The sequence below is a fragment of the Pinus tabuliformis genome, chromosome 1_1, assembly GCF_031772625.1.
Source record: "Pinus tabuliformis cultivar Carrire ecotype Pingquan chromosome 1_1, CPIR1, whole genome shotgun sequence".
Taxonomy (NCBI): domain Eukaryota; kingdom Viridiplantae; phylum Streptophyta; class Pinopsida; order Pinales; family Pinaceae; genus Pinus; species Pinus tabuliformis.
In genome coordinates this window covers 163,290,259-163,362,347 of record NC_142297.1, presented here as the reverse complement: position 1 = coordinate 163,362,347, position 72,089 = coordinate 163,290,259, and the positions used below count along the sequence as shown (strand labels likewise).

Genomic DNA, 72,089 nt, shown 5'->3' with positions numbered 1-72,089 from the left:
TCAGCAAATTGCAATCGGCAAAGGCTATCAGAGGATATCGGTGCATATCATATATGTATTGCGATAGTGATCAATGGGGTCAATGAGGACTGTCGGTCAAGCGTGCAGATCGACAGCCTATGTTGCATCGCAACATCGCATTGGAAAACAACAATAGAGCGCTGACTAAACAGCCTGAGGTTATCGCGATATGCGATTGCGATCAATTGCTTCGTGATATCACAATCGAAGTTACACAAAGGAGCAGTTATACACACATATATATGTGATGCGATTAGTCAGACCCGATGGGAATATAAAAACTATTGCATCAGACTTGAGATCCACCAAATGGCATTTTTAATGTATTTTTGTGTATTTCGTTTATTAAACGAAATACAAAGGGAAGAGCCAATGCAATGAAAAGTGTACCCGAAAGGGTTTGTGAATGAGAATGCATACTATTTTAAATCAACCCAAAGCCATTTTTACAGGATTTTAATGTTTTAACGCATTTTTAATATAAAAGGGAAATAACAAAATAGGCAAGATTTCGGGAGGACCCAAAGGCAATAAGTGGTTTGAGCTGGGCTCCACCCGATCCCACACACTGGCTGCCACGTGTCCAGGTTAAGAAGAGAGGAAACCACCCTCATCGGACGGTTAACCTCCGTACGAAAGAGTAGCCCGAAATAAACCACAGCCGTTGGATCTAGATCTCCCAGATCAATGGTGAAGATGTGATAAGCAGCCTAAAGACGAACCCGATAGGAGAATAGGATGTGACTATGAATATTTGAAGTCCGGAAGAACAATGTTTTGGCAGATTTTCATAGTTTTCATTACATTTCTCTATGTTAACAGGAAGTGGCCATTTCAGGGATTTCAAAGGCCCGATGCACTCATTCATTGTAGAACAGGTGGCCACCTCCCCTAAAGGAGTTATGCCATGGTTGCAAACGCTTAGAAGAGGGATTCGAGCAAACAGAGGCCGGGAGACAAAAAGCCGAGAAGAGGAAATGAACAGACAATGTAGATTGGCTTTAAAACCCACCGACTAACAGAAACAAAGGCATGAAATATTGAAAGTAGTGCTGAGATAGAGCAATAGAGACATAGGGTCAGTAAGGAGAGTCTGTGTACTCAAAGAGACTTGGGGGATCCAAGCAAAGCCTTATTGTTTTGTATCTGTTGTGTGAGGCTCAATTTGAGCTCACTGTTGTAAAACTCCGCTTTTGGAAGACATAATAGAGAAGCCACCACTGAAGGCTGGACCAGGAGATGTAGCCCAGGAACCTTGGGTGAAATCCATATTAAACTTGTTGTGTTTATCTGTGTTATCTATTATGTTTCTTCTTACTGCTTCATTGTCTATGTATTTTGCAATCTTATCGATCCATTGCATAAACTAACATAGGCATATCCATGCACATGAGTCTGTAATACCTTATAAATTGTCTTAGATCTCATTATCAAATCAGGTGCACACTCTTTAATGTATTGATAATTTTTTTATTTTCACCCTATAGTTCGGGCCTCCAACTAGAGCTGGCTTTCAAATGGCCATAACTTTTCATTCAAGGGAGGATTTTAAGAGCATGATATACCATTGGAATGGTACCGACGAGACCTACGTAGTAATAAAATTTAAATGATCATTAGAAAACCATAACTAATTGTATCATATTTTCACCATCAATTTCTCTTCTAGCCATGCATTATGGGGCATCCATTATAATGGTATTTATGATCATACATGGTACAAGGAAGTTATTCGATATTGCAGGGCCAAAATTACTTAATTTGTTAATTTCTCATAATTATTTTATCACAATTTTATAATTTTGAAATAAAAATTATTTTATAATTGATAAAAATTCATAATTTAGATGAAGTTTCATAGTGAGTTGGGAAACAATCATAATTAAGCATGGATCCCGTGCATTAATTGTAATTGCTTATTTCATATGCCATCAATTCTATCCACGACATGTATGCAATTACTTGGTTGACATGCCATCTAATCTATCCATGAATTCTATCCACCCAATTCACATGACTTCAAGCCTAACTTCTATTGGCCCAAAGTGTCTAGATATATCCTCCCACATCTAGGAATGGAATATAAAGCTAGACCTTCTCAGGCGTGTTAGAGTAGGAGAACGTGAGTATAGTGCATTGTCATGATGGAGGATTGCTACCAGAAGATCCTTCCATTTTGGATAGATGAGACTGATCTATGTGTTTAAGTAAAGGAGGGAGGAAGATGAAGCTATCAAAGAGGAGCACCCTATGACTAAGGTAGAATTCTCCCATTGTGCTATTCATTTATATCGATAATTTTTTTTTCCCGTGTTATATGTTTCCTTTCATGATATCATGATGTTTTTGTTGTGATTGGATCTTATTGTATTTTATTTTTCCTTTGGTTAGAGGCAAAAATATCCTTTGTATATTTGTGAGTGTGTAGGCGAAAGGTTCTACGAGCTAAAGTAATATCTTTGGGTGGTGAGCAAGGTGTTTAGTTTCTAGATCAAGCTAATCTCTGGTTGAGGTGCAAGGTCTTCAGTTTCTAGATCAAGTTTGAAATTTTCACTAACATATGAGGATATATATGTCCATTATCTTCTTTACCTCTTCTCTTTTATGAATGGAATTATATGCAATTATATTTATGGAAATTGGTCTTGTCATTTATTTGTAGTCTAGTAGATCCTAATGCGAGATCTATGGGACAATAGTCCCTTTGCTATAGTGTGAAATATGCGCAAAAAATATGTTTACATTTGATTTAATTTTGATGCTACAACTTTCCATGTATTATAGTTTTGTACTTGGAGTATCATTGGTACTCTTACTTGTGTTTATTAATAGTAATAATATTTAAATCTTCATGATTGTGACTAGGCCAAATACCCTCTTTGGATAGAGTTTCCCACACTTCTCTCTAGTTTGCATCTATTTGCTAACCCTTTCTTCAAATGATCTATAAATTCCTTATTCCAAATGGTCATTTGAATGATGTTAGGGAAAATAATTGATTATGTTTGGAGGTGAATATCCACAATATCCTCCCTCCTTTTATCTATATAAACATAACTTATGGTTTTCCTCAATGAAATATTCATTACATAAATATATTGAACACATATTTTGCATTGCATACTCAATATCACCTTACCATAGGTTGTCCTCTTTGAAATCCATACTTGGGTGATGGGATAAGGGAGGGTAGTGTTTTATTCCCTCCTCCTTCTAATGGTCAAAGAACTAGTGCCACTTCCAATGTATTTGATTTAGAGCTTAGGGGAGGCAATATTTGATGAAAATTATGTCCTTCAAGTAAAGTGCTAGTGTTGGCACATTTGGATACTATGCCACTAGTGTTGGAGTTAGGAACCTTTTAGGAATTATTTGTAAAATTTTAGTTGGCTTAGGTGTTGATGGTTGAGATTTAAATTTCTCAAGCTCTAGAAGATCTAGATTTGAGGATGTTTTCTCAAATGTATCCATTGTAGTTGCATTGGTCAAATCCCAAGAGACCCTATGATGAAACTGAGGGAATTATGTCTACCTTGGTGATTGGTTTTCGTAGGATACCTTAGAATTTTTTGTGTAAGTATAAATGACTTCCCTTTAATCCCACCATTTTCTTCATAAATGGAATTGTCAAGCAAGTAATGAAGGGGAACAGGGCCCTGCCTTTTTGATGGTCTATAGGATTTTTTAACAAGGTTTCTCCTCTTCACTTCTTTTCAAAGCTATGTCTATGTTTATGGGCTATGTTAAAGACCTTATGGAATCATCCCAATCATTTTCTATATTTACCTATGAGATATTTTAATGAGAAACATTCATGTTTAGTGCTTCAAAAGACCTTTTCCTTGTAATACAACACTATACTTTTTAGGGATACGTTGTAGGAAAATATACTTCTTCTATGATGTATCATAAAAAAATTACCTCTTCAATGACATGACACATTATACATATATTCCTCAATGTAACTTTTTTCCTTTCCTAATTGCAATATTGTTTTGAAGGAATAATTGAAATAGTCCTCTTCCCAATGATATGACATATTAAAATTCATGATTGCTGAGGTACACTGTGCCAAAACCTTCCCTTAGTATGACACACACACTTACAACATCTACTTCCAAGTAATTTTTGGCATGTCGCAAGTAAAATCTAGCTTTGATTGCCTCCTAACCTTGATATGTCATGGAAAGAGTTTCTTATTTTATGACACATCATGGAGTAAATATTTTATCTAGTAACATGTTTCAATAGAAACATCCCTCACTGCAAGCTATTGCTCTAGAAAAAACCTTTTTTCCATGACATGTGATGTTTACAACAATGAATCATCAACATCAAGCCATCAAGCTTGTAGAAATCCACACCTATATTATATTTTCACTAAAATATGTCATGAGGAAGAGACTTTCCTGTAGCACATCATCCACGAACACTATGCTCAATCTGAAATCCTCTATAGAATAACTTACCTACAAAGGGTTTCCCATTTAATTATGATGGCCAATGATATTTATTACTCTATTTTATAGATAGGTGATACACATTACTTGACATGCAACACCTATATCAACTTTCTGACAAGTTGTTATGCAACCAGCTCACAAAATAGAAGAAAAGATAGATCAACGACTTCAATATCAGCCTCTTCGAGGGGGCAATCTCCTTTACATTACACAAATGAACAATTCTTGGATGATACAAATGACAATAACTCCTTTCTACATATAGGAGTCTAAGGTGTCACAATGTAGTCAAGCCAGTATAAAAATAATAATGTAAGGGCACAACAATAAAAATAGTGGGTTTCTATGGGGCACAATAATAACAATATGGGAACAACATGGGCATAACAATATGGTAAGGGGCTGCAATGAAAATAACAATAAGGGAATAAACTAGTATTATAGGGTCCTAACATGCCCCATTCCTTCAAAAAAGTGTTGACCTCAACGCTTGAGTAGTTATGGATGCTTGTGTATAAAAGTGCCATCCTCCCATGTGGAATATTTAGTGGGTAAGTTATTCCCCTTGATGAGATACTCTGAAATTGTTCGATTTTGTAGCTATCGAGTTCTTGTTTCTGTGACTGCTTCAGGTTCCAATATGATTTTTCCTTCCTCATCAAGTTCTCAAAATATTGTTTGAACTGGGAGCTTGTCACCTATAACCTTCTTTAAGCATGAAACATGGAAAACTGGCTGCACTTGGGAAGCTGTAGGAAGCTCCAATTTGTATGCAATAATACCAATCTTTTGCAGCACCTTATATGGACCACAATAATTTGGTGATAATTTATTATCCTTCTTAGCTTGCTTGAGGGACATTTGTTTGTATGGTTGTAGCCGTGGAAATACCGAGTCCCTACATTAAAACCTTTTCCGTTGTGATGTTGATCTGCATGTTGTTTCATTCTATTTTGTGCCAAAGTGAGGTTATCATTTAAGAGTTGGAGAACTTGTTGTTGATGCTCGATGTGATTTTCCACTTCTTGAACCTTATAATTTTCTCTTAAATATGATGTGATGGACAGTGCATGATATCCATAAAGTGCCATAAATGGAGTCATTTTTTCTGGAGTATGGAAGGAAGTGTTATACCCCCATTCAGCCAGCGGCAACCATTTGACCCATTGTCTCCGTTTATCAGATACAAATGAATGAAGATATTGTTCCAAACATTTGTTCACTATCTTAGCTTGCCCATCAAATTGAGGATGACACGATGAGCTATGAGCTAACTAAGTAATGAGAACCCGAGGCTGGATGACTAGATGGCTGGATAAGAGTTACTGTCGGTTGGGAGAAGAAATGAAACGGGACGGGATCACTGGTTGAATAATCACCGAGGGCTCGCTTGCGAACTGGCTTTATGAAGCTTACCACCACACAAATGCTATTCTAGGCGCCCGGTGGACGTTGTTGGTCTGCCCAAGGCTGGGGTGAAACCAGCCTCAATCCCCTCCCGGTTCTAACCTTTCGCCTTTTCACCCTATGGGAGTGCTTCTCAGGTAAGTTAGCAGCAAAATAATTTTGTACAAAAATTTCTTGTGAAAATTGGATCTCTCTGGCTTGCAATAATCTTTGGGTTTCCATGTAGCTTTTGAATTGTTTCCATAAATATAGTAGCAATTGTACTCTCTTTAAAGCGATGATTTAATGCAAAAAGGGTGCATACTTGATGAGTCTATCAACTACCACCATGATGACAATATTTCCTTCGGACTTGGGTAAACCTATGATAAAATCCATTGAAATGTTCTCCAAACGTTGACTTGGAATGTATAAAAGTTTTACTAGCCCTGAGGTCTCAATTGTTTCAACTTTATTTTGTTGGCAAACGAAACATTTTGTCACAATGTTTTGAATATCAGATTTAAGGCCATCCCAAAAAAATTCCTTCTTAACCTTGTGGTAAGTTTTATAAAATCTTGAGTACCCTCCTAAGGGAGAGGTGTGAAACTCCATACGAATATTTTGTTTGAGTTGGGAACTATTACAAAGGTATAAGCGATCTTTGTACCATAACGAATCCTTTTTCCAGCTAAATGTATTCGATGTATTGAGGTCTTGTTGTATCTTTTGAATGAGTGCCAACACTTCTTTGTCATTCTTCCATTCATCCCTCACTTCATTTATTCGATCTGGTTGGATAATAGAAATGGTGCAAGGCAATGATTCCACATCCTCATCCTCTATTGAGAGTGCATCTCGCACAACATTTTGCTTCCCTTTTTTGTAGACAATTTGGAAGTCATAACCCAACATATTTGTGACCCATTTTATTGCTCTTCTGAAGATAATCTTTGTTCTAAAAAGTGTTTAAGACTACATGATCCGTTTTTACCTTGACATGTCTTCCCACTAGGTAAGGTCGTAATTTCTTAACTTCATGTATTATTTCCAACATTTCCTTCTCATAAATAGATTTGTGTAAATACTTTCCTTTGATTGGACGACTTTTGAAAGAAATGGGTCTTTCTTCTTGCATTAAAACAACATCAATTCCATTTCCTGAGGCATCGCATTCCACAATATTTTTTTTTTGAAGTGTGGTGTAGCTAAGACCAGTGCTTAGAACATTACCTCTTTAAGATGTTCAAAGGCTTTCGTTGCTTCTAGAGTCCAAGAATATGCGTCGTTCTTCAGTATTGTAGTTAGAGGTGTTGTTATTCTCCCATATTCTTAAAAAACTTGCAATAATACCTTGTCAACCCGAGAAATCCTCACTGATGCTTTATGGATGTGGGGATTTTCCATTCTTTAATGGATTTAATTTTGCTAGGGTTTACCTTAACACCTTCATGAGATACAATATGACCCAAATATTTGACCTATTGTACTCCAAAGAAATATTTAGATGTTTTTGCATATAATTTTTTCTCCTCCAATAGTTTGAGCACTCCATCAACATTTGAACATGATCCTTCCAAGACTTACTGTAGATTAGTATATCATCAAAAAATACTAACACAAATTTTCCAAGGAAGGTTTTGAAAATGGAATTCATCAAACCTTGAAATGTAGAAGGTGTATTGGTAAGGCCAAAAGGCATGGACGAAACTTCATAATGACCCTCATGAGTTCTAAATGTTGTTTTTCAAAATGTCTTCAGTCTTCATTCTGATTTGATGATATCCTGAATGAAGGTCCAACTTGGTGAAGTGAATTGTTCCATTCAATTCATCCAATAATTCATCAATGACAGGAATGGGAGATTTATCTTTAATAGTGAGTTTGTTGAGCTACCTATAATTCGGACACATGCGTAATGATCCATTCTTCTTGTGCACAAATATTACTGGAGGAGAGAAAGAACTTTGACTAGGTTTAATTATACCAACCTCTATCGTTTCTGCGACCATATGTTCAATATCACTCTTTTGGGCATAGGGATATCTATAAGGCCTGATGTTTGGAGGAACACTTCCTGGAATCGAATGAATAACATGATCACAATCACGAATAGGTGGGAGGCCTTTGGGAGTCTCAAATACCTTGGAATGATTGTCCAAGACTCTTTGGAGATCTGGAAAATAGATGATTTCGACATGGGAACCTCTAGAGAACATAATTGTGCAATTATGCCACGTTGTTATTTCTTTAGAAGCTTTGTCATGTTGTTAGAGCTGATTATATTTCTCGGTTTCCTTGCGATACCCCTTAATTCAAATTCCTTTCCTTCTGATTTTTTTTTTGAAGAAAAGTTCTTGAAAATTAAAAGCTATCGTACCCAAAGATTGTAGCCATTGGATTCCTAGTACAACATCAACACAACCCATTGGAATGGAATGTATTGGACTATTAAACACATATTCTCCCATGGATAGCTTGATATTATGGCACTTTCCAAAGCAATTTATGGTTCTTCCATTTGCAACCATCACTTGACACTCTCGTGCTGGATATAGGAAGCAATTTAATTCCTTCGCTATCTTACAATGACTAAAATATGGGTACTGCCCGCATCAATCAACACTATTACCTTCTTCTTCTTGATATGTCCTTCTATCTTGATAGTTTGAGGAGTGGTTATTCCATCCAATGCGTTACAAGATATGGTTGGATTCATTTCTTCTTTCTCTAGGCTTTTTTCATGGTGTGTATCCTCTTCTTTTGATGTTTCTCATTCCGTTTCTTCTTCCTCTTCACGATCTATGTAAAATAATTTCTTCTTAGCACACTTATGACCTTTAGTGTATTTGCTATCACAATTGTAACAAAGCCCTTTTCCTCTTTTTTCTTCCAATTGTTGTGGTGTCAACCTTGTAGGTTGTCGAAGGCTACAGGCAACGAAACTTCCATCTTTATGGTTGTTATTGGTAGGCTTCCTTGTTACCATATTTTTTCTTTCAATTTTTGTTGCCAACCTGAATGCCTTCTGTAATGAATCAGGTTCCCAAATGTAGACCTCATGTTGGATGTTTTCGTTTAATGTCCCTATGAATACATAAATCTTATTCTCCTATGGAATACCTTTTACCCTTATATTCAATTTTTGGAAGTCCTCAATGTGCTCCACCATTGAACCTTTTTGTTTGAGATTTATCAATTGGCTAAAAATGGTGTTGCTTTTTGCATCCTCATACTATGCTATCATTTCTTCTGTAAAAATTTCCCAAATGAAATTTGTTTATGAGAGCAAAGCCATCGATACCATACAAACTAATTGGGTTCCAAATATAAAGTTTCAATGTGTACCTTTTGTGTGTTTTGCACATTATGGAGATATAAATATTGCTCCATCTGTAGTATCCATGTTACGGGATCCTTGCCATTAAAATTCCTCATATCGATCTTTGGAACATTGGTGGGTTTTAAATCCAATGTTATAGTCTATGAAATCATGATTAACTTTTATTTTGTTCTTTTCATGAGTTTCCTTTACTACCCTTTTGCCATTAGTAAGCATTTCTCGTAGAAACTGTCAAATCTATCTTCAAATCTTCCATGTTGCGTTTAAGTTTTGCTTCTATACCATCCATCTTAGCTTCCATTCCATCCATATTAGCTTCCACGCCATCAATCTTAGATTCCACACCATTCATCTTAGCTTCCATGACGTTATTTAAGCCATCCATATTAGATTCCATGTCATTCATCGTAGCTTCCACGCCATTCTTTAAACCATCCAGCTTAGCTTCAACACCTTTCTTTAAACAATCCATCTTAGCTTCACTTACTTTTTGTGAGAGTGAAATTTGTTGCACTTGGTCTCGTAATATTGGTATATATTGTTGCATTTCTTCTTCTTCTTCATGAGTCATGCTAGATCTTTCAGGCTACTTACTAGGTGTTTCCGTTTTCTTTCTTCGGGGCATCAATTAATGATAATTATGCTTCAATATGTCCTTTGAATTCCTTCAAACTAATTTTTCAAACCAAACTTATGCAAATTTTTAAAAAGACTACACATGTTTTTTGGCTTTGTAGGAGCTCGATATTGGATCGGTTGTATCTCTATAATTGCTAATCTCCAGGGTCTAAAATTTCGACTTATGTTAGCCCTCTACATCCTCGTTCCAACCCTGCAAGTCTGATAAATATTGGATTCTAAAAGAAAGCTTTATTCCAAACCTCCCACATGACCTTATTATGGACTCGCTCAATAGAGCGAACTGGTACGAAGTTCCACGTGTCACTATTGCGACCTTTGAACCTAAAACTAATAAACATAAAACGACAGTCCGTGCTCTTTCTAAACCTTTTTATGAAATTTTAATCTGATGCTCAGAGAGACTGTTATGACGATTTTTCTCAGGTCAGTTGTTTGAGATATAATTTGGGAGCCTGCAAAAATGGTGAATTCCTTGTATCATATCTTCGAAAATATAGTGACACGAGATCTGAAATTCGTACCCAAGGTTCCACAAGATTTTGGCTCAGATGGGTTTTCATTTTAGCTTCTGAAACATTGTAGAACAAACTTTATAGTGAAATGGCCATGATGACCCGTTTGAATCAGTGAAACCCTTGAATCCAAAGCTCTGATATGAGTTGTTATGCAACCAGCTCACAAAATAGAAGAAAAGATAGATCAATGACTTCAAAATCAGCCTCTTTGAGGGGGAAACCTCATTTACATTACACAAATGAACAATTCTTTGATGCTACAAATGACAAGACCTCCTTTCTATATATAGAAGTCTGAGGGGTCACAATATAGTCAAGTCAACATAACAATAATAATGTAAGAGCACAACAATAACAATAGTGAGCTTCTATGGGGCACAATAATAACAATATTTGCAAAACATGGGCACAACAACATAATAAGGGGCTGCAATAATAATAATAATAAGAGAATGCACTAGTATTATAAGGGCCTAACACAAGCCAATTGACCAAGTTCATTGAATTCCAAGACAAATTTATTTAGTCCCTATCCACGAAAGACTCAACTTTCATTTTTTGGTTTTCCTAACATAGTTAGAGAATTCTATTGTTTTTTTCAAGCCATTATGCAGTGATATTTTTCATGTTTGCACTTAATGTGAAATACAATATTCATCTAGTTGACTATTTTCCTGCTAATTACAAATGTCACTTCTTTTGTCTCTACCTATGGAACTGCTTTCTTCTATGAATTTACAATGTTAATTAGTCTTATGTATGGACATTGTCAATATGTTTCACTAATTAAAAATAATTTTAACACTATTTGTGCATGGAATGAGCCAATTGATTTTCCTCATATATAAGCCATATTTGGTACAAGGAATTAATTCATTGATAGTTACCTCATCTTAGCAAGGATAATTTTAATTCATATAAAATCAATTATTCATTGATGTCTTCCATGATATAATCTAGATGGGTCTCTTATCTCAAATGTTGTAAGGTCTAAGAGGGATTTACATTGGATAATATCATTTGACTATTGATGGGAATTCGAGCCCTATCAAAAGAACCCTACATTAGTGATCCCAAATGTATTTTCTTCTTCTATGTTGATTTCCATGGACATTGAGTCTACTTGATAGTTAAAAATGAACAAGAAAAATGTTTCCACCTCTCTTGTTCATGTTGATTGACTTATAGGGATTTTACCCTCAACAAAAAGAAAAAGTATTGCAATGGTCTGATGGTTCATTCATTTAGTTTGATGGATATGTAACAGAAAAATAGTTTGGTAGCATATGCTTTCATCTCCCCCTCGAATGATTATCTCCTTACTATCATAGAATTTCCATGGGATGATGCTTCCTAGTTGCAATATTTTTTGTGAAAAATTTCATGCAATGTGTCACACTAGATGTTGTCTTGCTTTAGGAAGTTAAATATACCTATGTGTGCATTGAGTACAACTCCAAGATAGATAACATAGATCTGTTATAAAATAACCACTTAATAATAGGAGAAGCTCCCCAAAATACCAAATTACATTCATACATCCCAATCACCTCTCACTAATAATGTCTATGTGATACTTATAAATAACTCTTCATGCACTACACATGTGGCCTCCTTATTTTTAGGTTGAATGTTATAATTCAAATACATAAAGAACCAAAAGTACACACCACGTACATCAATGTAGGAGCACAAGTTCAATATATATAAGAGAGCTAAGTTACACGATAACTCTTTTAAGAATAGGAGAACCAACTGTGAATACCCGATTTCATTCATACATCCCAAGAACCTCTCCTGAATTATGACTAAATGATAGCTATATATACCAATCAACACATTGCACAGGTGGATACATCATTATTAGGTTGACCCTATTACATCTACATTAACACATTATATGCACATTTAACGCCATATATGCCCTCTCTTAGGGCCATATCTTATAAATTTAACTCCACATATTAACCCATTAAGGTCGTATCAATGTACCATTTTGGAATTCAAAGCATTTACAGAGTGGATGTGTGGAAATAGATCCCTCTTCCTCTTTGCAAAGTTTTGTAGTTGTGTTTAATTCAAACCCAAGTAATTGTTGCACCCTTTTTATTCAATATCAAGGGACTAATTTTAGTGCAATTCATTGTGCCAATGTTAGCTCAAAGCGATGCATGAATTGGTATTGGATGGCTTTATCTCATATTATTTCCATGAGATTTGTTGGAGGGAATTTTAATATTTTTGAGTGGGAAGGGGACAAATGTGCACATGTAAGTTCTGTTGTCCAAGAGGTTTGTTGGAGGGAATTTAAATATTTTTGAGTGGGAAGGGGATAGATGTGCATGTGTAAGTTCTATGGTTATTTGTTTAGAGAAGAATGTTTAGTGTTGTTATAAAGATACTATTTAAAATTTTGACCCCATTTCAAAGAAAAAGAGGTTAGATTATGGTTGTTGGTATACTTAGTCTAAATATTAATCGGGAAAGGATAGGGTGAAGGTTTGATTAGATCCATTCTATGTGCTATAGGATGGTTTTTCATTCTCTTGTTAGCTTTTTCATGTTGATATGCTTTAAATGTGACTAGCTCAAACCATTTTTGATCTAGACTATAATTTCCTTCCAAAAATCTATTAATTCACTCCCTTATTCACTATCCAAGTTAAGTGTCTCTTATTTTGGATTCCAAGGACTTTTGGCCCTTGTTGAGAGAGTATGGAGCCTTTCCCCTCATCTACTTGGTGATAGAGGGTAGAATATTTAGTGGGAGGATATTGTTAAGCTCATTAGAGGCTGGGGGAACATGCTAACTAGGAACCAAAAAAAGGACTTGTGGTTAGCTCATTAATGTCTAAAGTAGGTTCGAACCTTCGTTGGAGAGGATCTCCATAATGTGGCTCTTTAGGTTGAGGTTAGAAAATTGGAGATGATAGTTCACAACGTCAAGCATTATTTAGTAAGAGGTTCTTGTGTATGTTCCCATATTTAAAGGATTCATTAAGGGGAATAGGATTCAATGCCTTATTTTGACTTTCTCAAGTAACATGTTACAATGAAAGGGTGCCTCGGTTATGCTACATAGATGGCTATCCTATCTAGGGTCTTGTTGAGGTTAGAATCATGTTGAAATCCAATTGTAATAATGTTTTATCTCATTATCCTTTGATAGATGGGGTGGTAATTTCAAGAGATTCCTATTTCCATATGGCCCCTCATAAGGTTTCTTGTGGTAAAAAGGATAGGTTAGAGAAAGAATTTTCCATGATTTTTTTTAGCGTTTCATTATACCCTATGTAGAACGAAAAATCCCATATATGGATTGGTTTCCTTGTAAGTTATAGAAGGCCTTATTGGAATCTATTAGTAATGAATTATGTTCCTTTGCCTTCTAAGCTTTTTTTCCTAGTCAACTATCTAAATTTCTTAATTAGAAGATGATAAAGATTATTCCCAAGAATGAAGCGAAGGATTCCATTGGTGGTTGGAAACCTATCAGTTTGCTCATGGTTTCTCATAAAATTGTGGTGAAGTATTTGGTATTACAAATATACTAAATGGAAAAGTATGTCATTTGATAGGAGTGGACATGATTCTTTTTAAGGGAGATTCATTCTTGACAATATGATTTTTTTATGGGAGCCTATGAAGTGGGCACAAAAATTTGGTAAACATAAGATAATATTATAACTAGATTTTAACAAATCTTATCATCAAGTTTATTTGCCTTATTTATAAGTAATTGATTTGTTTGGGCTTTTGTCCCCAATGTGTTCCCATGGTGAATGTTTTTTCCATGGATGTTTCAACATTTATTTCAATGAATAGGGTCTTTTTTTGAAAGAATTAATTTGCATCATTCTATTCACAAAGGGTGCCTTTTGGCCCCTTATTTTTATATCTTTCTATGAATTATTTGGTTTATTGTTTGGAGCCTACTTATCTTTTTAATTTCTTCTATCATATGGTTTCGATATGGCTAACAAGCATCCAAAACGTGACTCTCTTCTCATAGTTGGAGTGGATAGAACATTTATAGATGATCCCATGCTTATCTAAGGTATAACTCTACCTTAAGTAACATAGTCAGTGTTCATAAAACTAATTTTTGGTTATTCATTTTGGATATACCCAAAGTTAGATCCTTTCTTCTTACGATTATATTTCACCTAGGCTTATTAGATTATATTTTGTGATTCCCTATTGAGTTAGGTTGCCACTAGTCACCATGGGGGATTAGTGTCTCGAAAAGTTATAAAGTGAGCTTCATATATGTCATCATAAAAGCCTTCTCTTTGAGGTAATTTGATTGATCTTGGCCATATTATTCAAGTGTATCATGTTTATTATATATCCCATTGGCTTACTAGTAGTGCTAGATTTTTATGACCTGAATTTATTTTCATAGATTATTTATTGTTTAAGTATGGTGGAGATTGAGAATTTTCCTTGGTGCTAAGAAATGTTTTCACCACTACCAAGGAAATGGAGGAACTGTATTGGATGATGTTGCCCCTCAAGGAGTATTCAAGTAGCTAAGTGGCTGGTTATCTGCTTGATATATTTTGTTTCAACATTGAGTGCTTGCAATGCAACAATTAGTTGGAATTTAATGAGATTATGTGATATAATATATTCTTCTTATATATTTTAGATGTCTTTCTCGAAACACATTTAAGGGCATCTAGGCTACATGGGAGGAAAGTTTTAATTAGAGTGCTTGCAATGGGAGCGGAATAGGGCTTGATGGGATTTATCTTGCAATCCCATCTAGAGTTGGATGGTGGAGTTTCCTCAATTTGTTTCTTGTATGTTGAGGGACAAGGGAATCAATCTCTAGTATGATTTGTTGAATTTAATATCTCATTTTTGGAAGGAGCCACATGCACTTTCTTAAGAGTATGTTGTTTTTAATTATAATCGTACTTTAATTATGGATCTAGAAGTCCTTATCCCTAAGGCTAAGTTGTAAAAATAGAACATTTGAATATATGGGCCCTTTTCGAGAGATTAGTGTTGGTTTCTTGCTTGACACCTTTAACAGTATAATTCTCATCACATGTATTGCATACTTTATCAAATTCATCCTCTATTTTTACTCATAGATGTTATTTGGATATCTATGGATTCCAAGTATAGATGGATTCATAAATTAAGCTACATATGGTCTTATAGTTTTCTTATATGTTAAGAGTTTTTGTATGACTAGTGATTAATCATTAAGTTTTGGCCACGGCTAGGTTGGCCAAAAATATGATTTCTAATGTCGTCTATCATTTGGCAATGATTGAGATAGTGAAGCACATCATTATAGATTGTCAATATGCCATGAAGTGTTAAGGTTTCTTAAGGATCAATGCCCAAAGGTGCTTTTAGAGGTCTATGTTATTTGGTGATTAAGTTAATAATGATTTCCCTAAACTTCCAGGGAGTTGGCATTTTTTTGAGGATCATAACTTTATCTATTTAGCAGGAGATAAGGTGTAAGGTAGCTTTCTTATGAGTTTAGATAATCGTCTTCCTTTTGTTCTATATGGTGGGATTAAGTTCCCGACACTCTTGGCCAAAGGACCTCTGTTAATAAGAGAGGCCTCTATTAGAACCCAATTGATTACATTGACTTTCTTTAAATGCATATTCTTTAGGGGAAGATGATATGATATCACCTATATACACCTTTTTTTCCTTCTTTATGTAGTTGTTCATAAATAATTTTCTATAAATAAAATATGTATTTTTTTTCAATTATTGCAAGTAGAAATATGTATAAGATGAATTACCATATTCATAAGGATTTTTTTTTCTTCCAATTGTAACCATAAATAGTCAATTCCAATAGTGGTAAACAAAAAATTACAACCTACACACGTTTGTGAGGGATGAACTCTACTCCTTGGAGTGGCTCAATCAAAGTAATGACTAAGGGGTCTATGAAAAGAATTAAATATATTGAAAGATGGATAAGATATTTACTAGTTCTTAATACATTTTCAACTCCATCAAAATGAATTTTGTATTCTCTTTCACTCTTATTTTTTAAACTCTTTTTGTCTTAAAACAAAGAATTTAGATCAATTTGGTAAAAACTTCATCTCTCTAGGATATTAAATTAAGCTTTCGGGGCTATTCCTTTTTCTATATAATCTAATTAACATGTAATATTCTTTAAATGAAAAAACAAAAAGTTTTGTAAATTTTTTAAAATACATTTAGTTTGCCAACGTAATTAGTTGCATTGACCATTGAAATTTTGAAAGCATTTTACTCATTTATAAGGAGGGTTTTAAAAGTTTAAAATAGGTTTAGTAAATTATTTTTTCTTTTAACAATCTATATAGATGCTTATTAAAATTGGTTATATTTGACTAGCAAAAATACATATGAAATTATAACATTGTGCATATTTATAGATTAAAAAGATATGCCGCATCTATAATTAACAAAAAAATATTAAAAATAACAAATAATAATAAATAAATAAATAAAAAACAATAACAAAATAATTATAAAAAATTACAAATTTTATTATCTTAATATGTAAAGGTTTTATGATCTAATCAAACAAGGTTGTTGAATAAAAGTATAAAATAAACTTTGTTTGTTTATCCTCTTTATGTTGACCAAACCTAAGATTATGGTAAATCCATACTTTAGTCTAAACATCATATAATGATCAATGATTTTGTTGATAAAATCTGGAGTGAACAGTGTGTATTCACTATAACTCCAAAATAAGATAATAGTATGCTTCATCCTACAATAACTTGAATTGAAATGAGCTAATAGTATACTCCGTCTGGCACTAACTTCTTTAGTTATGAAGACTAGTTTAATGTAAAAGGGTCATTTGATTTCCTCATAAAACTATAAAACAAGCTCTATTTTTCTTACTCTTTTGATGTTGACTAAACCTAAGATTATGGTAAGTATATGTTTTATTCTAAACATATATATATATAATAAAGAATGGTTTTGTTGATGATTTTCTGGAGTGAATTGTGTATTCACTACAACTCCATAACCAGATAATAGTATGTTTTATTCTACAATGGCTTGAATTTAGTATGCTCTGTCTAGCTCTGACTTCTATTATGAATAATAGTTTAGGGTAAAAGTATCCTTTGATTACCTAAGAAAACTATAAAAAATTCAATTATGAATAGTTTATGGTAAAAGCATCATTTGATTACCTAATAAAACTATACTTCTATTATGAATAATAGTTTAGGGTAAAAGTATCCTTTGATTACCTAATAAAACTATAAAACATTCAACAATGAATAGTTAATGGTAAAAGCATCATTTGATTATCTAATAAAACTATAAAACAAGCTTTGTTTTTTTTTTTTTTTCATGTTGACTAAACCTCAGATTATGGTTAATTTGTACTTTATTCTAAACATTTTTATAATGAAAAAATATTTTGTTAATAATTTTTTGGAGTGAATTGTGTGTATTTTCCATAACTCCAAAATTAGATAATAGTATGCTTCATCCTAAAATGGCTGGAATTGAAATGCTATAATATTATGTTCTCTCTGGCACTAGCTTCAATTATGAAGAATAGCTTGGGGCAAAAGCATGATTTGATTGCTAAATTGACCTTAACTTCATTTGAAGATTATTTTAATTTCATTACATGTTTTGAAAATATTATAAAATTTGATAAACAAGAAAGAAAGAAATTATTTAATTACACTCCTCTTTATCATATTTCAAAATATTCTCAAAACAATGTTCCAAATTAATCCCAAAATCTTCACTACTATGTTCTCTTTATTTGTTTTATTATCCTATATGATGCTTGGGTTTTATTATCCTATATGGTACTTGGGGACTCGTAAATGCATTTTGAGATCCTTTTATGTATCCATTGGATTATGATTTTAAAACATTCTTTAGAAGGATCTCATGCGTTGTAGCTATATAAACTAAATAATTCTTTAAGTAGAATATAAAATAGTTTGAGATCTAAACCTAAAGCTTCACCTGCTGGTAATTAACTCTCTCATTTACCCAGGAAAATTTGCTGTCAAAGTGAAGAAAACTGCTGTAATTGGACTAGAGGATTGGTCACAAAAACTTTTTCTCTGGAAACATAACATCAATAAAAATCCTTGGTTCCAAAATCCAAAATAACCCCCGGTTAATGGTTTGACCATGAGTAAGTCGACATCTGGACAATTATGCCCATAAGGCTTCGTTGATTACTATAGATTATTAAGATTCATGTGGGAAGGAAGATCTCAAAACCAGCCTATTTGTTAAAAGATAAAGGAGCAATCAAATATCTATACCCCATAAGCAATCTATCAAGTAGGTAGGTAAAATACAGAGATAGTTGGAATTGGCAAATTCATAAAGCTTCCCGCTAGTGGAGAAAATCATCAGTCCAACGTTGACAGCGCAGAGGAGGTAAAGCCCGTAACCTTTCTTTAGCAAACCATTTATGCGCTTACAAAATGTAACCTGCTTTTTGGTGGTGTTCTCGATCCTCCTGAGCTGTGTCTTTACCCTTACCATTCTCGTCCTTTCCTCTTTGTTATTCGCTCAAGCAATCAAGGATAATCTCCCCTTTTCTCTTCTTTACCTTCCAAAAATTCAACCACAAACTCTCCTATTGAATGATTCCGAACAACTATATTCTGGAAATATATGGTGTGTGTCGGCAAAATTGGATATAATAATTGCTTCCAATAATAGAAAGTCCCAAAAAATGTAGTTATAGAAATATTACCGGGAGCCCCTCTTGCAAGGAATAAAAGAAGCTTCCTAGTCTCTCTTTGGAAAAACAACAAAGACGAAAAAAAGCATCAAGCATCAACCTACCTTTACCCAGTATAAAATACAGACCCGGTTTACAAACTTCTAGGTATAGTCTCTACTCATTTGTCGCATACGCTAGTAGTTACTTTCATATAGCAGGAGAGATGGAACAGTCTTACTTGTTGGCTGTGTGGAAAGACTGGACACACATCTTCAAGATGTCCAGAAGGAGAAGAGTCTAAGCAGAATGGGGGAAAGAAGTCTCAAGCCTTTGTTCAAAGGGGTAAAAATGTCAAGCAAGAAGGACAGGTACCCATAAAATGCATGAAATGTGGTTCCCATTCTCACAGAACAGAACAGTGCCAAAATGTGGTAATAAGAGACCAAGCTTAGTAGCACCAATTTGAAGAATCATCTTTTGATTCTTTTAATTCTTCATCTTAGGAAGGATTACAAGCACACATGCAAGACTGCTCAGATTCAGAAGCTACATCTTGTTCATGCCCAAAATCTGAAGAATGTGCTTGTCATATACATTATGATTCTGATTCAGAATCATACAGTGATTCTAGTTCCGAAGATATAGACTTCAGACCTCACAAAGAAAAGATCCTAATGGCTGCCACAGAAGAAGATGAGATAAAAAACTTATCTCAAATCCGAGCAATGGAAGACAGTGATATGAAGAATCGGCTGACTGAAGCATTTATGGATCAGTTCAAATCTAGTGCTTCCAAAAGTTCAGGTAAGAAGCCATTATTTGTTGATGCTTCTTTTGAAAGAAATACTAGATCTTTTCATAAACATGAAGAGAAGCCCGATAAGGTGCGATCCCTCACCTTGGGGGAAGTGAGTAGAGACATTCATAGCATTAAAAATGAGATCTCTGCTATAAAAACCAGATTGTAGAAATCAAGAAAGGAAACAAGGTGGTAGAAAAAGAAGAAGATGATTCCCATGCATGGGACACTACTGAATATACCAGCAATCCAAATCTTGAAATTGCTGAAGGATTAAAAGATCCTGTATATGGCTTTAAGGAAATGAGACTCCTCGCCATATCCTACCAGCAACATCATGTAAAAGTAAACATTTGCATCAAGGGAGAAATGTTTGAACTTACAACACTCCTTGATTCAGGAGCTGATGTGAACATCTTAAACAAAAATATTATACCAACAAAATATTGGGTTTCTGTAAAAAGGAATGTAGTAGGATTGGGCATCAAAACTCTCAAATATGAAGTTCTTAAGGCCTCTATCTATTTTGAGCATCACTGCATTAATCTGAAATTTGCAGTAGCAAATATCCCAGTTGACTGCATTTTAGGAAACATTTTCGTAGCAGTGGTTGAGTCACATGGGTCAACAAGATTGAAAGATAATAAAGTTGGTTATTTCATATATGTTCCTACTTCAAAGGGACTGACAAAAAGGATTGAGTTGCCATATATTTCGAATCCTCGAGTTTCTACCATGGTCCAAACTGTCCAAAATTTGGACCGAGCAGAAGCCAGATTATCAGATCTCAAAACACAGAGTTATTCCTATGAGTAAGGATTATAGAGATCTCTGTGAAAGAGAGATCAAACAGCTCCTAGACAGAAAGTTCATCAGAGAGTCCAACAGTTCGTGAAACTGTTATGGATTCTATGTTAATGAAAGAGCTGAACAAATCAGAGGTATTCCAAGGCTCGTAATAAATTTCAAACCTTTGAATTATGTTCTTGTAGATGATACCTATCCTATTCCTCATAAAGGTGATTTGATAAGTAGGATAGTTGGAGCTAAAGTTTTCTCTAAGTTTGACTTGAAAGCAGGATTCTGGCAAGCTGCTATCACCGAGAAAGACAAATTCAAAACTGCTTTCAGTATTCCAGCAGGCCACTACGAGTGGAATGTCATGCCTTTTTGTATGAAGAATGCACCATCAAAATTCCAGAAGGTAATGGACAAAATATTCAAGCCATATTTTGATTGGCTTATAGTATGCATAGATGATGTTCTAATTTTCTCTAAGAACATCCAAGACCATTTTAAGCATGTTCATACTTTTAAGCAACTGGTAAAGCATAATGGTCTAGTTCTGAGTAAAAAGAAGATAGAAGTCTTTCAGAGTACTATCAAGTTTCTTGGCCACACCATCTTCAATGGCCAGATCTCCTTGCAGAAGCATGCGTTGGAATTTGCTGACAAATTTCCTGATGTTATTACAGATAAAAATCAATTACAGTGATTCTTAGGGTGTCTGAATTATGTCAGTAATTTTTATCAAGATTGTGTTACTGACAGGAGTGTGTTAAATAAGAGACTTAAAAAGAATCCACCTGAGTGGACAGAAGTTCATACCAAGGCTGTTCAAAATATTAAAGCCAAGGTAAAGTCTCTTCCTATATTATATGTTTTAGATGATAATGCATTCAAGATTGTTGAAACAGATGCAAGTAATATTGGATGGGGAGGAATCCTAAAGAAAAGAAATGGCGACACTAAAAAAATTGTTCAATATGCATCTGGAACTTGGAATGTAGCCGAGCAGAATTATTCCACCATTGAGAAAGAAGTAAAAGCCGTGTGGAACTGCATCAGCAAATTTGATGTCTACCTCATAAACAAACAGTTCCTACTCAGAACTGATGCTTCAGCCCTTGAGAAGGTTCTAACTAAAGACATCAAAAAACCAGGAGAAGCTAAATTTTCCAGATGGCAAGCACTCTTTGCAAACTTTGATTTCCAGGTTGAACATATAAAAGGAAGATAATTGTCTCCCAGATTTCCTAAGCAGAGAGTACATCCAGCCTCAAGACCAGATAATGGTCATTGTTACTGAATGGGATCAATCACAAAAGAAAGAGGTCCTGCGCACTATTCCAGACAACTAGGACTAGGAAGAATATAAGAAAAATTGGAGGCCTACATGGCAACTCAGAAATACAAAAGTACTAGAAGTCAATCTGCAAGCTCATACCGACATTTAGCATCTTGTACTAGAAAGAAGAGTGTATCCTAAAGGCAACAAATGGATACATGATATGATTTACACAAAAGAAAAAAGAGAAGCCAGAACTACAGAAGATGCTTTGCAACAAGATTTTCATGATATATCAGGCATATGGTGTCATGGAGGGGTTTGCAATGGAATATATGAAAAATATTTCTGCATCCATCGAACCAGGAACTTGGAATGGTCATGGCCTACACATAATGTTGCTCTTCAGCCAAAAGGAGATCCTAACATTATTTTTCCTAACATAGTCTATGATTTTGCAGGAGACAAGTGGTTATGGTGGGACTTCCTTAATGTCGATGATAAAGAAAGATAAAATTTAGTACAACGGGAATCTTCCAGAGAAATCAACAATGTGAATTGCTCCAGAAATGGTGGATGGACTATGGCGTCAACAGAACGGCTATGGACCTAGTTTATCATGAGTCATAGGTCCGTAACCATTGTGATACATTCTTTGAACATAATATTCCAGATTGTTTTCACACTATCTACAAAATTGTTAAAGAAATGACAGACGGAGAATGGTCGCCCTTCCAAGCTGTTAAAGAAATGACAAGTGGAGAATGGTAACCTTTCCATGATGACAATAAAATTCTAAGAGAATACATGTGTTGTCATTATGAATGGTTGGTACTAACCAAAATAAAGCATCAGATAATTCTGGGAAAACCGATGATTGTCCGGAGGATTTTTACTAAAGCCTGGGACGAATTATTGTACAAAAAGAAGAGATTCCCTGAAAGCACAACTTCTGATGGTTCTCATGGGCTTGTCTATAAAAAGCATCCATTATTGTAATAATGTTGTCGAGACACAAGGACTTAATTGTGACCATTTTTCTCGTGGGCTTTGTTGTTCAAAATCATCCACCTTATAAACAATAGATTCATAATGGAGATAGCATATCTTCCCATAGGATTTACTTTTCCGCACTGGAATCTTTGTGCGGATGTCACCTCGGTGTTACCTAAAAGAAATGATTCTATCCAGTCTGATACCCTACAGGGATGTTTGTGCCCCCTCGTTTTCTATATAAGGAGGGTAAGGCTCATTAATGAGGCATTCGCATTTGGAGAGTCTTAGAGTCTTAGAGAGTCTTAGAGATCTGGGAAGCCTTCATATCAGTGTGCTCGACACTGGTAAGAACCTAAAGTGGCTAGATCTATTAGCAGTGAGTTCAAGAGTTTGTATATGAGTCAAGTCTGTATATTCTGAGGTAGAGCCTATCTGTTGCCAGGTAGCCTTCGGTATTGCTTGTTCCTCTGTGAATGACATAAAGTCCGATAAATGCAACGATAGTCCATCTCTGATAAAGAATTCCCTTTGTCATGATCTGTAATCTCTCTGTCATATGTAATTTTAATCCACTCTGAGAAATAATATGAGTATACATTTCTGCATCTAAATACTAGTGCACATTTTTCATTATCTGCTGTGGTAGTAGTTGTCTTACAATCTTCATTCGAAGTTCACTGGAAGTTCATTAGGGGTTCACCAAAGGATCGAAGGGATGCCAGACCGTTGTTAGGCAAGGTAGCCGTGAGTTGAGGTCGCAGAGCGTGAAATATCTGAGTAGGTTCGCACTAATTTCACCACAGGTTCACCAGGAGTTGATTTGTGAAGACAGACGAAGAGACACAGCAAGGCCAAGAGTCAAAGCAAGCTTGTGACAGAAGCCCCTGCTCTAAAATTGGTATCAAAGCCAGTAATGTCTGATTCAAGAGGTTGGTATTCTAATGATCACTCATATTTAAAATGGATTCATTCAAAAAATCTGTTTCCTTCTGAGAATTAGAAGACAGAGAGTCATCCGCAGAAGATAATCCCCTTAGGGACATGTTTGCATCAAGTTCTAGTAGAGTCTTAAATCAAGCAAAACTTGAATATGAGGAGCCGCAACCCTCTGCTCGCTGGAAATTACCTAGTATCTTTGCTTCTGAAGTTTATGGGGATTTATCTATGTTTCATTTAAAAGTCGCTATCCGAATTAGCATTAAGGAGTCTATAAGTCAAATCTAGGAGAATTCTGACAATATTCAGTCTATCCTGTTGTTAGATCCAAAAGCCTTACAGGCCGAGGCTAAGAGATTGAAAACCAAATATCTACATTTGGGATGCATCAGAATTGGGATTAACCCTTTAACTCACCAAGGGTTAAATACTTTTGTGTTGGCCACAGTCCGTGATCTTACTCATAATAAGTATACTGATTCTCTAATTGGAGGTATAGTTGCCCCTTTGTCACATGGCCCAGTCTATTTTGACTGTTATCCTAATTTCTCAGTTTATGTATTCGACGAGACCATTGATCAGATCTTGCAATTAAAAATCTAAACGTCAGGATTTGATATGCATCAAAAACGACAAAACATTGCTATACAATCTAGAGGATGCTTTCGGCATACTAATACCTTATGGACAGCCATATGTCATACACCCAGCTGTGATTCTAAAGCTAGTGTTGTTGTTCTTACTAATTCTAAGGATCAGAAAATAGAACATTAAACCATCATATGGGAAGACCTTACTTTTCCCGAACATTGGGTAGTTGCAAATCCCAAGCCTTCTGTTCCGAAAAGAATAACCTTTGCTGATATCCAAGAAAACAAATCTTCTGTTGTCTTGTCTTTCCCAAAAGATCCACCATTGATTACAGAGGTATTGAAAAAGCCTGCAAAAGTTCAAAGTATTATAGAGATTCTTCCATTGTTGATACCGCTTGTTCTAGCTCCATTTCTTGTAAACGTATTCCTTTTTTTGAGTTTGCCCAAATAGTTAACTTCAATCCTTTAGAAGTTACATGTCTAGAATGTAATGCTGTTGTAAATTTATGTAAGCATGTCGAATCTGTCATACATGTAAATCACCATACCACAACGGGAGAAGCTCCTTGTTCCACTTCAGTAAATCCATGCCTGAACCCAAAATGTTCAGACATACCATTTCCACATGAGCCAGAGTTTGACCATAATCTGATGATGCATGAGATTATAACTCTTGAAGGAGAGGATCCTATATTTACAGAGATGTTCAGTTATGAGGCCAGCCAAACCCAAATTTTGTTTAGGCTATCTTGAGCAAGCCAAAGTTTTGATTCCTGCCTGTAGATTTGGTCCGGTTCTTGATGACTGTAAAATGCCTGCAGTCATGGAGATGCATAAATTCTTTACTCTCATGTTTGGTTGTCTAAAATCAGAAATAAGTTCCAAATGGCTGAAAGCTATGTTGAATTGGGATTTGTTTACCAATCCTGAAGCAGAACAATTTGGCCTAAGACATACCATTGAGGAGACAAGAAATTAGCTGAAGATTGCAAATATTATATGGAAGTCACAAATTCATGGATTTCTTTCTATGAATGGAAGAAAAATGTTTCCCCTGAAGTTGTATTAACCGGTTCATCTTCTTCATGATCTACCAAACATGCTTGGACTGGTTTGGATGGCAGTAGGGTAGAGACCCCATCTACTTTTCCTCCACATAGAGGAATTACCATAGGAGAAAATCAAAATGCAGCAAAGGCAATCCCTTTGGTGCAAAAGGATGACAATGCTTTAGACATAGATGGGAGAATCCAGAAGGCCAGTGAACAGATTAACTAGACCAACACAGCAATCAAAGGTTTGGAGATCAATACAGCAAAAGCAACAGAAATAAAGGAACAATTTGACATTGTTCAAGTTTCAATAAATGAGGTAAACAAAAGCCTCAATGATGTACAATATACTTCATCTGTTGTCCACTCTTATGCCAAAGAATCTTTGACAAAGATAGAGGAAGTAGAAGACAAAGTAGTAGATCATCTTGATACTACTAAAAATCTTATATCCAATTTGACTGAGAAAGTTGAAAAGATAAGTCTGGCAAAAACAGACAAACCAGTTCCAATTGGTATCAGAGCCAGTAATGTCTGGTTCAAGAGGTTGGTATTCTAATCATCACTCATATCTAAAATGGATTCATTCCAGAAACCTGTTTCCTTCCGAGAATTAGAAGACAGAGAGTCATCCGCAGAAGAGAATCCCCTTAGGGACATGTTTGCATCAAGTTCTAGTACAGTCTTAAATCAAGCAAAAATTGCATATGAAGAGCCGCAGCCCTCTGTTCGCTGGAAATTACCTAGTATCTTTGCTTCCGAAGTTTATGGGGATTTATTTATGTTTCATTTAAAAGTCGCTACCCGAATTAGTATTAAGGAGTCTATAAGTCAAATCTAGGAGAACTCTGACAATATTCAGCCTATCCTGTTGTTAGATCCAAAAGCCTTATAGGCTGAGGCTAAGAGATTGAAAACCAAATATCTACATTTGGGATGCATCAGAATTGGGATTAACCCTTTAACTCACCAAGGGTTAAATACTTTTGTGTTGGCCACAGTCCGTGATCTTACTCATAATAAGTATACTAATTCTCTGATCAGAGGTATAGTTGCCCCTCTGTCACATGGCCCAGTCTATTTTGACTGTTATCCTAATTTCTCAGTTTATGTATTCGACGAGACCATTGATCAGATCCTGCAATTACAAATCCAAACTTCAGGATTTGATATGTATCAAAAACGACATAACATTGCTATACAATCTAGAGGATGCTTTTGGCATACTAATACCTTATGGCCAACCATACGTTATACACCTAGCCATGATTCTAAAGCTAGTGTTGTTGTTCTTACTGATTCTAAGGATCAGAAAATAGAACATCAAACCATCAGATGGGAAGACCTTACTTTTCCTGAACATTGGGTAGTTGCAAATCCCAAGCCTCATGTTCCGAAAAGAATAACTTCTACTGATATCAAAGAAAACAAATCTTCTGATGTCTTGTCTTTCCCCAAAAGATTCACCATTGATTACAGAGGTATTGAAAAAGCCTGCAAAAGTTCAAAGTATTATAGAGATCCTTCCATTGTTGATACCACTTGTTCTAGCTCCACTTCTTGTAAACATATTTCTCTTTTTGAGTTTGCCCAAATAGTTAACTTCAATCCTTTAGAAGTTACATGTCCAGAATGTAAAGCTGCTATAAATTTATGTACGCATGCCAAATCTGTCATACATGTAAATCACCATCCCATAATGGGAGAAGCTCCTCCTTCCACTTCAGTAAATCCATGCCCGAACCCAAAATGTTCAGACATACCATTTCCACATGAGCCAGAGTCTGACCATGTTCTGATGATGCATGAGATTATAACTCTTGAAGGAGAGGATCCTAGATTGACAGAGATGTTCAGTGTTATGAGGCCAGCCAAACCCAAATATGGTTTAGGCTATCTTGAGCAAGCCAAAGGTTTAATTCCTGCCTGTAGATTTGGTCCTGTTCCTGATGACTGTAAAAAACCTGCAGTCATGGAGATGCATAAATTCTTTACTCTCATGTCTAGTTGCCTAAAATCAGAAATAAGTTCCAAATGGATGAAAGCTATGTTGAATTGGGATTTGTTTACTAATCCTGAAGCAGAACAGTTTGGCCTAAGCCATACCATTGAAGAGAAGAAGAAATTAGCTGAAGATTGGAAACATTATATGGAAGTCACAAATTCATGGATTTCTTTCTATGAATGGAGGAAAAATGTTTCCCCTGAAGTTGTATTGACTGTAGGAATTTATAGGGTAAGTTCCTTAGACAGAACAGCAAAGGACACCGCTCACAACCAGATCGCAGATCAATACACCAGTATTTTTGACATGGTTAAAACCCTCAAAGAGGGAAACAGTCCACGGCCTGAGCCAACACGGCCACTTCAGGCAATTTATTAATAAAAGAATGAAAATTTACATAAACTTCTCTCATAGACGGATTACCCTACAAATGACCTTCCATGCGCTTTAAATAGAAATCATGGACCAATCGGGTGTCAAGCCATGGATCAAGTGTCGGTAATACCGAGGAGAGAATGAACCGTCGGATCACTACATATCGTGACCGTCGGATTGTAAGTTACAAAATGTACAAGGTAAAGAAATACACTTTACCTAACTCTATACCTAACTCTATATTAGACCAAGTTGTACTTAACTATTTCCTAGGTGTCAGAATATCCTAACATCCCCCCTTAAGAACAACTTGGGATAGGATTGAAGGATTTACAAATATGACACAATAAGAGAAGGAAGGAGGCACTAGAGCTTATCCCTCCTTAGTGACAACTTCCTGAACTCCAACCATAAATCAAAGTTTAGTGAACTTCGCCTCTATGAGAGCCTTTGTGAAGATCTCTGCAACTTGATCATCTGTTGAACAATATTGCACTTCAAGAACATGGTTGTGAATGAGCTTTCTGATGAAGTGCATGTGCAGTTCAATGTGTTTTCTACGCTGATGTTGGATTGGATCTTTGCATAGTTGAATGGCACTTTGATTATCACACCAAAGTGTAGTCAGATGCTGTTGCTGAAAGCCAAACTCTGAAAGGATCTGACGAAGCCACAAGGCTTCCTTACTAGCTTCTATGACACCACGATACTTTGCTTCTGCTGATGAAAGAGAAATGGCACCTTGTTTCTTGCAAGCCCATGTAATAGGTCCTGAACCAAGAGTGAACACATAACCGGCAGTAGACTTCTGATCATCAGGGTCACCAGCCCAATCGGAATCAGTGAAACCAACCAATAGAGGAGATGCTTCGGCACTGTAATGAATCCCAAACTGAACTGTACCTCGAACATAACGAAGTATTCTTCTAGCTGCTTCCAATGACTTTCACGGGGGTTTTGCTTGAACCGAGCAACAAGGCCAACATCAAATGAAAGGTCAGGACGAGTATGGGTTAGATACAAAATTTTTCCTACAAGTTGACGGTATAAGGTAGCATCAACTTCAGGAGAAGTACAAGTGACTGAAAGTTTGACTCCAGACTGAAAGGGAGAAGGGGCTGGCTTACAGTCTTCCATGTGAAAGTGGCGTATAATATCACAGGCATACTTGGACTTAGAAAGGGAAATACCTTCCTTGGATTGCAAGACTTGAAGACCGAGAAAATAATGCAAGTGTCCTAAGTCTGTCATTTCAAACTTCCTTTTAAGGCTAGACTTCACATGGTTGATAAGGTTGGGATCACTACCAGTGAGGATAAGATCATCAACATAAAGAACAAGAATGATAAGAGACTTGCCCACTTTCTTGGTGTAGACAGTATTGTTAGAATGACACCTAGAAAAGCCAGATTCTAAAAGAAAGTTATCCATTTTCGCATACCAAGCTCGAGGAGCTTGTTTGAGACCATAAAGGGATTTCTTAAGCCGACATACAAGGCTGGAGTCTGTTTGTATAAAGGCAATAGGTTGTTCCATGTAGATTTCTTCATGCAAGTCCCCATGCAAGAAGGCAGATTTAACATCCATCTGATGGACTTCCCATTTGAACGAGGCAGCAAGGGAAAGAACAAGGCAGATAGAGTTCATTTTGGCAACATGGGAGAAGGTTTCAGTGTAGTCAATGCCTTCAACTTGTGAAAAAACTTTAGCAACAAGACAAGCTTTATGTTTATCAACTTTCCCATCTGGTCCATACTTGGTTTTGTAAACCCATTTGCATCTAACAAGTTTTCGTCCCTTTGGTAGAGGAACAAGATCCCATGTATCATTTGCCAATAATGAATGATATTCTTCATTCATAGCTGCTTCCCAATCTGGATGGCCTGAAGCTTCTGCAAAAGTGTCAGGATCATAATTTACTGGAGCTTGAGCCAGTAAAGAAGAGGTTCTGTCAAACTGAGAACGTGTGCATCGCTGATCTGTAGGATCACCGACAAGATCACCTGCTGCATCTCGAGTAGCACGAACCCATTTTGGAAGCTGAGGAGCTGAAGGAGGACCCTGAGATGGTGGGGGAGGATTGTCATCCTCACTTTCATCATCTGAAGAAGAAATGTTTTCAAAAGTAGAAGAGATAGGGAGAGGTGGCACGTCCGCCGGACTAGGCTCGCAGGCTAATATATTTTCATCAAATTTTACATCTCTTCTAATGATAACATTTTTGGACTTAAATGGAATAAGTCTATAGCCTTTGACATCTTCAGAATATCCAACAAAAGTACATTTTTCACTCTTAGGTTCTAAAGCTTTATGCTTTTCATCTGGAATATGGGCCCACGCTTCACTTCCAAAAACACGAAAGTGACTTTCCAAAAACACGAAAGTGACTTACATCTGGTTTGATTGAGCTCCATGCTTCTTCTGGAGTGATATTCTTTAAAGCCTTAGTAGGAGTGCGATTTATTATGTAATTTGCACAGTTAATTGCTTCTGCCCAAAAACTAAGACCAAGTCCTTTAGATTGTAGCATACAATTAGCCAGTTCCTTTAAGGTGCGATTCTTCCTTTCAGCTACACCATTTTGTTGTGGAGTATATGGAACAGTATGTTGCATTTGAATTCCATTCTCAATGCAAAAGTTGATGAATGTGTTTTTAACATATTCTCCACCATTATCAGATCTTAGCTTAAGAATTTGATGTCCAAATTGTTTTTCAACAAAGGCCTTGAAGGCCAAAAATGTGTTAAATACTTCACTCTTGAGTTTTAAGAAGTATACCCAAGTGCGTCTGGAGAAATCATCAATGACAGTTAAGAAATACTTGCAGCCAGAGAATGACACAACTGGAAGTGGACCACATAAATCACTATGCACAAGCTGTAAAGGGGCTGAGGTGTGTCAAGAGGCACGTTTTTCAAAACTGTCCCGATGATGTTTTTCGAGTACACATCCGGAACAAACACCATCTCTGCAAGATACCATAGGAAGACCTGTCACCATATTTTCTTTACATAGATGCCGAAGGGAGCGATAGTTTAAGTGACCAAATCGCTCATGCCAAAGTTTGCTCACTTCATCATTATGAGCAACAAATACTAAGGGAAGATTTGATGACCCAAAGTTGTGAAACTTATACAACCTTGTAGAATCATCAGCAATGCCAGTAGCTAAAATATTGTTAGGATCTCTTAGGTCCTTGATTACAACATCATGAGGTGAAAATTCAACGATTTTACCTTCACTTGAATGAGTTATCTGATATACAAATAGAAGGTTGCAGGATAAGGTTGGAACACATAATACATCATTAAACTGACCATTGTCTAGATGAACAGTTCCAATCCCTACAACACTAAGAGATCTATCATCACCAACATATATATTTTTGGTGTTACAATCATTTAAAGAAGAAAACATGGCTTTTTTTTTGGCCATGTGATAAGAAGCTCCAGAATCAATGAGCCACTCATGAGAATGAGAAGAAGAAGATACATTTAGTGCATAGCCAGACCGAGATGCTTGACAACCACATGCAAAAAGTGCCATTCCTGAAGATGAAGTTGAAGTTGAAGATTGCTCCAAATGGATGTTATGTTTCTTCATCGCTGCTTCCAAGGCTTCCATCTTCTTAAAGCATTTGGATTCTAAGTGGCCATCTCGATTACAAAAGTTGCAATGTCTATCAATCTTCTTCCATTTGTTTTTATTTGTCTTATCATTTTGCTGAAATGATTTTTCATTTTGAGGCTGAGATTGCTTAGGACCCTTGTTTGGTTTAGGACCATTCTTTTTAGGATATGACTTCTTAGGATTCTTTGAATTTGGTTACTGCTGGGCGGCTAACGCTTTCTTGGAAGAGTTTCCAAGATTAAGAAGACCAAGGTGTAAGAGTTTTTCTTGTTCTCTTATTAATGAATCACAAAAAGAGTCAAAGGAAGGGGACTTGTAGTCTGTTCCTTGAGAAATGAAGGCTTCTCTTGTAGAATTGGAAGTGGAAACAAACACAGAGTAGGCTGGTCCCAACTTAGTAAGAATGGAATAGATAAGGTTACTATCTTCTTTCTTAACTTTAACACCTTCCAAGAGATAGCTAAGGGTCTTGAACATGGACAAGAAATCTTCAATGCAAGAAAAATTACTAGGGTCCAATGTAAGCAACTCATTTTCAAGTTGATGGGTTCTAAGTTCATTTTTAATCCCAAAAACTTTATTGATTTGTTTCGTTGCTTCATCAGGAGTATCAAGTTCTGCAATATGGAATCTAAGATCTGGAGAAATATACATCCATATCAATCCACGTGCTTGATATTGCCTATTTTCCCATTTAGCAGCCTCATCTTCATCCTTCGGTTTCTTTTCTTGGCCTGAGGCTATTCTGTAGAGACCTTTACTTCTAAGTAAATCCTCAATGTAGGACAACCATTGGAAGTAGTTGGTGCTGTCAAGGGTAACTTGGTATTGACTTTCCATTTCAACAGAAAATGAAGCTAAAGATGCTGCAAATAAGTGTTCCAATGGATAGATCTCGAAAAATTAGGCTGGTTTAAAAAAAACGGCTCTGAAAACGGCTTCCGAATGAAGAAGTTATGGCTTTTTGAACAAAGTTGATGAAGTCGCCGACGAAGTGCGGGAATGTGCGGAAATGAAAAAATCCGCCCCCAAAAAATGGAGACTTGAACCCAAGACCTCTACTCTCTTAGAATAGCTTTGAACCAATTGAGCTATACAAAAAATTTGAGAGAGAGAGAGAGGGGGGGGGGGGGGGGGGGGTTGATGCTTTGGGTTGCGTGCTTGCTTTGAGAAGGCTCTTTTTCCCTACAAAACAAAAAACACAAAACCCAACCCGGACATAAAAAAAAAAACGAACCTTGCGGCTCGAAGTTAGCTTTAGCCAAAAAACTAAATATTTTCAAAAATGAACCTTGCGGCTCAAAGTTAGCTTTAGCCGGAAACTAAATATTTTCCTCAATGTTTCTGATTTTCCGAGATCACACTAAGACGTAGGGAAAAGAGCATACGCATGAGAAAAATCCTTCCTTTCTGTTTCTGATTTGCCCAGATCGCACAGAGTCGCAGGGCAAAGAGCATACGCAGAAATGAAAGGTATAGATCCGGTAATAAAAAGGCTAAATAAACCGAAATCAAAATAAACAGAGAGAAAATAATTGTAAACTGCAAATAAACACTGTATACCTTCAAATCTTAAAAATGACGCAGCTAGGGCTACCGGAAACCTTTTCGCGTGAAACGAAAGGGGTTCCTCACTGGAACAGATGCTCCCAACACAATAGAGCAGTCCTCTCGGCCCGAAAGCAGTCAGAAACAGTAGATCTAGGAAACGGCAGTCGGATGCAATTCTACCGGCTTCAGATTTGGATCACCAACAGACGCGGCCCTAAAATAGCTCTGATACCATTTAGGAATTTCCAGGGTAAGTTCCTCAGACAGAACACCAAAGGACACCGCTCACAACCAGATCGCACATCAATACACCAGTATTTTTGACGTGGTTAAAACCCTCAAAGAGGGAAACAGTCCACGGCCTGAGCCAACGCAGCCACTTCAGACAATTTATTAATAAAAGAATGAAAATTTACATAAGCTTCTCTCATAGACGGATTACCCTAAAAATGACCCTCCATGTGCTTTAAATAGAAATCATGGACCAATCGGGTGTCAAGCCACGGATCAAGTGTCGGTAATACCGAGGAGAGAATGAACCGTCGGATCACTACATATCGTGACTGTCGGATTGTAAGTTACAAAATGTACAAGGTAAAGAAACACACTTTACCTAACTCTATACCTAACTCTATACTAGACCAAGTTGTACATAACTATTTCCTATGTGTCGGAATATCCTAACATTAACTAGGTCATCTTCTTCATCATTTACCAAACATGCTTGGACTGCTTTGGATGGTAGTAGAGTAGAGACCCCATCTACTTTTCCTCCATATAAAGGAATTATCATAGGAGAAAATCAAAATGCAGCAAAGGCAATCCCTTTGGTGCAAAAGGATGAAAATGCTTTAGGCATATATGGGAGAATCCAGAAGGCGAGTGAACAGATTAACTGGACCAACACAACAATCAAAGGTCTGGAGATCAATAGAGCAAAAGCAGCAGAAATAAAGGAACAGTTTGACACTGTTCAAGTTTCAATAAATGAGGTAAACTAAAGCCTCAATGATGTATAGTATACTTCATCCGTGGTCCGTTCTTATGCCAAAGAATTTTTGGCAAAGATAGAGGAAGTAGAAGAAAAAATAGTAGATCATCTTGATACTACTAAAATCTTATATCCGGTTTGAGTGAGAAAGTTGAAAAGATAAGTATGGAAAAAACAGACAAATGAGTTCCTACTTCTTTCTTGTATAAAAGAAATATAAAGATTCAGGATACTGTTAAGCCCATCAATAGGTTCCCGGCATTATTTCCGAAAGAAGTAGCCACATCTTCTAAAGACAAACCAAAGGCTACGGAGAAAGTCACTATTGCTTCCTTGTTCAAGGAAGAAGAAGAAGAAGAAAAGAAAGAATCTGACTCTCAATTTTTTCCTATATATGAACCACTTGAATGTAGGTTCAACAAATATCTTGCACCTGATCTAGAAGGAAAAGGCAAGGTTCCAGAAGCACACACTTTTTTCCCTCATTCACATAGAGAGTGGAATATTGATAATTTGAGCGTTGGTCAGATTAGACAATTGATTGATATGATGTTCACAAAATATAAACTTATGTGTTTAAGAGGGAAAAGTGAAATTGAAGCTTGCAAAACTATTATGCAGTGCTTTACAGGAACACTGCTCAGGTGGTGGGAGACAGAATCATCTCCAAAATTGCTAGCAAAAATGGAAGCAAAAGTACTTAAAGATGAAGCTGGAGGTGTAATCCACAATTCATATGGCGCAACCATAAGAAACATGATAGGTGCTTTGATATCTATGATCCTCGAACACTGGTGTGGCAGCGAAACTGAACAATAGCAGATAAGAATGAAGTCATTCTTATGAATCTAAAATGTCATAAGATGTCACAGTATGAGGATTTCCACAGAGACTGGATGCAAAGAATATATGAAGTAAAAGATTCAAAAAATCAGTTATGGAACAGGTTTATCTTGCTGCTCTTCCATCCAGGTTTGTTGATTATATCAGGTTGCAAGAAGTTTTTTAGCTTCCATTTGAATCTTATACTTGGGGTGAGATTTATGCTCACATTAAAAAAACTTTGGTGAGCTTATGCACAAGCTCCAAAGTAAATAAATCTTTCGAAAAACTCTCAAAGTTCCCTGATAAGAAGTCCATCTGCAACAAATATGGACTTACAGTTGATGATCCTTTAGTCAAGCGGAGGAAAGCAAAGAAAAGAGCCCAAAAGGAGTATAAGCAGAAATTCAAAAGCTATAAATATCATAGGAAGCATCCTAAAAGCCGCTCCTCCAAAGCCAGAAAAGGCTATTACAGGTATGTCCCGAGGACTCATTATTATAGACCTTCTGACATCCATCTCCATACATCTAAGCAGGAGAAATGGAACAGTGTTACTTGATAGCTGTGTGGAAAGATTGGACACACATCTTCAAGATGTCCAAAAGGAGAAGAGTCTACGCAAAATCGGGAAAGAAGTCACAAGCCTCTGTTCAAAGGGGTAAAAATGTCAAGCAAGAAGGATAGGTACCCATACAATGCATGAAATGTGGTTCCCATTTTCACAGAATAGAAAGCTACAAAAATGTGGTAATAAGAGACCAAGCTCATCAGCACCAAGTTGAAGAATCACCTTTTGATTCTTTTACTTCTTCATCTTATGAAGGATTACAAGCACACATGCAAGACTGCTCAGATTATGACTGCTATCCTAATTTCTCAATTTATGTCTTCGACGAGACCATTGATCAGATCCTGCAATTACAAATCCAAACTTCAAGATTTGATATGCATCAAAAACGACATAACATTGCTATACAATCTAGAGGATGCTTTCAGCATACTAATACCTTATGGCCAGCCATACGTCATACACCCAGTCGTGATTCTAAATCTAGTGTCGATGTTCTTATTGATTCTAAGAATCAGGAAATAGAACATCAAACCATCAGATGGGAAGACCTTACTTTTCCTGAACACTGGGTAGTTGCAAATCCCAAGCTTCCTGTTCCGAAAAGAGTAAATTCTATTGATATCAAAGAAAACAAATCTTCTGATGTCTTGTCTTTCCCCAGAAGATTCACCATTGATTACAGAGGTATTGAAAAAGCCTACAAAAGTTCAAAGTATTATAGAGATCCTTCCATTGTTGATACCACTTGTTCTAGCTCCATTTCTTGTAAACATATTTCTCTTTTTGAGTTTGCCCAAATAGTTAACTTCAATCCTTTAGAAGTTACATGTCCAGAATGTAAAGTTGTTGTAAATTGATGTACGCTTGCCAAATATGTCATACATGTAAATCACCATCCCACAACGGGAGAAGCTCCTCCTTCCACTTCAATAAATCCATACCCGAACCCAAAATGTTCAGACATACCATTTCCACATGAGCCATATTCTGACCATGTTTTGATGATGCATGAGATTATAACTCTTGAAGGAGAGGATCCTAGATTTACAGAGATGTTCAGTGTTATGAGGCTAGGCAAACCCAAATTTTGTTTAGGCTATCTTGAGAAGCCCAAAGGTTTGATTCCTGCTTGTAGATTTGGTCCGTTCTTGTTGACTGTAAAAAGTCTGCAGTCATGGAGATGCATAAATTCTTTACTCTCATGTCTAGTTTCCTAAAATCAGAAATAAGTTCCAAATGGATGAAAGCTATGTTGAATTGGGACTTGTTTACCAATCCTGAAGTAGAATAGTTTGGCCTAAGCCATACCATTGAGGAGAAGAAGAAATTAGCTGAAGATTGGAAACATTATATGGATGTCACAAATTCATGGATTTCTTTCTATGAATGGAAGAAAAATGTTTCCCCTAAAGTTGTATTAACTAGTTCATCTTCTTCATCATCTACCAAACATGCTTGGACTGCTTTGGATGGTAGTAGAGTAGAGACCCCATCTACTTTTCCTCCATATAGAGGAATTACCATAGGATAAAATCAAAATGCAACGAAGGCAATCCCTTTGCAGCAAAAGGATGACAATGCTTTAGGCATAGATGGGAGAATCCAGAAGACCGGTGAAGAGATTAACTAGACTAACACAACAATCAAAGGCTTGGAGATCAATATAGCAAAAGCAACAGAAACAAAGGAACAATTTGACACTGTTCAAGTTTCAATAAATGAGGTAAACAAAAACCTCAATGATGTATAGTATACTTCATCTGTTGTACGTACTTATGCCAAAGAATCTTTGACAAAGATAGAGGAAGTAGAAGACAAAATAGTAGATCATCTTGATACTACTAAAAATCTTATATCTGGTTTGACTGAGAAAGTTGAAAAGATAAGTCTGGAAAAAACAGACAAACCAGTTCCTACTTCTTTTTTGTATAAAAGAAATATAAAGATTCAGGATCCTGTTAAGCCCATCAACAGGTTCCCCGCATTATTTCCGAAAGAAGTAGCCACATCTTTTGAAGAAAAACCAAAGGCTACAGAGAAAGTCACTATTGCTTCCTTGTTCAAGGAAGAAGAAGAAGAAGAAAATAAGGAATCTAACTCTCAGATTTTTCCTATATATGAACCACTTGAAAGTAGGTTCAAAAAATATCCTAGACCTGATCTAGAAGGAAAAGGCAAGATTGCAGAAGCACACACTTTTTTCCCTGATTCACATAGAGAGTGGAATATTGATAATTTGAGCATTGGTCAAATGAGACAATTGATTGATATGATGTCTTAGGTGGTGGGAGACAGAATCATCTCCAAAATTTCTAGTAAAAATGGATGCAGAAGTACTTAAAGATGAATTTGGAGATGCAATCAACAATTCAAATGGCACAACCATAAGCAACATGATAGGTGCTTTGACATCTATGATCCTCGAACACTGGTGTGGTAGTGAAACTGAAATAGTAGATAAGAATGAAGTCATTCTTATGAATCTAAAATGTCATAAGATGTCACAATGTGAGGATTTCCACAGAGACTAGATGCAAAGAATATATGAAGTAAAAGATTCAAAAAATCTGTTATGGAAATAGGTTTATCTTGCTACTCTTCCATCTAGGTTTGTTGATTATATCGGGTTGCAAGAAGTTTTCAGCTGCCATTTGAATCTTATACTTGGGGTGAGATTTATGCTAACATTACAAAAACTTTGGTGAGCTTATGCACAAGGTCCAAAGTAAATAAATCTTTGGAGAAACTCTCAAAGTTCCCTGATAAGAAGTCCATCTGCAGCAAATATGGACTTACAGTTGACGATCCTTTAGTCAAGCGGAAGAAAGCAAAGGAAAGATCCAAAAAGGAGTATAAGCAGAAATTCAAAAGCTATAAAGATCGCAGGAAGCATCCTCCAGGCCACTCCTCCATAGCCAGAAAAGGCTATTACAGGTATGTCCCCAGGACTCATTATTACAGACCTTCTGACATCCATCTCCATACATCTAAGCAAGAGAAATGGAACAGTCTTACTTGCTGGCTGTGTGGAAAGACTGGACACACATCTTCAAGATGTCTAGAAGGAGAAGAGTCTAAGCAGAACCGAGGAAAGAAGTCTCAAGCCTCTGTTCAAAGGGGTAAAAATGTCAAGAAAGAAGGACAGGGACCCATACAATGCATGAAATGTGGTTCCCGTTCTCACAGAACAGGACGCTGCCAAAATGTGGTAATAAGAGACTAAGCTCAGCAGCACCAATCTGAAGAATCATCTTTTGATTCTTTTAGTTCTTCATCTTATGAAGGATTAGAAGCACACATGCAAGACTGCTCAGATTCAGAAGCTACATCTTGTTCATGCCCAAAATCTGAAGAATGTGCTTGTCAAATACATTATGATTCTGATTCAGAATCATACAGTGATTCCAGTTTTGAAGATATAGACTTCAGACCTCACAAAGAAAAGATCCTAATGGCTGCCACAAAAGAAGATGAGATAAAAATTTTATCTCAGATCCGAGCAATGGAATATGGTGATATGAAGAATCGGTTGACCGAAGCATTTATGGATCAGTTCAAATCCAGTGCTTCAAAAGTTCAGGTAAGAATTCATTATTTTTTGATGCTGCTTTTGAAAGAAATACTAGATCTTTTTAGAAACATCAAGAGAAGCCCGATAAGGTGTGATCCCTCACCTTGGGGGAAGTCAATAGAGAGATTCATAGCATTAAAAATGAGATCTCTTCTCTAAAAACCCAGATTGCAGAAATCAAGAAAGGAAAGAAAGTGGTAGAAAAAGAAGAAGATGATTCCCATGCATGGGACACCACTGAATATACCAGCAATCTAAATCTTGAAATTGCTGAAGGAATAAAAGATCCTGTATATGGCTTTAAGGAAATGAGACTCCTAGCCATATCCTACCAGCAACATCATGTAAAAGTAAACATCTGCATCAAAGGAGAAATGTTTGAACTCACAACACTCCTTGATTCAGGAGCTGATGTGAACATCTTAAACAAGAAGATTATACCAGCAAAATATTGGGTCTCTGCAAAAAGGAATGTAGTAGGATTGGGCAATAAAATGCTCAAATATGAAGTTCCTAAGGCCTCTATCTGTTTTGAACATCACTGCATTAATCTGAAATTTGCAGTAGCAGATATCCCAGTTGACTGCATTTTAGGAAACATTTTCCTAGCAGCTGTTGAGCCACATGGGTCAACAAGATTGAAAGATAATAAAGCTAGTTATTTCATATATGTTCCTACTTCAAAGGGAATAACAAAAAGGATCAAGTTGCCATATATCTCGAATCCTCGAGTTTCTACCATGGTCCAAATTGTCCAAAATTTGGACCTAGCAGAAGCTAGATTATCAGATATCAAAGATCTGAAATCTACAATCAAAGTTGAAGAACTCAAAAATCCTCAGTTTAAGAGGAAGGTTGAAGAATTGAAGAAACAAATTGAGGAATAATGCTACTTAGAAGAACCCAATGCATTCTGGCACATAAAGCAACATGCAGTTGAACTTCCATATAAAGAAGGATATACAGGTAAACCCTGTAAAAGCAGAGCTATTCCTATGAGTAAGGATTACAGAGATCTCTTTGAAAGAGAGATCAAACAACTCCTAGACAGAAAGCTCATCAGAGAGTCCAATAGTCCGTGGAACTATTATGGATTCTATGTTAACAAAAGATTCAAACAAATCAGAGGTATTTCAAGGCTGGTAATAAATTTCAAACCTCTGAATTTTGTTCTTGCAGATGATACCTATCCTAATCCTCATAAATGTGATCTGATAAGTAGGATAGCTGGAGCTAAAGTTTTCTCTAAGTTTGACTTGAAATTAGGAGTCTCGCATGTTGCTATCGCTGAGAAAGACATATTCAAAACTGCTTTCAGTATCCCAGCAGGCCACTACGAGTGGAATTTCATGCCTTTTGGTCTGAAGAATGCACCATCAAAATTCCAAAAGGTAATGGACAAAATCTTCAAGCCATATTTTGATTGGCTTATAGTATACATAGATGATGTTTTGATTTTCTATAAGAACATCCAAGACCATTTTAAGCATGTGCATACTTTTAAGCAACTGGTAAAGCATAATGGTCTAGTTCTGAGTAAAAAGAAGATAGAAGTCTTTCAGACTACTATCAAGTTTCTTGGCCACACCATCTTTAATGGCCAAATCTCCCTGTAGAAGCATGCATTGGAATTTGCTGACAAATTTCCTGATGTTATTACAGACAAAAATTAGTTACAACGATTCTTAGGGTGTCTGAATTATGTCAGTAATTTTTATCAAGATTGTGCTACTGACAGGAGTGTGTTAAATAAGAGACTTAAAAAGAATCCACCTGAGTGGACAGAAGTTCATACCAAGGCTGTTCAGAATATTAAAGCCAAGGTAAAGTCTCTTCCTATATTATATGTTTCAGATGATAATGCATTCAAGATTGTTGAAACAGATGCAAGTAATATTGGATGGGGAGGAATCCTAAAACAAAGAAATGGAGACACTGAAAAAATTGTTCAATATGCATCTGGAACTTGGAATGCAGCTGAGCAGAATTATTCCACCATTGAGAAAGAAGTCAAAGCCGTGTGGAACTGCATCAGCAAATTTGATGTCTACCTCATAAACAAACAGTTCCTGCTCAGAATTGATGCTTTAGCCCTTCAGAAGGTTCTAACCAAAGAGATCAAAGAACTAGGAGAAGCTAAATTTGCCAGATGGCAAGCACTCTTCGCAAACTTTGATTTCCAGGTTGAGCATATAAAAGGCAGAGATAATTGTCTCCCAAATTTCCTAAGCAGAGAGTACATATAGCCTCAAGACTGCATAATGGTCATTGTTACTGAATGGGATCAATCACAAAAGCAAGAGGTGTTGTGCACTATTCCAGACAACCAGGACTGGGAAGAATATAAGAAAAATTGGAGGCCTACATGGAAACTCATAAATACAAAAGTACTAGATGCCAATTTGCAAGCTCATACCGACATTCAACATCTTGTACCAGAAAGAAGAGTGTATCCTAAAGGCAGTAAATGGATACATGATATGATTTATACAAAAGAAAAAAGAGAAGCCAGATTTGCAGAAGATGCTCTGCAACAAGATTTTCATGATATATCAGGCATATGGTGTCATGGATGGGTTCGCAATGGAATATATGAAAAATATTTCTGCATCCATCGAACCAGGAACTTGGAATGGTCATGGCCTACACATAATGCTGCTCTTTGGCCAAAAGGAGATCCTAAAATTATTTTTCCTGACACAGTTTATGATTTTGCAGGATACAAGCAGTTATGGTGGGACTTCCTTAATGTCGATGATAAGGAAAGATAAAATTTAGTACAATGGAAATCTTCCAGAGAAACCAATAATGTGAATGGCTCCAGAAATGGTTGATGGACTATGGCGTCAACAGAACTGCTATGGACCCAGTTTATCATAAGTCATACTGTCGTAACCATTGTGATACATGTTTTGAACATAATATTCTAGATTGTTTTCACACTATCTACAAAACTGTTAAAGAAATGACAGACGAAGAATGGTGACTTTTCCATGATGACAATAAAAGTCTAAGAGAATACATGTGTTGTCATTATGAATGGCTTGTACTAACCAAAATAAAGCATCAGATAATTCTGGGAAAACAGATGATCGTTTCGAGGATTTTTACTAAAGCCTGGGATGAATTATTGTACAAAAAGAAGAGATTCCCTGAAAGCACTATCTTCTGACGGTTCTCATGGGCTTGTCTGTAAAAAGCATCCATTATTGTAATAATGTTGTCCAGTCACAAGGACTTAATTGTGACCCGTTTTCTCGTGAGCTTTGTTGTTCAAAAGCATCCACCTTGTAAACAGTAGATTCATAATGGAGATAGCATATCTTCCCATAGGATTTAATTTTTCGGACTGGAATCTTCGTGCGGATGTCACCTCGGTGTTACTCGAAAGCAATGATTCTATCCAGCTGTCTGATGCCCTACAGGGATGTTTGTCCCCCCTCATTTTCTATATAAGGAGGGTAAGGCTTATTCATGAGGCATTCACATTTGGAAAGTCTTAGAGTCTTAGAGAGTCTTAGAGAACTGAGAAGTCTGAGTATCAGTGTGCTCGGCAGTGGTAAGAACCTAAAGTGGCTAGATCTATTAGCAGTGAGTCGAGTTCCTATATGAGTCAAGTCTGTATATTATGAGGCAGAGGTTATCTGTTGCTAGGTAGCCTTTGGTATTGCAAAATGGCTAGATCTATTAGCAGTGAGTCGAGTTCCTATATGAGTCAAGTCTGTATATTATGAGGCAGAGGCTATCTGTTGCTAGGTAGCCTTTGGTATTGCTTATTCCTTTGTGAACGGCATAAAGTTTGATAAATACAACGATAGTCCATCTCTAATAAAGAATTCTCTCTGTCATGATCTGTAATCTCTCAGTCATATGTAATTTGAATCCACTCTGAGAAATAATATGAGTATACATTTCCGCATCTGAATACCTGTGCGCATTTTTCATTGTCTGTTATGGTAGTAGTTGTCTTGCAATCTTCATTCGAAGTTCACTGGAAGTTCATTAGGAGTTCACCAGATCGAAGGGACCCCAGACCATTGTTAGGCAAGGTAGTCGTGAGTTGAGGTTGCAGAGCATTAAATATCTCAGTAGGTTCACACTAAGTTCACCACAGGTTCATCAACTAAACTACATATGGTCTTATCGTTTTCTTATATGTTAAGCGTTTTTCTATGACTAGTGATTTATCATTGAGTTTTGGCCAAAGCTAGGTTGGCCAAAAATATGATCTCTAATGTAGTCTATCCTATTTGGCAATGATTGAGATAGTGAAGCACATCATTATAGATTGTCAATTTGCCATGAAGTGTTAAGGTTTCTAAAGGATCAATGCCCAAAGGTGCTTTTAGAGGTCTATGTTATTTGGTGATTAACTTAATAATGATTTCCCTAAACTTCCAGGGAGTTGGAATTTTTTTGAGGATCATAACTTTATCTATTTAGGAGGAGATAAGGTGTAAGGTAGCTTTCTTATGAGTTTAGATAATCGTCTTCCTTTTGTTCTATGTGGTGGGATTAAGCTCCCAACACTCTTGGCCAAAGGACCTCTCTTAATAAGAGAGGCCTCTATTAGAACCCAATTGATTACATTGACTTTCTTTAAATGCATATTATTTAGGGGAAGAGGATATGATATCACCTATATACACTTGTTTTTCCTTCTTTATGTAGTTGTTCATAAATACCTTTCTATAAATAAAATATGTATTTTCTTTTTCAATTATTGCAAGTAGAAATATGTATAACATGAATTACCATATTAAGAAGGATTTTTTTTTTCCAATTATAACCATAAATAGTCAATTCCAATAGTGGTAACCAAAAAATTACAACCTACACACATTTGTGAGGGATGAAATCTACTCCTTGGAGTGGCTCAATCAATGTAATGACTAAGAGGTCTATGAAAAGAATTGAATATATTGAAAGATGGATAAGATATTTACTAGTTCTTAATACCTTTTCAACTCCATCAAAATGAATTTTGTATTCTCTTTCACTCTTATTTTTTAAACTCTTTTTGTCTTAAAACAAAGAATTTAGATCAAGTAGATAAAAAAATTCATCTCTCTTGGATATTAACTTAAGCTTTAGCGGTTATTCCTTTTTCTATATAATCCAACTAACATGTAATATTCTTTAAATGAAAAAAAAAGTTTTGTAATTATTTTAAAATATTTTTATTTTGCCAATGTAATTAGTTGCATTAACCATTGAAATTTTGAAAGCATTTTACTCATTTATAATGAGGGTTTTAAAAGTTTAAAAGAGGTTTAATAAATTATTTTTCCTTTTAACAATCTATATAGATGCTTATTAAAATTGGTTATATTTGACTAGCAAAAATACATATGAAATGATAACATTGTATATATTCATAAATTAAAAAGATATTCCGATCTATAATTAACACAAAAACATTAAAAATAACAAATAAAAAAAATAAATAAGTAAAAGTAACATAATAATTATTAAAAAATTACAAATTTTATAATAACATAGAAAAACATATATTTATCTTAATATGTAAATGTTTTATGATCTAATCAATCTAGGTTGTTGAATAAAACTATGAAACAAACTTTCTTTGTTTATCCTCTTTATGTTGACTAAACCTAAGATTATGGTAAGTCCATACTTTATTCTAAACATCATATAATGATGAATGATTTTGTTGATAATTTCTGGAGTGAATAGTGTGTATTCACTATAACTCCAAAATAAGATAATAGTATACTTCTCCTACAATAACTTGTATTGAAATGAGGTAATAGTATATTCTATCTGGCACTAACTTCTTTAGTTATGAAGACTACTTGAAGGTTAAGGGGTCATTTGATTTCCTAAAAAAACTATAAAACAAGCTCTATTTTTCTTACTCTTTTGACATTCACTAAACCTAAGATTATGGTAAGTATATATTTCATTCTAAACATATATACATTAAAGAATGGTTTTGTTAATAATGTTTTGGAGTGAATGGTGTATTAGCTACAACTCCATAATAAGATAATAGTCTGTTTTATTCTACAATGTTAGTATGCTTTGTCTAGCACTAACTTCTATTATGAAGAATAGTTTAGGGTAAAAGTATCATTTGATTACATAATAAAACTATAAAACATTCAATTATGAATAGTTTATGGTAAAAGCATCATTTGATTACCTAATAAAACTATACTTCTATTATGAAGAATAGTTTAGTGTAAAAGTATCCTTTGATTACCTAATAAAACTATAAAACATTCAATTATAAATAGTTTATAGTAAAAGCATCATTTGATTACCTAATAAAACTATAAAACAAGCTCCCTTTTTTTTCTTTCCATGTTGACTAAACCCAAGATTATGATTATTCTCTACTTTATTCTAAACATTTTTATAATGAAAAAATATTTTGTTGATATTTTTTGGAGTGAATTGTGTGTATTTTCCATAACTCCAAAATTAGATAATAATATGCTTCATCCTAAAACTGCTTGAATTGAAATGCTATAATAGTATGTTCTCTCGCGCACTAGCTTCAATTATGAAGAATAGCCTGAGGCAAAGGCATCATTTGATTACTAAATTGACCTTAACTTCACTTGAAGAATATGTTCACTCCCCTTTTCTCTTCTTTACGTTCCAAAAATTCAACCACAATTCTCTTCTTTACCTTCCAAAAATTCAACCACAACCTTTCTTATTGGATGATCCGAACAACTGTATTCTAGCAATAGATGGCGTGTGTCGGCAAAATTGGATATAATAATTGCTTCCAATAACAGAAAGTCCCAAAAAATGTAGTTATATAAATATTCCGTGGAGCCCCTCTCGCAAAGGAAGAAAAGAAGCTTCCTCGTCTCCCTTTGGCAAAACAACAAAGACAAAAAAAAACATCAAGCATCGACCTACCTTTACCCCGTATAAAATACGGACCTGGTTTACAAACTTCTAGGTACAGTCTCTACTCTTCTGTCGCATATGCTAGTAGTTACTGTGCTATATAAGGCCGTTACTGTGCTAAGCCTCTAGCGTTCACATCTGATTCAATCTGAACTATAAGCATATGTACAACCCCCAAATGTAATGACCATGAAAATTTACTAATTGTGGTACAGAGTTCAACTTAACTCCGTCATTTCCACTTCGTTCACGTGATAAACAGTACCTATTGCTTAAAATGGTAGACAACAATTTATTCCATCACATTTTACTCCATGAGACATAACGCTTCCGGTACGTATTATTATTATAATATATTAATCATTATATTATTATAATAATAATTTAATATTATTATTATAATATTATCATGAGTTATAATATAAATATATAAGAATATGGTTGTTATTATTTATATAATTATTAATAATGATAAATAGTTGGTGTTAAAAAAATACACATAAGAATTATTAATGTGGTTGATATAAGTTTATAGGTCTATATCAATCATATTGGAAAATGTGATTGTATTAATATATATAATTCATATATGCTTATGGGTTTATATCAACTACATTGGTAAATGTGGTTGTGCTAGTTTATGCAGATAGGAGTTACTCTTATTGCAATTGGACACTTTAATCATTTTCTTAATTAATATTTTGATTGGATGACCTAAATTGAAAAATGCCAGTATATTATAGTGATTGCCACTCCATCAATTGTTGAAATTCATACTATTAACTTCTACGCATATTTAATCACATCTTTAAACCATACTTAAATTAAATTTTTACAAAACATTATTAAAAATTAACTATACCTATGGTTGATAATCACTTATCATAATTACTAGAAATAAATTTAAAAAAACATACATTTAAACATGTCCAACCATGTGCATAAGTGTAATATTCACTCCATTAATTGCATGCGTCCCTGTGCATTCCTTTGTGAAACTTATGCGGAGATGGATGTTAAATGTAGTGGATGAACTAGTGAATGATAAATGGAAAAGTGCACGAAAACGTTATGTGCCTACTCCTTTGAAATGGCTGGCCGTTCAGAGTATTTTATTACCAGTATATTAGGACAAAAAACTGAACCGTCTAAAAAAATTGACAGATGTGAAGGGTTTATGTTTATGGGAAGCTATCAAATTTTGTCTTTGTGTTATTCTGTTGTTTCTTTCTCTGTGATGCAGTCTGCATTGCCTTATATGGTTAAGAATCATTTCTTCAGGCATTTAGGGCTATAGCTTCATCTTTTTACTCGCACACACTCCTTCAAACCTCTCACCTCTTCCAACACTCGTAGTCCTCCCACACTCATAATTTTTTGTTTGATATGCTTTAGGTAAGGCTTTAGCGTGAAAAATGACGCAATCTTGATGGGTATTTCTCAATGGGAAATACCAAAACCAGACATTCTAACTCCACAGAGCCAATGCTCTGTTTCCACTGTTCCAGGACCTTTGTGCACAGGGAAGCTTTTAAAACAAATCTACTCATAACAGAGTATTACACAGCCATAAAAATATTTCTATTGATTAAAATACAAAGCCTGATACAAACTTCATCCTCTTTCACTCAGAGGGATTTTCAAAGAAAACTTACATTCAGCAAAAACTCTGTTTTCACCTGAGAAATTACTGTGCTGGGTTTACTGCAGTGAAACCCCTTTTCACATTATTGCTGTAAAACAAAATTTACATTTGCAGTAAACTTTACATTACATTCACAATTTCAAAATACCTGAGCGCTCTTTTCTTTTGCATTTCAATGCAAATCCAATACATTAAAATCATCACTATTCTATGCACTGCTGTGCATCTTCCTTGTTCTTTCGCTGCCGCGAGCTTCACCACCAATCAACAAAAGGCATGCTGCTCCCTTGTTCTTCACGGATAGCACTGTTGTGCATTATCCTCTCTCACACTACACCCTTCTCATTACAATGAGCAACTGATTTTATGCACTGCTGTGCAACAAAGTTCATTTACACTGCTGTGTATATTTTCATACGCGCTGCTGCGTTCTTCACTTACCACTCTATATATATCTTCAATACACAAAAATATTACATATATATGACAACAACAAAAACATACTTCACGTTTTCACTTCCCATGCTTCCGTAAAAGAAATAATAAAAATTAAATGCTTTTACCAGCTTTTACTTGTGCCCATACTCCCGCTTAAATGAAATTAAAAACTTCACCAAAACTTACCAACCACAGTAAATTGCATTTACTGTTTTACTGACATTTACTGGCGGTAAAGGAACTTTTACTTCACGTCAAATTTATTAGCTGCTGGCCTGTACTTTAACCATTGACTTTATTTGCATCGCATCGCAACTTTTCTTATGTCAAAGACCCCGACTCTATGACATTGCCGATAGCGATATGCCGATGCGATATCGGCGATCGCTTATCGCAAACACAAAAGCTTCTTTATGACTCCTTCACTTTGACTTTGCCGATGCGATATCGGCGATCGCTTATCGCACAAAAACAAAGCCACTTTGTAAGTCCTCCGCTGCGATTTCGCCGATGCGGTATCGGCGATATTTCATATCGCTGTCGCTGCATGCCTCCGAAGCTCTGACCAGCCGATATGCCGACTTGCCGATGCGCTTGGTTTATTGTCCTCATCCTGCCGCAAGGTTCAACTGTCGCACGGTTGAAATTATACTTTGTTTGATATGCTTTAGGTAAGGCTTTAGCGTGAAAAATGACGCAATCTGTAAGCGTGGAGATAGATTTGAAGGTGGTTTCTGCTTAGAAACTATAGGGTGCCTTTTGGGAGATGGGAGATGGACACAATCTACAAAATTATGAAAGAAATCTGAAATTTGGAACTTGAGTTTTGGAAAAAATAATTCATATATGTCTACGCCTATATCAATTACATTGGTAAATATAATTGTGTTAATAATTACTATCTTATATAAAAAAGCTACTATCTTATAGGACACATAAGCCTCTGGCGTTCATCTCTATTCAATCTGTACAACCCCAAATGTACAACCCCAAATATAATGACCATGAAAATTTACCAATTATGGTACAGAGTTCAACTTAACTCCGTCATTTCCACTATGTTCACGTGATAAACAGTACGCATTGCTTGCCCCAAATGTACAACCCCAAATATAATGACCATGAAAATTTACTAATTATGGTACAGAGTTCAACTTAACTCCGTCATTTCCACTATGTTCCCGTGATAAACAGTACGCATTGCTTAAAATGCTAGACAACAATTCCATGACATTTTACACCATGGGACATAAGCCTCTGCTGTTCACATCTGATTCAATCTGAACTATAAGCATATGTACTAATTGTGGTACAGAGTTCAACTTAACTCCGTCATTTCCACTTCGTTCACGTGATAAACAGTACGTATTGCTTAAAATGCTAGACAACAATTTATTCCATGACATTTTACTCCCAAAGGGATGTTTTAACAAAGTGAGGATTAGGTTTGTACAGACTTGTACTTTGTAATGGTGGTTACTTTTTGAAGGCCTAAAATTGTAAACTGCATCACAAAGCAGGTTTCAATTTTTAATTTTTATTAGATGTTAATTGTTGGTTGTTTTGGGTGGGTTTCAAATTTGTTTGAAAAATAATGGATTTTTTGCAAAATGAGGGTTACAACTGTAAAGTTTTAAGTTTTTGGTATCTTATGAGTTTTTGATGGTACTGAATGTATTTCCACCATCAAGATTCAAGTACTCTTTCATTTATATTTGTGGAAAAGATCCCTATATTTTGTCTTCTAAGAGAAATATAAAAATATGGTCCTTTCAATTTTAAGAGGGTTTGGTTTGCAACACCTCTTTTAAAAATATATATTTATCTCAAAATTATTATTATTATTACTTATTTTTACATTTAAAAATATAATATTAGATTCACATAGTTATCATTTTAATTTTCAAACTGTATTAATATGATACTATATAATCTAAGTATCAATCCATTTTAACCATGAATCTAGCCAGAGCAGACATGAATCAAATATTTTGATGTTCAAAAATCTTTTAGAGTGAAAAACTTGAAAAATAATTTGCACTAGAAGAGATTAAATTACTTTATATATATATATATATATATCATTTTTTAACCACATATATTTATATACTTGGCATTGAAATATTTTATTAATGTATTGCATCACCCATATTAAAATGTTAATATAGGATATCTGAGCTCTTGATCCCATATATATGAGAAATTACTTAATAATAAATATTTAAATATTTAATTTATAATGTATAGTGAATTTTTAAATTTTTGCTAATAATTTTTAAATGTCCCATATTAATTTTATATGAAGAATTGAATGAATTGCATATATCCCTTTTAAAAATTATACATCTTCCTAATGCTCATCTCAAAAGTTAAAGCATAAGATTTTTGTTTTTTTGTTTTTTTGTTTTGTGTTTTTTTATTTTTTGTTTTTTATATTTCTAGATTTTGGATTTTCATATCAACAACTAACAAAGTGTGCAAACTTATAATGTTTATAATTAAAATTAATCAAACATATATATTCATTTTTGTTTTTATTATTACTAACATTATTTTAGGTTGAACAAAAAAAATATTACATATTTCCCTAATATTAAATTTACAATGTACCTTTTAGCTTAATAATATATAAAATCAAAAAAATAAATTAACAATATCATAAAAAAATCCTAAAAAATATTAATTAAATTTAAAACCAACTCATAAATACAGTAAAATTTACCAATAAATATGATAAACTAAAATTTCAATTTATATATAGTTTACTATATCTAAACATACAAAATATATCTTATAAATATAATAATTAATTTTTTATATAATATTATTATCTGATTCACCATGGTTATATTCATTTTACTCATTTCCAAAAATTTATAATCATTTTCTCATACGATTCAAAATCCATAAAACATAATTCATATCTTATAATTACACTTATTGAAGCATATCTTTTTATGTTCTGATTATGTATTTTACCATATTTATATGCAAGGATCACCGTGGTTATATTAATTTTACTCATTTACAAAGATTTATAATCATTTTCTCTGATAATTGAAAATCCATAAAATGTAAGTGATATTTTATATTTACACTTATTAACTCATGTCTTTTTAATGATTTGATTATGTAGTTTAAAAAATTTATATGCAAAGATCAATGCTCTCGTGATGTCAAGCAGGGTGAGAGCAACCACAGGTACATAAAGCATACTTATTAAGAAAAAAAATGAAATTTTATGTAAAATAATAAATATTTTAAAAAATATATTATAATAAAATGTGTATTAATTATTAAATTAAAATATATTATAAAATAAATATTTTAACTTTTATATATATATATATATTAAAAATAGTTTAGCTTATATTTATATATAGTTTTAAACAAAATATTATTTACATTTTAATCCTAAAATCAAATATAATGAATTTTATTTTTCAAATTTTTTTAAGAACTCTATATGATATAGTTTGAAAATGCTAAAAAACTTTAAAACCCCTACCAATTGGAATTGAAGGAAATCACTTTTGCGCTACTAAAGGAAGGAAGGTGTGATATTGTATATCACTTTAATTTTAATTAAGAATTTGACGCGTTCACAAGACACTACTAAAAGTGGTGTAGTTTCTAAAGAGGCATTTGTTTGGGATCTTAATGGTTCGGAAGGAAAATTTTACTTGGAATTATCTGGCTTTCACATAGGATATATTAAAGATAAATAGAATGGGAAAATCTATGGTTCTTCACAAATCTAGAGGGGGAAGTTACTGGTAATTTGATGGAGTCAAGTTTAAATGAACACCCTAACAATACCCCCCTTATAATTGGTTCTAGCAGATTAAGCTAGTCCCAATCATTCATCAACCATCTCATATGATTTCACGTTCCCCCCTCTAGCTAGGATACCAACATACCTACCACCCTCTTACCTATCCAAGTGCTCCATTCCACAATTTAAAGACTACATGTACCATTGCACTACATTTATGGCTGACCAAATTATGAAAATTGTAAAATCTTTTCTCCTAGGAAACATGTACTCATGAACAAAAAGTCTAACAACATCTTTAAGAAATACATCTACTGTTGACCAAAACCCTTAAGTTGTTCACACACCACTAGTATTATCACATCACTATAACTCTCATCACATGTTGGCTCCTTCACCATCCTCATTACCCTTGAATCTATCTCCATTTTCTTATCCTTACCACCTCCCACATGCCATATTTCACTACATTTGAGCACCTTTATATTGTGCCTCTAGTGGACAATCATTTCAACTTGATCCTCATTTGCACTAATTAGATCCACACAATATCTTATTAATACAACTCATGTCCATTTAGTAACCATAATACAACTCATATCCACTTAGTAACTATAGTTGTCTTTATCACAATAGTTAGAACCTTCATGCACACTCTCTTCATTGTAGCTTCTCCATGGTTTACAAAACTTGTTAGCCACACTATTCTATAGGATCTAAATCTATTCTTCCACTCTTTTGGTTATTCAAAATACTTTTCACTGATTGTGTCTCCACTCAATAATCACTTATTGGACTCACCTCTCCTTGCTCTGATACCACTTGTTAAGTTCACAAAACACCCAGAAAAATAATGATGTATAAAAACATTATTGCTTGAGATCATGGCTCTGAAAGATAAATTTACTGAGTATTTATAACTTTCTATATATATATATATATATATAAATTAAATTAAAGAAAAATCAATTTTAACAAACATTTGAAATTATTTCAGCATATCTTTCAAAGCCCTCCGTTAAAATGTCATTTTTTAAAAAATTGATAAAGTTGGAAGTCGCTTCCTTTTAAAACGGATCAAATCTAATTTCATATACGTTCTTATCAAGTCCATTGGAAAGTCGGAGTTTACTTTGATTGTTTTCTTATCAAGTCCACTGGAAATGAACCTATTAATTTTTTTGAGAGTAATTATTTGTTAAGGGACGTAAACACAGATTATTTTTCCGATGTAATTTTCCTCTAGTATTTCGAAAAGTGTGTTTTGTTTTGGGTGTTTGAATTTTAATTTTATTAATAAATAAATAAATAATAATAATTTTTTAAGTGTTTGAATTGTTTTTTATAATGGAAATGGATTTAGTACTATTCAGAATTTTTAGGTACGTAAAATCTAAATTTGATAGTTATAGGTAATTTTTTTTAGTATTTTGAAAAGTGTGTTTTGTTTTCACTTATTGATTTTCCAGTTTATTAATTAATAAATAAATCATAATAATTTTTAGAGTGTTTAAATAGTTTTTCATAATGGAAATGGATTCAACACTATGAAAAACTTTTAACACCTAAAATCTAAACTTAATAATAATAACTCACATTTCCAAAAATAATAAAAATATTTCCAACAAAATTATAGCCTCCACTCACTTAACTAGTAAAACTATAAAAAATAATGATTAATTAACTTACATTTCATCATCATAGAGTAACTTAACAATATGTCTTATGATCAATGGTTTAATATTTCAAAAGAAACTTCAATATTTGATGATTTTAAATTTTAAATCCATTAATTAATTGAATCAATTAATGTATTCAAGTTAAATAATAATAGTTAAGTTATCTAAATTCAATTTATTTATAAACTTTTGAAATTTTCAAAAAATATATACTAAATAATTTTTTATGAAATTATGTTATTTGGTTTATTTTAAATAGCGGTGAAACTTGATATTTTCCATTTAAATTTAATTTTCATAAAGTATATAAAATATAATAATAATGATGGTGTTGATTAATTTTCATTAAGACAAATATGCCATATGATGTGAGAGATTAATTGAATTTTTTTAATATTTTATTTCTATGATCGAAAAGAAGGGAGACAAGTGTTCCTAGATCAAAAAAAATTTGCTCACTTAACAAGTCAATAAGATTGGTAGTGTGGCAAATAATTTGAAAATCACAACATATGTGAGTAAGAGTTGGCACCTTGTTTCAATTTGAACTTCATGAGAATTAGTTCCTATCTTGGAATTGTTCATTTTTTTATTAGCACTCGCCAAGACAAAAACACAATTTTGATTAACAAGGTTGAGGTTGATGACTTCCTTATACCTTAGCTTCCTTTCCCCCTCTAACTCCTCCTTTACCCCCCATTGACCTAGCCAAGAATGTGACTCATTATGCCAACCTCTCTTGAGCCAGAGGTGGGGAGTTTTTGCCTAAAGTTAGAAACAATTTTGGGGAACCTCTCGGCTTCCATGTTCTATAGCTTCTTTTTATACATGAGATACCTAATCATAGCCATGATTTCAATAGGGGCAAGGATAGATTCAATCAAGAGGATGGGGTAGGGGGTATTTCCTTTAATCTTGATGTCTTATGTTATGAATTGTTTCTAGATCAACTCAATATTCCTCTACATTTTTTAGATATAAAACAAATCCAAACCTCACATCCATAAAAAATAACAAGGGTGTCGAGAGTCTCAAAGGAGTTTTTTTTCCTACATACCCAAAGATATATCAATTTTCAATTGTTTTCAAGGCCATAATAAGCTTTCTAACCTCCAATTATCCTTTTCTCAATGATATAATTCCATTTGAGCTGATGATGAATGTTGATTCCCATATATTCATATGAGGAAACATTCTACAATTAGTTATTATCATAAATGATATTATCATACTTGATCATTTTGGTTTTAATTATCATGAGTTTAGTATTTCTAGAATTAACAATCATACCCATCTTGGAGGGATTATATTTGATGATTCTAACGTGCTTGTCGAGATCATCATGGTGCTTGTCGAGATCATCATGGCTCCTAGCTAGAAGAATGATATCGTCATCATAAAGGAGAAGAGTAATGACCATACCAGTGAGCCTAGTGTCATCACATCCTACAACTTCCAAATCTCTCTTCTAGCTTATTAATGTAAATGCCAAGAAGGGTAGGCCATAGGGGACACCCTTGCTTAACTTCGATATTGCTTTTAATTTCTTCTCACTAACCATGGGTGGTCTTAAGATTGGAAATACAATTCTTGTATAGCCTAGTCACAACAACCCTCAGATTGAGAGGAATCATTATCTCTTCTAGCCTAGCTTATCACAAGAAACTATGTCGAAAGCTTTTCTAAAGTCTATAAAAAAACAAAAGATAATCCTAAAATTTATTTTCAAAATTATAAATATTATAAATATTAAAATTTCTAATTTAATATTATTAAATATTTTTATTTAATACAAATATATGTAAAATTATTTGATCTCATAACTGAAACCCATAAAATAATCTATATCTTATAAACACACTAATTAAAAATTTCTAAAATATTATCATCTCATTTATAAGATTATATTCATTTCAGTTATTTAAAAAAATTATTGTCATTCTTTCTAGAAATTGAAAATCAATTAAACATAAAATATATATCATGTAAAGGACGAAACATTTTTTAGTCAAGTAGTGTTTTTATGTTATTAATAATTATTTTGGAATACATAAATGGATTCAATATCTTGAAAAGACTTTGAGGGCATTCAAATTGTACAAAATTCACATATCAAAATTATCATTCCAACAAATTCTTGCATAATTGGGATAAATTTGATGGATAAATTTGATTAAAAAATACACGAAACAATCTTTAATTGTAGAATTTATATATTGTTATTATTTCATTTACAAAATTTATATAAAAATAACTACCCTCGTTATGTGAGTAAGAGTGACAACAACGATAAAGTTTCAACTTTATGAATAAGATCTAAATATTAAAAATCATACAAACATAAACTTAGAGACATAGTTACTAAGTAAATTTAAACTTTCTTTAAGATGAAATATTATTTAGGAAATTTATTAAATTAAAAAATATATTAATTATTACATTATAAATAAACATACTATTTTTTTTAAATATTATCTTTAATTAAAATTAATGGGTGACTTGTGAGTTCACGCATGTGGATGAGGCAGGTTTCCACTGCCCCATTTGGCTAACAAGCCAAGGGATGTGGCAACATAAACCCAACTAGAGTAAATGAAGGTTAGTGTGCCAATTATGAGTAATCTTACATTGCATATGAAGGGACTGTGACACGACACTTATGGTTTTCACGAGAAGATGAATTGTGTGGAGTTGGGATCTCCGTGTTCCTTGGTTGGAACCCCTAAGGGCCCTAATGGTTTGGATCTAAGCAAGTTGAGAAAAGACATACAGCCTTGGCATGAACGACATTCAACAGAATATGTGACACATGCTTCTTTAGGTTCTTTAAATAATGTGGGTGGTGTAGCTACCGAAATCAATGCGGTGAATTATGTCTCTCCCCGAAGTTGGTTATCCACCTCCCATTTTGTTCTAGTATTTTTCTTCTTCGTAGGTCATTTGTGGCATGCTCCAAGGGTATTAAGTATATTTTTTTGAGGTTTGACGCTTGGGAGCATGCAATGAAATTTGTAGCAGTAAAGCATTTTCAATGTGAGACATGGTTGTGGTCCATAGAGGAGGTAACTGACATTGCACAATCTAGGGTGGTAAGTAGCTATGATGGTGATTTTCAAATGTTGGAGCATCTAGACCAGCGAAGGATTTACTAGGAAGTGATTGTAGTTGGCATTTAGACTTCGTGGCTTCAACTTCCCACACGTAAAACTATATAATGCCTCTGCATTGGTTTCCTTCAAAATAATCGGTTAAGTTGCAAGATAATAGGATGGGAAATAGGAATGTCATAAAACTACAACTTTTTGCCTCTCATTACTGGAATTTGTGAGCCACCTCCACTTCTTTGAACTTGAGGTGGAGGTGGGTACTTCCGTGTACACATAATTTGACGTATCAACTTTAGTTTTCTTTATTTGATAGAAAATTTCATTACTTTTCCAATTATTGTAAGTATTATATGTTTCAAAGATTATAATTGTCACTATATGGCATTTATGGAGGTTTCTCTATAATTCTTTACTTTGGGACTATGAAAATTGTTGGTGGAAAGAGGGGTTAGGTGTTAGTTCTAATTGTGCATTACCTCTCAATCTTGTGTCACAATCTCCATATTGTTTCTTGGGTGATAGGTTGTGTTTAAGTGGTTTTTCCTACTGGTTATTTTCTCTGTGGTGGTTGGATGGTGGTTTGCTTTCTAGGGTTTGGGGGATTGCACCACTATCTTCAACGGTCTAGCATTATTCTATCAGCGACATCAAGTGCTCGATTTTTTGGTTTCTTTGTATACTTGTGAGTTATAGTGGGGCAGATGATGAACTAGATCCACTTGGGTTTTTCACTCCCCTATAGTTAATTATGGAAAAGTCCACCTAGGAAGGCCGCCACTCCTTTCCTAGCCTAGACTTGAGTCTCTTCATAGTAGTGATCAGCTTGAGAATTGCGACAAGAATGTCGGAACACCCAAGGCTACCAACTTTAATTATCAACTTGAGGTTTGTACAAACTTAAGAGCTTTTGTCACTATATGTGCAACATACAATGTGTCCCTCCTTCGTTGTCATGATGTAATGGAGTGAATGTAATGAAATCAAATCCTAAACTAATTTCATAAATGGAAATGTTACTTTGAAAAGAAATTAATCCTAGGAAAGAAAAACAATTTGTAATTGAAATCCTAAGAGCATGAATTCAAATAAATAGGCCTAGTCTACTTTTTAAAAATTGTTAAACACATATATGGGAGAAAAAAAAGATGAATGATAAGCATGAGAGAGTATCTATTATTAACAAATGATATACATTTATAGTACAGTGATATGGCCTTTGGTTTCGTATTACAAGGTCTCTTGGACTTCCTTAGACTATTAAGCTTCCACACCAACTCTTAGAGGATTAGGTGTCCAACATTCCCCCCCTTAATCCAAAGGGTTATATATGAGTCCAAGAATAGAGCTGTAATACAAAACGTGCAAAAATGCATGGCATCACTAGGCTGAATGTGTTCTCTGAAATGTTGGTATAAGGGAGGTGGTTTAAGGATGACCACCAACGTTGGAATGCTTAGTGCAGTTCCCAAAAATCTTCCAAGTCTGGCATGAATCTCAGGTCTTCTGCTAGAGGAAGTGCTCCTGATTTTTTGAAGAGGGAAACCTTCAACCATGAAAGGGAGGTCTCACCCCGCATAAAAGGAGAACCTCAACCTGAAAAGGGAGGTCTCAACCTGTGATGGTTTAAGGATTACCAACAACTCTCGAATGCTTAATGTAATTCTTGGAACTCTTCCAAAACTCACAAGAAGTTGAAGTCTTCTTCTAGAGGAAGTGTCCTCAATTCTTTGAAGAGGCATCAATAACTGAAGGCATTCTCAGGGGTATATTTGTCTCTGGCCACAACTCTGAATCTGGTATGGCAGGTTGTGGCTGAGGCTCGCTTGATGTGACTTTGAAGCTTGTAGATGACCATCATTTCCCCCGTGTGAGATACAAGGTGAGATGATGGAGAAAAATCAACTGCAAGACTGTTTAATACTTGAGAACAAGTTCAGACATATGACTGAAATATCTTATTGGCTGTTGATGCCCATTACCAAGAAGTGATCCATCCAAGAAGAATCCTTGTTCTTGTAGGAGGTTTGTTTCTGAAGCATCTGTTTGAAGAATGACTGGTTTTATGACAGTGCTTACATGGATTCAGATCAAAACAATGATATTTCATGCGGCCAACTCGGTCACAGTGTTGGCATTTCACAATTTGTTGTTGTTCCTGTGGAAGACCGGCATAATCTGAAACAGCTGAAGGTGAGCTGTCATGAAGGAATCCAACACTCTCAAACTGAATGGGCTTTGAGTAATCAGGAATATGAAAGGAAACCTCCTTATCATATCCAAGACTTGTTCTATGCTTGTTGTGGACAAGCTCTTCCCAAGGTCTAATGATGGGCTTGGGAAGTGCAAACTGAACTTCTGTATCTGCATGTACAACCGCTTCTTCATCGGGTACTAAATATGAATTAACTTCAACAATATTGACTTGCCGCTGATGGGTGGTTGTCTCAATGTTCTGAACAAAAATAGGTTAAGAACGATATCTATTTCGATGTAGCTCTTCTTGCTGTAGCTGTGGTTCAAGCTGCAAAAAATCAATTTTGTCTTGTAAATTTTGCAAGCAAGTTTGAATGTTAAAAAGAGTTTCCTTACTGACTTTTACCATCCCATCAACAGTGGAATAGATTAGACTATTTAATAACTGTAATGCATCATCAATTTGCTCCATTTCATGACAATGTTGCACGGATATCTCACACAATGCCAAATAGCTGTAACTTTAAAGAATATAAACAACCCCTAATGCTAATGAACATTGAACTCTGTCGTTCCCAAAAATCCTCCAGCATATTCACTTTCAAAGCAGAAATGATGGCTATCAAAACTTCAACAACTATTGCACCATATCATGGACTGGACTTGAATTCTCATATATATAAATGCTTCGACTAAGGTACAAACCAAGATTCTTAGAACTTGCCACTTTCTTCAAACAAAACAATTTGCTCTCAATTCTCATATAAATGGGACAATCATTGGAGATCTAGGCCTTCATGAAACTTCTGACTACTTTTGGAATAGTAGCTTTGAGATGGCATATAATGCAGCATGTGCTCTTATTGAAAAAAGGAACTTTGCAAAAGCTCAAGAGCTCCTACTTCTTGCACGTAGGATAGGGCAAGAGATGCTGATAGAAGAGGAATATGCTGAGGAGGAAATAGAGAATGAACTAGCTCCCATTTTTGTTCATCTTGCATATGTGCAACAGGCTTTAGGGAATGACAGGGATGCAATGATAACCTATAACAATATTCTAAAACAGAAGCTAGCTGATGCTCCATCAATTGCAATTGCAACAAATAATCTCATCGCACTGAATGGTGCCAAGGATGTGTTTGATGGATTAAAGAAGTTTGAAAAGTTAATTGACAAGAGTGGTGGAGTTCAAGAATTACAGCTTGCTCATAGCCTTGAGTATAAGCTTTCTGCTAGATAGAAGGAAGCAATTTATTGTAATCGTTCACTACTGTTACTAAATGAAAACAAGTTAGATTAGGCTAAGGAAATTGTATTGAACCTTCTCAAAATGTTCCCAGATAGCGTGACACTGACTTTACTTCAAGCATCGTTGTTAATCAAAGAGAACAAATGTAATCAAGTAGAAGAAATTTAAGGAAAAATTACTGAAAAGTATCCAATGAAATCAACACTGGCTCTTCTTTTACGTGCCCAAGTTACCACAGCTACAAGTCATTATCAGGTTGCTATCGAATCTTTGGAGTGCATAATTGAAATAAAATACGGACCTGGAACTGTTTCTTGACGACCTTTTGAAAGCGCATTCCAACCAGGCTAAGACAAGGCTTTGGCAGAGTGCTCAGGTGTAGAGTGCAGGGAGGCACAAGTGCGGGTGCATTTTTGCTATTTGAGGCAGTGGATAGAGAACCCAACACAAATCTAGCTGAGAGAGGTCAGCCAGACAGTGTGCAACATGAAATAGACATGCACACAATAATGACAGTTCTATCCGCAAGAATGTAGAACTGACATGCACAGAGAGGCCACAAGTAGTGGCTCAAATTTGAGCAGGGCAGAAATTCACCTGTAGCTCTGATACCATGTTAAACACATACATGAAAGAAACAAAAGATGAATGATAAGCATGAGAGAGTATCTATTATTAAAAAATGATATAAATTTACAGTACATTCATATTACCTTTGGTTTCGTATTCCAAGGTCTCTTGGACTTCCTTAGACTATTCAGCTTCCACACCAACCCTTAGAGGATTAGGTGTCCAACAAAATTGCATGTCATAATTGGTGTTTATTCTTTCTCAATCATGGATTTAGAGCCTAGGCGTCATCATTCAACCCTAAGGGACAAAAGCCAAGCTTTTTGAGCAAATCTCGGTAAATATGTATGTGCTAGAAGAGTGCTACAAGAAATTACAGGTGCTACTACATGATTTGCTATAGGAAGATAGAATTCACCGAATGACCAAGAAAATTAAATCCAAATTGGATAGGAATTTATTTATTTATTTAATAGGATGTCTTAGGTCTCCATTCCAAGTGGAATCACTGAAAAATACCCTTGTTAACACATGCTTAAAAATAGCAGAAAATTACTAGTCTCAAATCTAAAAATTTGAGAACTAGTGAGCTAGTTAATCTATCAAATTCCTAACCTAATCAAGTGAAAATGAAATGGGGTAATTTTTCTTATTAACTTGAATGTTTTTATGATATAATTCAAGTGCAATCAAATCAATTGAATATCATTAGTGTGTTCTAAAAAATAACATAAAATTATTACTATTTTCCACAAGGGACTTCTAGAAATTTAGATTTGGGAATAAACAAACTAATTGAAGAAGCTCAATGATTACTGTGACCTTCCAAATCTATTCCAAGGATGAAATAATTCTTGTGATCCTACAAAATAACTTACTTCAACCATTTAATCAAATCCTACAACAAGAAATCATCAATACTAAATGTAGAAATAGGAAAAACAAGAACAAGAGATGCATATAAATAAGAAGTGAAAAGAAGAAAATTAAATTATACAAAAGGGCTTTGAGGCTCTTGGAATGGCCAAGCCCAAGGAAACGTAGCATCCTATGAAGGATATCAAGCTTTAGAAGTTGAAAATGGTACCAAACTTTATTATTTCCATCAATGCAATTACATCCCTACAAGAAATGAAAGTGGAGCTGCAAAAAATACAAGTTTTCTCCACAAGAGGACTAAGAAAAACCAACCCCGAGAGGAAAATTCGAATTGGTACTTATACAAGATGATGAGGAAGCACTTGCCTTGAAAATAGGAAGATTTCCTCTCCAAAATCCCTCAAATAGTGGATCTAGCTCCCAACACTAGGAATCTACCTTAAATGACACGAAACAAATTCATCGAATGACCAAGAAAATTAAATCCAAATTGGATAGGAATTTATTTATTTATTTAATAGGATGTCTTAGGTCTCCATTCCAAGTGGAATCACTGAAAAATACCCTTGTTAACACATGCTTAAAAATAGCAAGAAATTACTAGTCTCAAATCTAAAAATTTGAGAACTAGTGAGCGAGTTAATCTATCAAATTCCTAACCTAATCAAGTGAAAATGAAATGGGGTAATTTTTCTTATTAACTTGAATGTTTTTATGATATAATTCAAGTGCAATCAAATCAATTGAATATCATTAGTGTGTTCTAAAAAATAACATAAAATTATTACTATTTTCCACAAGGGACTTCTAGAAATTTAGATTTGGGAATAAACAAACTAATCGAAGAAGCTCAATGATTACTGTGACCTTCCAAATCTATTCCAAGGATGAAATAATTCTTGTGATCCTACAAAATAACTTACTTCAACCATTTAATCAAATCCTACAACAAGAAATCATCAATACTAAATGTAGAAATAGGAAAAACAAGAACAAGAGATGCATATAAATAAGAAGTGAAAAGAAGAAAATTAAATTATACAAAAGGGCTTTGAGGCTCTTGGAATGGCCAAGCCCAAGGAAACGTAGCATCCTATGAAGGATATCAAGCTTTAGAAGTTGAAAATGGTACCAAACTTTATTATTTCCATCAATGCAATTACATCCCTACAAGAAATGAAAGTGGAGCTGCAAAAATACAAGTTTTCTCCACAAGAGGACTAAGAAAAACCAACCCCGAGAGGAAAATTCGAATTGGTACTTATACAAGATGATGAGGAAGCACTTGCCTTGAAAATAGGAAGATTTCCTCTCCAAAATCCCTCAAATGGTGGATCTAGCTCCCAACACTAGGAATCTGCCTTAAATGACACAAAACACATTCCTAGATTTTCTCAATCAATGGAGCTCCAGAATTTCTGCAATAATTTTAGAATATCTTTTTGATTTATTATATAATATTGATCTTTCAGTAGTAGGGAGCAAGTCCCTAAATTATCCCCTCCTCCAAATCTTCATAATTTGCCCAATATTCTCACAATATTCTACAAAAATAAATAATATTAGGCACAAATATGAAATCATTTCTAAACCTTCCTAATGAACATATTCAAGCTAAAAAATTTTATTATGTGTAGAATGAGAGGTTTAATATATCCTTCATGTGCCTAGGAAAGGTTAGATGGGCCTTAATTTGTGTCTAATTTGGAGGCCCATCATACCCCTACTGAAATTGTTGCTTCTCCTCTGAGCAACCTATCCATCATCCTTACGTTGTTGTTCTTCATGTATGTCGACATGTTTCATGCTTTGTTTGCTGGTTTATTTGATGCTCATTCTAGTGCTCTTCTTGCTACTGCATTTTTTACTATCTCGGTTTCCCAAGGAAGCCCTAATGTAGGTTGAGGTTGCTTCTTTCCCTCAAGTGATTCCTAAACTATAATGAGTCATATTTTTTAGGGAAACACCCTGCTTTTGGTTCATCTTCCTGGTCACTTGGATCATGTAAATTTATTTCAAACTTAATTGCAATCCCATCATCATACCCCCTTACCTTTTGTTTACACCCTTGCCCTTTCCTTTGAATATTTCCTTCCTCCCCAAGGCTCTAGTGGCCTTTCTGGGTGAAATTTGCTTTCCTATAGCACTCTGTTAGCTTCCTGTGGTAGTTTCACGGCCTTCCTATAGTGCTACATGATCTTCCTATAGAAATTATAGTCTTCCTTTAGAAGTCCAGGGAGGGCTTAAATTTGATTTTTCAGCTACTGGGATGATGTAGAGTGGTGAGTACATGAGCTGCACAAAACTTGAATCCTATAAAAACTAATATTTGCATGCCAAGAGGTGGTGTGTCCACCTTTTTTTTTCAACTTTTCCATATTTTTTCATTGCATGAAAAATAAACTCAAAGTGCTTTGAGTTAACTGAGTTGTCCCTCACCTACCCCTTCACACTCCTTGTCTTTCATCATGACTAAATGATTACATCCCACTTTCTCAAGTCATCTTCACATTTGTTTTTTCCTTTCCCCCATGTGCGGGTGTCTTGGTGGAAAAGTGAAGTTAATTGCTAGATAAGGTCGAGGTTTCTCTGCTACTAATCTTGGCCATAATAACCTTTCCTTCATACACTTGCAATGTTCTTCAAGCTAAAATAAGTTCATACGAAAGTTTTAAAGGATTGCATACCTGAGCCTTACCCTTGATGTATTTTTTCAAGTTATATTGAGGTTGCTGATATGAATGTTGAAGTTGTCTTTGGTGGTTCTAAGCTGTTAGTGATGATCATTTGGTGTTTTCATGCTACTTCTGAAACAAAGGTAATGGTTTATTTGTTGGCTTCTTGAGGTGTCATCTTATTTTTCTTTTCTCCATGCATTGCCTTTGCTTTGAAATTTTTCTCTTGAAATGTGCTTGCCTGATCGAAGTTGACACTATAGGTCTTCTTGATGGAGGATCAAGCTGCTACTATTTAAGATGATAAATGACCCTGTAGTAACCCTGTAGAAGTTTTGTGGCTACCCAAGATCAAGGAGATGATCCCTCAATCCTTCATGTTGGTCAATTGTTCATTCAAGTGCTTCTAAGTGGTTTTGATTGGGGTTCTAGAGGGCTTGTGTAGACTGCTACAAGACTATGTGTCTTCCTGTAGCAGTCAAATAAACCCTCATAGGATCATTATTTCCTTTAGGCCATACCTTCAAAAATACTACTAATTCATTAGTAATATTTTGACAAGGATCAAAGGCCTTTTTTGTGGTGGAAGGGATGGAAGAATGGGTGAAAATGAATATTTTTCATGGACATGGATGAAAATGAGAGTGGAGAAGAGGTCAAGTGCCGTGGAAAATGAATGATGAGGCTACGGTGGGCCTATCTCGACCTTCACTAAAGAAAAAATGACCTTTTGACCCCTTTCTCCAATCGAATTGCCTCATGTAGCTTCTTCTCGACCATCCTGTAGTGCCACACGATATTCCTGTAGCAATTCAGGACAACCTTAGTAACAGACCTTTTTTATGCATACCTCTCAAATGATACTCTGGCATGACCTGAAATTTTATGATAATGCTTCCATCGTTATTATGCACCTCCCCATAAAAAATCTTGGCCAATGGATTCACAAATCTTGAAAAAAAAAAAAAATGGTTGTAGGTGATGTACGCTGATTTCTCAAAACTTGTGCACTGGAATTTGTTGAAATTACTGGAGCATGTTACCATCATCCATATGCATCTCCCCATGAAACAGGTTGGCAAATGGATGCATGGATATCAAGAAAAATAAAAAATGGTTGTAGGTGATGGAGGTCGATTTCTCGAAAAATGTTTACTGAAATTTGCTGAAATTGCTTGAGCATGTTACCATCATCCATATACATCTCCCCATGAAACAACTCAAAAAATGGATGCCAGGTTTTCAAGATATAATAGAAATAATTTTCTGCTTTGTGTATTTTGGCTTCGAGTAGCAAAATAGAGCCTTCCTGTAGAATTTTAGGAAAGTGAGGAAAATGAATGGGAAAAGCTTGGGAATGATGGGTGGATGGTGAAAATAGATTAAGGTGATGGATTGGCATGGCCTTGGCCCTTTTGGAGCATCTGAGAAAAGGAGGAGAAAGTCCAAGTTTGACTTCCTTTGACTAGAATTTTGGCCAACTTTTTCTTTTGGTAGCTAACTTGTTTTTGTTGCTTGCAAAGGTTGGAGAGCACTTGCATTCATTAGAGAGATGCATGGAGGAAAGGATTTTTTTCTTTCCTTTTTTTTCATTTTTTTTTTCAACTTTTTTCTTTCTTTTAGGCCTACTAGTTGCCTCAATGAGGTTTTCAACTAGTAGGTCCACCTAGGCACCTCATAGAAGGTTTTCACCTAAGATATTTTCTTTTTCTCTTTTTTCTCTTTCTTCTGACCCATTGACTGCCTCATGGAGGTTTTCAATCAATGAGACAATCTCAGTTGCCTCAAAGGAGGTTTGCACCTGAGATTTTTTTTATCTTATTTTTGATTTTTTAATCCTACTCTTCTTGAAAAAAACAAAATCATTTTCAAGTGTAGGAGTACTTCCAATGGAGCCATGTGCACATCAAGATGATAGATAAACTGATGTGTAGGCTTGAAATAAATGGTTTGACATGTATCTGAATTTTAGAGACCAAATTCTTTGACTTTGACAACATCAAGCATAGTTGGAGAAGGGTCGGTTGCTATAACTTAATGATTGTCTAGAACCATATTTCAATATACTTGTGATGCCACTGGTCAACTTGTTGATTTGGATAATATTGGATGTCTTCTTCTTCCATGAAATTTAGATCTTCTTATTTTTGTTGATTATTCGCTTGAGCACATAGAGGATCTAATGGTAAACATGACGTAACTCCCTCAATATTTGATTGTGATGTCTTCTCTCCATTAAGTGCATCGAATGATCCACTAGTCTTCTCATTTGAATCTTCTACCTTTTTTTTTTTTGAATGTTGTCCTTTAATGACATAAAGAGAATCTATTTTTTGCAATACTCTGTTACCGGGAAAAGTGTCTATTTAGAACTGCTCTATCCCACTAAGGTGTGACAGCTGCCTTAGAAACAAATAGAGAAAACTACTTTTGTATCTCCTTTATAAACTATAAACAAAGAGGAATAGGAAGAACCAACCTGTGTCTTGCGCTAGTCCTTTGATCCAATCTCTCTCCTCTTTGACAGCTTCCAGCTACCTGCTCCCTTACTTGCCCAGCTTCACCAAGTACCTGTAAGATCACAGAAGAAGAAAACTATAAAAAGACATGGATTTATATTCATAAACAACTTAGGATCAGATTTAAGTTAACCATACAAATGTAACAAGCATCAATGATACAAAAGCATGGAGAAGAAACTCAAATAGTTTTTATTGATATACAAGAAGATCCAGGAGGAGTTACAACCGATGATTCCTGACCCAGCATCAACCTCCCAGCAAAGAAGCCCCTCTTCACCTCCAACAAAGCATAGATCACCCAATTCTCTGATATGTGTCTCAAAACCAACAACAATTCCTTACAATGTGAAAAATTCCAGCCTCCGGATCTCTGGGATGAGGGATCCATATATAGATGTATGCAAGGAGGATGAGTCAGCTTATGATTTGATTAGTGGCTTCTCTCTGTCAGCTCTTGCTTCCACTTGGAGACTGAAGGCCTCTTACTCATCCTTGGTCGAATTCAGTGAGGCAAGTGTCATAGGAGAAGATTCTGGAAGCTTCCATTGTCTCTCCACCTCGCGGAATGACACTGCCATTTGTCATTTCCCGCTCAACGCACCATGGTAGTGCATTTAGGTGCGTTGCAATGCACCTAGACAGTGGATTTAGGTGCTATGCAACACACTTAGCTAGTGGAGCAGCTAAAATGATCCTGTTTTGACTTATTCTGAGCAGTTTCCGGTGGAGAACTTCTGGGAGAAGCTGTAATTTGTTGACCTTGTTCCTTTAGGGGTTAGAACAACACTTTTAGGGACTTAGGAGCCCTTGGTTTATGGACATTTCATGCTTGGAGCTGCAAGGCACAAAAATGTCTATAACAGTTGCCCCCTAAAGTATGAGGCCGTTTATCGGGTGAAATGCTTTATTATGAGGATCCGAAGTTCTTTCAATGCTGGGAGGAGACCTGTAATAAGATACAATACAATACATTATCTTCATACTGTTTTCATGATCTAGCTGAGGCGGGCATTCCCATGCTCAGCTTTATAAATTCATTTTCATGTACATAGGACAGACAATTGTCTGATGGTAGACTGATGATTCTGATAGAGCCATCATCTTTTTGGTAGGATGATTATCTGTGCTGCAATGCTGTACATTTGAATGTCTTTATTTCCCTGAATATATATCGCAGCCCGGGTGGATGAAACTAGATCCGGGGTCTTCAATCTCGTCCGATCTTCACTCGAAGTACAAGTCGATCCATGTGAGAAATGTTTTGAAGTCGAACATGGAAAGACATCGCTTGATTACCAGTCAATGATGTAAACTGTTAACAAGCGCGAGAGGAATCACCGATAATGATAATGATCCTCAAGGTACTACAGTACAATTCACGTGGTGTGAATAAAGGACTTGGCGTTAAACACCACGCAAAATCTTTCGGTCGAAGGTCATTGATGTGAACCTGTCGCCGGAAGTGAGAAACTTGCCATTGAGGCATGCAAGTTTCAAAGTACTGAATGGGGTGTTCCTAGACCAACTTCTTAGATAATGAGCTGATGTCGACAAGAAGTGATCCGTCATAGGAGGGCCTTAATGAATCCCACATCAATGACACGGAACGGAGCAAATGATTTTGATGGAGGTGAAAACGATCTGATGATATATGGTTCAGGGTGGCGGTCATGAAAGAATGGAGTATAATGTATGGTAGTGGGCGGGACACAGGTGGCCTTTCTGGATGACTTCTCTTGAACATATCGGCGACATTGATGTGATGGATTGGTAGCATTAACCCCAAATGTGGATGGTATGGCGTGACCATGGCGATGTGATCGGTGAATGAAACAACCCAACCCGTCTCGGGCACAGAGCAGAAGTGTCATGTTCAAGAGCGACTTGCTACCAATAAAGATTCTTTGAGTTTTCTTCCCAATTTTTCCCCAGTCATTGCTGACCAGTACCTCTTTATTTTTGTCAAGCTTGAGGAGGATAACATATGCTTGTTCTATAATTTTCCCTTCGGGCAAACCCATCGCTATGTTTTAACGAGCCTAGCGATAGTGAAACTCGTTCTCGTCTAAAGACAAGTTTGTCGCTATTAACCTTTTTAACGAGTTTAACGACAAAGATAACTCGGTCCTTTTCATTTTTAGAGAGTCTGAAAAGGTACGTAAAGGTAACTCCAAAATTCCTTTTTCTTCATCTAATCCCTTAAGTCCGAAAAAGTATAAAACAATACAGAAGGGATGAATTTTCGATAGCTTTAACGAGCCGAACAAAACAAGCGCTCGATCTTTTTGTGCAATAATCCCTTTGGTCCAAAAAGATTAAAATCTAGAGGAGGGATAGCACTTCCTGTCCCTTTAACGAGCTGGAAGGCCAAGGACTCGACAATCTTTTCATATTTTACGAGTCAGTTGAAAAGAGCTTAAAGAAGACTCGTCTTTTGAGGAACGAGTGATAAAATGGGTAGCAGCTGATTCCAGGTAAGGTTTGGAATTTTCCAATCACGGCAGTGTCACAAGGATGGCTAGTGAAATCACTCTTCGCAGCTGTTCCTCAGAATGGGTAAACAATCAAATGAAGGTGAATGATCGGCCAATGAAAAAGTGGAGGTGACGGTGCAAACACGACCAAGGCTTTAATGGCTGAAGTACTACATTCACGGTGGTTATTTACCAGGGAATAGTTCATTTTTTAACGAGCTTAAACGCGGGTGGAAACATTTGCTTGGTCCGGGTTTATTTTTTAACGAGCTTGAACCTCGCGGTAACACTGCTCGATTAATCCAGTCATATGATAAGAATGTCTCATATAAAAACGACAACTTTTAGAGTTTTGCCCCACATCCTTTCTTTATGCAAGTTAGGTAACGACCAATCCAAAAAGCAGATAAATGATCGCTCTTTTCTTGCACTCCAAAAGGTTTGCATGTCCCCAGGTATAAAACAGAGTTTCAAGGTTACCTCTACTTCTTTTCGCCAAAACATTTGTTTTACCAAGAGAGACCTACCTCTTACAGGTTACCCAAAGATTATCCTATTCGCGACGCAAACAAAACACTTCTTCGGCGATGTCTACCGAGATAAACAAAGGTGAGCGACGATGCCCGCCAACTCCCATAACTTTGACAAGAGAATCTTGTTCTAGAATAACCCCCTCTTCCAATCACGGACGGGGGTACAGACTAGTCATATTCTCCCGCAGAAACCTACCCTATACCCGAAGTTTTCCTACCGAAGCAGACCAGGACGCATGCCCCCTGGGTTTCAGTCATATCCCTCCAAATTACTCGCGCTCATCGGGAGGACGGACTGGAGATTGAGACATTTCTTGCGTGAAAAGACCATTTAGGGACGGTATATGACTATTTGCTATGCGTGATCCGGGAAATGAAAGCTGGTCCACGAGCTTGACCACTCTTCCTTCGTGCGGAAAACACATTACTCTAAAGAGTGAGGAGACAATCGCTCCCATGCAATAAATATAGTCTCGTCCAAGGAGTAGGTTATAATCCAAGGGTCCTTGAACTACCATTACGTTCATGCGAACTGTCTTCCTTCTCAATGTTATGGGCACATCAGGAAGGATCCCTAAAGGTCGACTGGTTCCTTTATCAAAGCCTGTCAGATTTCTCATCTCAGGCAAAAGCGATGGCGAACCAAGCGCTTTTCAAGCAGTTGAGGAAAGGATACTCACAGAAGCCCCCTCATCTATGATGGTACCAGCGATAACCATTCTATATATTTGAACGATAATTCGGAATGGTATGCTTGCTGGTAAACGGGGTCTGCCTAGTTGATTCCAGTCGAAGGAGACAACTAGGTTGCTTGGAGGTGGGACCGAATAGACGGCCGGGTACGGCTCTGACAAACTTCCTTCCTGCAGTAAAGGGATGGGTAAATTGCCCGCATGTTCATCGGAGTCTGTGTTTATGAAGAGAATTTGGACGGTGTCATCCTTGTTCTCTTCAGTGACTGTATCATCTGAAGATGAAACCTCTGAAGGCAAGACCGGGTCAACTGCCGCCTCGACCTTTTGACTTTCGTCTGGTATGGATCCAGATGGTTTATATTCAATGATAGGTGCTTCAGCCGACCAACTGAGCGGGCCAGCCGGATTTTCAACTAGTGACGGACTCGGCAAGAGTTTTTTATATCCAGGAGGAAGTCGTAACAGTGAAACCGGACGATCGTCCAAAACTCTTTTAGCTTCGTCTAAGAAGGGACAACGGTGGACGGCATGATTGCCTTCACACAGTTTACAAGGAAATCTAGCTTTCCCTTTTTGTCCTGGGGCTTCACTTTCACTAGTTGACGGTGTGCTTTCAACATGATCATCAGAGGTTGACGACACCGGGTTGTGCAAACGAGGAGACCAGTCCCTTAGTATCTGAGGGATGCAAGGACAATCTCTGTGAAAGTGGTCTCCTTTGCAAATGACACATGGCGATTCAGGCCTGGTCGGTGCAGTGTGTGGATTTTCGTTAGACGACACTCGTTTTCCCTCATTCGCCTTTGGCTCCTTCTTCTTCTTCTCTTTCTTCTTCTTTTCCTTCTTCTCCTTAGGAACTTGACTTTTGGCTTTACCAGCCCCGTCAAGCGAAGAGGAAGGAGGAGAGGAAGAATTAGAGGAGGTAGAAGGCTGATGGGCAACTCTGGACTCGTTTAATTGCTGATTTGATTGTTCAAGAATAGTGGTGTTCTGAACGACAGAGGTTGAGAAGAGCCATACTGGCAAACCAATTGTCAGCCCTGGAAACGACAATGTGGCCATATGGGGTGCACCAACATCTCCCCAAGAGGAGAAGGGACTAGGATCTCCACCAAGGGGAATTCCTTGGTTGGTAGACTCCATTTTCTCAACCCAAGATCAACGTAGGAAAGGGGTATGAATATTCCGTTTAAAATAAATTTTAATACGCTTTGACACAACTTGTTTTTTCAGTTTTTAAGAGTCGAGAAAAAACAAAAGATGACTCTAGTCTCCTTCGATTTTTAATGAGCCTGAAGTGACAAGTGCTCAGATGGACTTTTTCCGTTAAAGAGTCTGAAAAGGAACGAAAGGGACTGCTCTGGAGGTCTAGGTAGAGGGAGTACCAAACCAATCGCAAAACTGCAGAATACTTTTTATGATACGGCAGTCAATCTTCCCGATTGTTGTGTTCAGTGCATTGCGATTAGTAGGGCGGCCGACATGGCTTCCTATGGATAAAGGATTTAAGCCTATAGGGGTCTCCCAAAATATACTCGATGGTACATGGGAGCACAAGTCCGTACTGGCACTTATCGTCTCAAAGTGGAGGAATCACCCAACCATCAGTGAGGACAACAGTTACCAGGCTTTACGACGCCGGAATACGTCTCTAGCCTAGACCTCTAAATGTTGTGCGTTAAGTTCCAAAGCGTTGTTAGATTCATTGAATTTATTTTAAGTTGATCTT

At 35.6% G+C, this 72,089-nt stretch overlaps 1 pseudogene; it reads left to right on the top strand.

Moving 5' to 3' along the window:
- Positions 1–42,346: 42,346 nt before the first annotated feature.
- On the top strand, positions 42,347–60,180 carry LOC149212092 (uncharacterized; annotated as a pseudogene).
- Positions 60,181–72,089: the final 11,909 nt, after the last annotated feature.